The following is a 69531-nucleotide window of genomic DNA, read 5'->3' as shown; positions in this document are numbered from 1 at the left end:
AAAACTGATCACGGTTCGAGGAGAAGAAGATCACCGCATTTACCACGAGACGGCCATCCCTTATGTTGAACCTAGTGACAAAAGCGAAGCCAATTATCAATCGTCCGAGCTCATGTCTACTATACACGAAACTCGAGGGACTTTGCCCCTCGTCCCCGAGGCATCAAGCATTGCAACCATGGTAGGAAAAATCATGGTTGGACACAGTTTCATTCCAGAACAAGGGCTTGGTAGGAGAGGCCAGGGCATCTGTCAGCCTATTGAAGCCCTGAGGAGACCCTATACTATCAGTTTAGGATATTCCCCGGATAGAAAAGCAAAGAAAAAAGTCAGCCTTGTATATCTCCGTCTCGAGAAAACTTTCCTAAGCCCAGCCAGAATGATGCATGAGGAAGAATAAGTGAATACTTCAAAATGGTTCAACCCTAGAAGTGCGAAATTGCCTATAATCCAGGAAAACACAACTTGGCCCTCATTTATAAAGAAAGAGGGGGCATATGACATAACCACCATGTTCGGGGACATTTTCATAGGTGCCATTGAGGAAGAGCAATTAGAAGAGACAGGCAATAACTTCTCGTTCATCCAGTTTCAACACCAAGTCGAAGAATTATGCGAGACTGTACACCATTTGACAAAAAACTTCGCTCAAGCTACCCGTGCATTTCGCTCTCGTCACAATGAGGAGCTGGTAATAAAAGAAGAAAACCCTACTGACATGACCTAGCGAGGGGCACGGCTACCCTTATCCCTAAGAAGCACTCAGCCATATTTGCCTCTTCCTAAATCAATGGCCATTATTTTCCCCATCCTTCTAGAGCAAGGGATAATCGGCAAGGAACTGAGTCATCTTACTCCCGAGTATTTCATTGATTATGATCCATCCAAGCAATGTGATTATCATTCGGGGGAATTAGGACACTCGCTAGATGACTGCACCATCCTGAGAGACAAGGTTCAAGATCTTTTGGATGATGGGGTATTCACGTTCCGCTCTTCGTGGCTATGTTTTAGCAAGGATCACCTCCTCGTGGTACCCAGCACCCGTACCATGTTTCCAGAGCATGCTAAGGAAGCGCGTAGAGGAGAGGCAATCATGGACATTTTGGGCCAACCAAGTGGTAAATTTGACTACTATGTCGATTATTCAATCCCCCAAAGTTTCTATGATCATCATCACAACATCATCCCTGATGGATGGGAATGCATGGATGATCTGAAATCTGCAAAGCCGGGAGCACAGGGAGATGTGGCTGGCGACTGGCATGAAGACTTCTTCATGGGTGCTATCAATGAAAGACCGTAAGAGGGAATGGGTGCAGACCCGCTCGAATAGAGTCCTTTTTAATTCCTCTGCATACTCCCTTACATGGGAGCCTGTACATATTTCTTAAAGTCTGGCTTGTTTTGTTTTCAACATCAGTTCCACTCAAGGAACCATTTTTTGAAATCACCTTGTAAATCTGTTTACTAATAAATAAAGTCGAAAACATTTTGAGGACATGAGGAGACACACCAAACCGGCCCGTTGATGATAGCCAACCGTCAAATGAAAGAAAAAATTTGAGGCTCGAATCTCCTCATGTTTCCTTGTCCTAAATCTTCAAGAACAATTTATCACTTTTTTAAAAGAAAGAAGCATGCATGCTACTAACCTTATTTGTTCCTTTAGCCTATCTACTCTATGACACAGGAATAATCTAGCAGCAGGTGAGAGTATGAGAATGGTCTAGACCAACACCGTAAGTAGCCATGATAGCAATTATGATGACTCAGATGATAATTTTGATGATTCCGACAAAATTCAACGGAATTGGAAGCGCCACGAAGAAACAAAGCCCCCTACTACTGAAGACACCGTCATTGTCAATTTAGACAGCGCAGAAGGTCCAAGAGAGATAAAGATTGGCGCGAACCTTCCTAAAGAACAAGCTACAAGCTTAATTGCCCTCTTAAAGAGGTATCAAGACGTATTCGCATGGTCATATACCGATATGCCAGGCCTCGATCCAATGATCATGGAGCATAGCTTGCCAATCAACCTTGATGTGGCCCCCAAGAAGCAGCGGCTAAGAAGAACTAAGCCTAAGTTATCAAAAAAGATTGAAGAAGAAGTAATGAAGCTCATGGAAGTAGGCTTCATCGAAGTCTCGCAATATCCTAGTTGGGTAGCAAACATTGTATCAATGAAGAAGAAAGATGGTTGAATCCGGATTTGTGTCGACTATCGCGATTTGAACAAAGCAAGCCTAAATGATGATTCCCCGCTACCTCACATAGACGTTCTTGTGGATAGTACTGCTGGATTCAAACTTTTCTCTTTCATAGATGGATTCTCAAGATACAACCAAATAAAAATGAAGCAAGAAGATAAGGAAAAAACGGCATTCATTACTCCATGGGGGATTTTTCACTATAAGGTCATGCCTTTTGGCCTGAAAAACGCTGGAGTAACTTACCAACGTGCCATGGTCACCCTTTTTCATGACATGATGCCCAAAGAAATTGAAGTATATATCGATGACATGATCACCAAAACCAGACATGGAAAAGATCATGTGAAGACCCTAGAAAAATTATTTAATCAACTTCGCCAGTTCAAGTTGCGCTTGAACCCAGCAAAATGTGTGTTCGGAGCAACTTCTGGCAAATTACTTAGATTCATTGTGAGTTGTGAAGGGATAGAAGTGGACTCGTCAAAAACTAAAGCGATATTTGAAATGCCTCCTCCCTCGACTGTAAAAGAAGTTCGGAGCCTCTTGGGAAGATTAAATTACATTGCGTGATTCATTTCCCAGCTTTCCGAAACTGCAAAATATTTCTTTAAACTTCTTAGGAAAGATGCACAAATCAAATGGGATGATGACTGCCGATTGGCGTTTGAACATCTAAAGCAGTACTTGATGAAACCCCCGGTTTTAATACCCCCGACTACAGGGCACCCTTTAACCCTCTATCTTACCATCAACAGTGAATCCCTAGGTGCAATTTTGGCACAGAAAGGACCCCATGATGGGAAGGAGCAAGCCATTTGCTGTTTGAGTAAAAAGTTCACCACGTCGGAACAAAATTACTCCAACTCAGAAAAAACATGCGCTGCATTGGTATGGGTGTTGCACAGACTCCGGCAGTATACCTTACATTACCAAACATTCCTTGTAACTGAGAGTGAACCAATTAAGTATTTGCTCGGTTGCCCGGCCTTGGTGGGAAAATTGGCCAAATGGTAAATCCTGATCTTAGAATTCGACATCCAAGTGATGTCGCAAAAATCAGTTAAAAGTCGAGTGATTGCTGATATGTTAGCAGATTGCCCTAAGGAAGTACGCGAGGATGATCCCCCAGAAGACCGAATTTCAACAGTAGAAGATGACACATGGACTATGTTCTTTGACGGAGCTGTAAATTTGTCAGGTTCTGACACCAGAGCGGTCTAGATATTTCCAAATGGGCAACATTATCATGTGGCTGCAAAATTGATGTTTTCGTGCATCAATAATATAGTCGAATATGAAGCATGTATCCTTGGCCTGCAAGCGGCTATTGGAATGGGAGTGTCAAAACTAAAAGTATTCGGTGACTCCACCTTAATTATCCTCTAGACTTTGGGCAAGTGGAAGACAAGAGACACCAAACTAGTGCCTTATCACGACTAATTAGAAGAATTGGTGGAAGAATTCAAGGACATCTCATTCGAATACCTACCTAGAATTCATAACCAGTTTGCTGATGCACTAGCAACGCTATCATCTATGTTGCAAGTAATGAAATGGTTAGAAATAGAGCCTTTGAAGATTGAAATCCTGGCAAGACAGGCCTACTGCATGACTGTAACTGAAGAACCCGACGGGAAACCCTAGTATTACGATATCATGAAATACGTCCAGAAGCAGGAATTCCCTAAAGAAAGCACTCCCTCTGATCGAAAATACCTAATGAAAATGGCTTCGAGGTTCTTCGTTAGCGGTGAAAATTTGTACAAAAGATCATATAACTCAGTCCTGCTAAGGTGTGTGGATGCAAATGAAGCCACACAAATAATGCAAGAAATACATTGGGGAGTATGTGGCCCTCACATGAATGAACGTATGTTGGCCAAGAAAATAATGAGATTGGGTTATTACCGGTTCCCCTTAGAGAGCGATTGTGCTCAACATGTGCAAAGCTGTCATCATTGTCAGATTCACAAGGACAAGATAAAAGTCCCTCCAACTAAATTGCATCAGTTATCTGAGCTGTGGCCATTTTCAATGTGGGGCATCGATGTAATTGGCCCAATCAATCTGAAGGCGTCAAATGGGCACCAGTTCATTTTGGTCGCAATCAACTACTTCTCAAAATGGATTGAGGCCGCATCTTATGCAAGCATAACTGCACAAAACGTTATGAAGTTCACTAGACGTGACATAATCGCCTGTTATGGTATACCGGAAGTTATCGTCACCGACAATGGGTCAAACCTGAACAACAAGTTGATTGATCAATTGTTTTCTGAGTTCAAAATCCAACATTTGAACTCGTCCCCTTATCATCCACCAATGAATGGAGTCGTAGAAGCCGCCAACAAGAACATCAAGAGAATCCTATCCAAGACAGATGAAAGCTACCGCGACTGGCATGAGAGGTTATCCTTTGCACTAACAGCATATCAAACTTCAATTCGAACTTCCATTGAGGCAACGCCTTTTTCCCTAGTTTACGGCATGGAGGTGATTTTGCCTGTAGAAGTAGAAATCTCTTCCCTACAAATTTTAATCCCAAGCAGGATTGCCAAGGGAGAATGGACACAACAAAGGCTTGAGCAACTCAATATGATCGACGAAAAACGACTGAAAACCCTCTGTCATGGTCAGTGTTACCAGCAGAAGGTAGCTCAATCGTTCAATCAAAAGGTGCGACCCAAGCACTTCGAGGTAAATGAGCTAGTCTTGAGAAAGACGTTGCCAATCTTTCCAGAGCCCAGAGGCAAGTTCGCCCCAATTTACAAGGGTCCTTATGTAATAAAGAAGATACTCCCCGGAGGAGCCTTGATCCTAACTGAGATGGATGGGCAAGAATTCTCTAAACCAGTTAATTCCAATGCTGTAAAAAAGTACTACCCTTAAAAGATGTTCATTGTCTGGCATTGCCAAGCACTTCTCTATTAGAATGAAAATGCCTATGCACCTTTATATATGAGTGATGTATTTACACCATCATAAAAAATGTGTGTTTGGTTGACTCAATAAAGAAAAATGAATGATAATCACCAACATTTAAGGAAGTGTCGAAAATCAAGTAGCAAACTCGATGGCATAACTCGAGCAAATCGACATTATCCAGGCAAACACGTAAGAGTAATCCATATCAATTTTCACCCAGCTCGGTGTAAAGGACACGTCATTCAGGAACCAATCTGTTTAGAAGGAACCTTTTGTCACAGTCAACAATCTTAGAATCTGGAAGCCTCACTTCTTGTTCCAGACACATGCTCTTGCAAAAAGTAATTGCTATTAGAAAACTGGAAGTTTTGATTGTCCATCTCAAATTTTATAAAAGCTTGAGGTACATGACTTTGCCTGATCAAAGGCAAAAGGAAAAATTCCTCAGAAGGAAAGCGTTGAAAATCAATCAACGACCAGCAATCATGCATATGTGGCCACAAGTAGGAAAGGCCAGTCGAAGGAAGCATTGAAATGTAAAAGAGGCCGTCAACAACTTCCCTAAGAGCCAGCACAAATAAACTCTGGGGGAAAGGCAACTTGGCATCATTTCTAACACTCACTCTCTAAACTCATATTGACATGAAGCATTGAGATTCAAGAGCCAGATTAAATGGTTAAATAGGGCAAACCAAGTGATCCAAGCCTAGGGCAAAAATAAAGACGTCCGATCAAATTATCAACCCCTAGCTGATTATTCATGTGACATCTCCCTATTCAATAGGGACAATCCATCGACACCCCTTTGTGAATACCCCTTTTGATGTTCAAAATCTAACATATTTGGAAACACCACTATGTTAGCTCCTAAAGTTGTCAATAGGGTCTTTTTTGAGTCAAAAACCATTCATTTATGCTAAGAATACAAACTCTATCACATCATATATTGCATGTCTTTTTCCAGGTGAATTTTGCATGATGATTTTGTCTATCTAAATCTTTGATTCTATTAAGGATTATTAGAATAGACTGCTAAGTGAAGAATACAAGATTAATTGAGCATGCTGGATGAAGTGCGTTAGAATGATGACAAGCAAGCCATATCCCACACACAGTCCCCCCATCTATATACTTGTGAGATGAGTTCAGAAAATTCCATGACTATAGGGTAAAGAGTTCTCTCGCAAATGGTACAATGACCAAAACAATGAGAGGCATTCCATCGCTCACTTTGAGCCCCATACACTGGAAAATTTCTGCCCTACCCCCATCAAAGAACCACCCCACATTGGGGCAAGTCGAAGGCAAGTCAACATCACGAGGTGAGAAAAGGGATAGACTTTCTCTTGCTTGCACTTGCATCAATCTTCGAGTGTCTTTATTGCATATGAACACTCGCGTTAATTTAAGTGCCCTAGAGTCATGAAGAGCAATTCTTTCTTTACGCACTTGTATCCATTGTACAACTGAATTGAGTCTATAAATTCACCCTCACATGGAGGCAAAGCAGAAGCTACTACTGTTTGAGTAGCATAATCAGAAGCGCCGGCAAAAGATGAAGACTCAATATTCTAACAAAGGCGTTTGCTTGAACTTGTCAAGATCAGCTCTCAAGCAACAAGAACAAAATAGGGGCATAAAAAAACAGTGTACCTGATAAAAGCAAGGTCAATGCCCGTGGATGAAAAACAAAAGCAAAAACTATGGATATAAAAAAAACAGTGTGCCTGGTAAAAGTAAGGCCAATGTCTCCAAACAAAAAATACAGTTGTTTGAATTCCTGAGAGAAGTTGCTGTTGTGGTTCGATTAATGGAACCTTCATCTGACTGTGAGAAGAAAGACCGATGACAAATGCTAAGGCGATCGCCAGCTCTTAACATTTTTTACACATGAGTCAAGCTTACATTGCATCTCACTGTAAAAAGTCTCTTCAGACTAGGGGCACTTTAATCAACGTAGGATTTCATATGTCTATAACCATCGCTCGAAGAAGTACGAGCAAGATTACTCTATCTCTTTTCACAGGATTCTTGACTTACAAACCTTGAGATGAGCATGCGGCATCTTTTTTACAGAGCCATGACCTTATTGGTCCCCTTTGATAAGCCATTGACCAAGCCTTCATCACAATTTCAACAAAGACCTCTAACATTGGTAAAGTTGTACCACTCGCGAGAATATTTAGACCCCTGCTGACATAATGACAGTGAGATAATGCGGTCTTTATAAATCCTGCATCAATGGTCAGGATAAAATAGCATTTCCCATGAGAGTATGTGAAAAGTCCTTTCAGACTGAAAGTCTCCCATCTGACATGCTCAAGACACCTACATTCTAAATGAAGGTTGTCTTTCACAATCTTCCCCAGTGGAATTCGAATGTTACAAAATTGACAAGATTGTCATGCATAAATCACATTTGAATTTATGAATTTACAGCACATATAATCATTGTGTGTGTCGCGACCCTCCCGAGGGTGAATTACCTAAAGAAGGCTAATGGATTACTAAGTCCGAAGACTTGGCACGGACCATCCCAAATCCTACCAATCGCAACTTAATGTTAAAATATTAATCTATTTAAACATGCAATTATATTCAATTTGGAGTTGCCACTAATCAATTAGGGTTGATTAGAAACCCAAATAAAATATGGGAGAATACTTTATTTTCGCGAACCAGAGATTCAATAAGTCCGGGGACATGGTTATGCTAGATTAGTATAACGCCCTTTCGGTACCTTTTATTTTAATTTCTAAAATATTTTGCAGGCAATGTTGATTAATTTTAACCTAAGCTACTAATATGCAAATGGTGGTTATGCGAGTGCACAATCAATAAAATAACATTCAATAAAAAATGCTAATAAAATTGCATGCCCTAAACATGATTTCTAAATGACAAGACACCTAATTTTTCTTTTCTTTTTTTTTTTAAAAAATGTTAATTATATGCAATCTTAATCTAAATTTAATATTCATTGATGCAATTCATATGGTATGACTTAAACTTATCACTATATGTATACAATTTAAATTATATAATCCTAAATATGCATGTGTTACGTTATATGGGATGAATGACATGGTTTTTCTACATGCATGCTCTTTTATGATTTTTTTTTTTATGCATATATGCAACCTATGCTAAATAATGATGATATGAAATGAGGTTAATTATGAATCAACCTATTAACTAACCAAGAAAATGATCTTTAGTTTTTCTTTCTCTTTTAATGACATAATATTTTTTATTGAAAAGAAAGTAACTTAATGGTGCAATGATCATCCTTTAGCATTTTCCTTTAAAAAAAAATTAAACTATAACTCATATGGCATGCATAACATTTTTTTGTTCCTCTTTTTGTTTTACTAAATGAAAATTGACTTAATCTAAAAATATCTAGATGTGTTGCTTTAGTACCTAAGTTCTGACAATATTATACTAATAAACAAATTCTAATTAAATAAACCTAACATGCAAACTTAATTTTAGTTTTCATTTTATTTAATGAGAATCATGCAATGCATGTTACTAATTTTAACATGAAATGATATGACGTGGCAATATGACCTAAAATATATAACATGAATAAGCATGCAATCCATCCTAAAGCATGAAATGAATTTATTCTATTTTTTTTTTTTGTATTTTCCATGAAATTCAAAATTAAAGAAATGCAACAATAAAACATGCAATCTAAATTAATTAAATGACCTAATTCTAATGACGAGCAATTTTTAACTAAATGAACTTAGCAATAATTACTAGATGATGAAAATTTCATAAACCTAATCCTACATCTCTGATTTATTAAACCTAAATGCTTTGATGCAAGATTTTGATTTTGATTTTTTTATTTTTTTTAGTGTTTTAGTGTTTTTCCAAGACAAGTAATTATTGACTAAACATTAAATCTAAAAATCAAGATATTCAATAAATAAATTATTAAAATAACCGAAAAAATAACCCGTTGTCTCACAAGTCAAATTAACGATTATTCTAAACCTAATTATCACGACAAAGAGTTCAAAATAATTAAAAATCTAATCCGAAGTCTTACGAATCAAATTAATAATTACATTGATTTAACAACCAAAATACCATCAAAAAGCCCGAAAATTAATATAATTAAAAAAATGATCCGATGTCTTACGGACCAAATTAATAATTACATAGTTTTAGGCAAAACATTAAGGATAATGCCTAAACTATACAGATAATTAAAATTGACATCCCATGTTCTAACTTAAGCAAAAATGACAGCACTTAAAATAACTAGATAAATAAATAAAAATAAAAGGATAAAAAGTAAATCACCTAAAAAGGAAATTGGAAAAAAAAAAAAAAAGGCAAAAATGGTGGACGGCGCCGGGCGGAGGATGGCTGGCGTCAGAGCTCCGGCGAGGGCACAGCAGGTGCACGGTGAGGAGCTCCGGCGAGGAGACTCGGAACAAAGGTGGTCGGGCGTCACTCAGGCATGAGATGCGCTGCTCGGGCTGCTAGGGGGGCGACGAGGCTGTGTAGGCCGCCGGATTTGATGCATCGAGGAAGGTTCATTGAGGTTGCGGGCTGCTGATCGATGACGGTAGGGACCTGGGCTCCGGATCGCAAGCGAAGCGACGGCTTCGCGGCTAAGACGGCGTCTGGCCGTGGAGGTGTGCTCGCGGGTCGTCGAGTGGATGCGTCGGAGGCAGAGCGAGGGCTGCACGGCAGTCGCGGCTGGCTTCGGGGCGGCGTCAAATCTGGGAATCGAGGTGGAGGCGGTGCCGGGGTGGCACGGATCTAGATCCGACTGTGGCTGAGCTCGGGGCGAGGCCAACGGTGTCGTGGCTGTGGCGCGCAGAGACGGCTTTGCGGGCTACAGGCGAGGCGCGGCGAGGCTCGGCGTCGTGGTGTTGCGGGTCGTCGAGGCTCGTGGACGGAGACCAACGCAGTGTAGACGTTGTGCAGATCTGGCTCGGGTCCGGTCTCGGCAGAGCTTCGGCAGAGGGAAGCAGCGGACCGGTAGCAGGAGCAAACGTCAGGTCATCACGGGTCGGTCGTGGGTGTCGTCGGAGGGCACGTGGAGCCGGCGATCGGGGGCCGCGAGCAACGAACGTGGAAGGCCAAGGTCTGGGCACTGCAGAGGCAGGTCGCGCGGCGGAATAGGAGCAGTGGTGCTGGTGTAGTGGGCCGCGGAGCACTTCGTGGGTCCGAACGGTGGCGCGGCTGCAGGTGGAGCAGAGAGCAGATCTCCGGTGAAGCTGGGTAATGCTGATGCGGCGAGACGGAGCAGGGAACCGGCAACTGGGGGACGTCGGTGCAGAAGAAATGCCGGTGCGGTGGCAAGCGTGGAATCAGTGACTATGGAGGCGTCGCTAGCGACGATCGGCTCGGGCTTGCTGCTACGGCGGTTTTCGCACGATGGTGGTGCGGTGGCGGACGAGCGGCGACGCCATGTAGAACAGAAGCAGATGATTGGCCGAAGAGATGCAGATGTGGGGAGAAGGTGAACAGTAAGGGTCTTGTCAACTTTTTCTTTGTTTTTCTTTCTATTTTCCTTCCCAATGACCGGTCACTTCCTCGCTTTTTCCCCTTTCTCTTTTGACTTTTCTTCTTTTCCCTCAAAACTGAAACCTTCTCCTCTGTTTTCTCTCTTTTCACTTTTCAATTTTTCACGAAAAGAAGCTCCCCCCCCAACGTCTCGCCCTCTCTATTTATAAAAGAAAGACTTGAGTTTTTTTTTTTTTTTTTTTTTTTTGCATATGAAGATTTTCCGATATACTTGCACATCCTTCTTAACAACAAAGTGGCTCTAAAACATTTGGCTGTTGAGTTTTTGAATTCAATTTTTTTTTTTTTAAAGAAAATCTCCCTCTAATCAAAGATTATTTTTTATTTCTATTTTCTAAATTTAAATTAGGTGTCAACAGTGTGTATGTGTGCATATTGTGCAAATAGCAAGCATATGCTCTTAGAGATTAGAGATATCATCAGGAAAGCACATCCCCAACCTCACTCCCAAAGCTTTATGTCTGATAATCTTTGAGAACCCACCACTCATCGGGTGCTCTCTCTTATTGACACTCACCATGTTCGAGTTGTCCCTAGAATATTGATATTTGTAACTATCCAAGTATCCATTTGTTTTTTAGTACCAACCCTGTTCAGATACTTCATTTCCATGACACTCGACTAGTCTGAGTTGTCCTCAAAATTGTGTCATTGAATGCTAGCAGCCACTCAAGTATTCCACCATATTATGCGCCTGCGATTACCCAAGTATACTTTCTTACACTTGGACTAGTTGAGTGGTCCCTGATCATATCATTAAATATTTGTGATCATTCAAGTACCCCTCTAATGCTTATGATCAGTCAAATGCCCTTTTTGACGCTTGCAAATGCCCAAATATCCTTCAGGTTAGTACTTGTGAGTATCCAGGTACTCTTTGATATGCCTGTGAATGTCTAGGTATCTTCTAGAATTGATGCCCTGAAAAGGTCGGCACATCCTCCCGAGAAAGGTCGGGTTCCCACTAGTGTCTTCGACAGAAGTCAGACACCCCACAAATCGATGCCCCAAGAAAGGTCGGCGCATCCTCCCGAGAAAGGTCAGGTTCCTACCGGTGTTTTCGACAGAAGTCAAACACCCCACAAATCGATGCCCTGAGAAAGGTCGGTGCATCCTCCCAAGAAAGGTTGGGTTCCTACTGGTGTCTTTGACAGAAGTTAGACACCCTAACAAATATGATGCCTTGAGAAAGGTTGGCGCATCTCTCGAGAAAGGTCAGGTACCAACTAGTGTCCTCAATACAGATCAGGCACCCACAAATAAATACCCTGAGAAAGGTTGGTGCATCTCTTATCATGGCAATCGAAGAAAGGTTCAGGTCCAAGACAAACCACTTACTGCTTTGACAGGCAACCGAAGAATGGTTCGGGCCCTGGAAAAGCATTTTACCGTCACGGTGACCGAAGAAAGGTTCGGGTCCGAGACAAATCACTTATTGCTCTAACAGGCGACCGAATAATGGTTCGAGTCCTGAAAAGGCAATTTCCCGTCAAGATGACCGAAGAAAAGTTTGGGTCTTAGACAAATTATTGATTGTTTTAACAGGCAACCAAAGAATAATTCGAGTCCTGAAAAAGCAACCTCCTCATATCACTAGGTAAGATGATGCCTTGATACTTGCCAAACTCAGGGTTCACACCTTATCTCACTCACTCCCGGTAAGTAACTACAGGTATCTTCTTATCTGTCTTAGTATATGTAAAGTTATATTGCTCTTTTTCCATATGGAATAATAAGTCTCAAATAAAATATAATCTGCTGCGCATGCTGGATAAAATTTAGGCATCAGTTTGTCTTTGAATGCAACTTCTGCAAGCTCACCTTTAACAAGGGACAGCTGTTGACGCCTTAATTTTATTTAGGTTTTATTTTATTAATTAATTTTTTGGATAATAAAAAAAAAACAAAAAAACAAAAAATAAATAAAAACAGCAAAAAAAGCAAAAGCAACCAGCCCCCTTTTTTCCCTCCACACGGACCTAGGGCCCCATCCCTTTTTTTTTTCCAAATCCAGCCTAGCCCCTTCTTTTCTTCTTCTTCTTCTTCTTCTTCCTTCTTCCATCTTCCCCTACGCCTCTGCGGCTCACGGGCACAGAGGACACCGACGCGCGAAGGACGACCTACGGCCGAGGAGAGTAGGCCGACGTCGACTAGAGAGGATAAGATCTCAGGGGCCATTAATGCTAGGTGGGAGGCTATCCGTCGCCGTTCCTGTTTGAAGAAAGGTGAGAAGCCCGTTGCCGTCGCCTTTGCTATTCACCGTTTTCCGTTGACCTAGCTACCATCGTCGCTGTCATCGCTGTCGTCGTAGCCAGCGTAGCCGCCATCGTCGCCGTCGCTGCCATAATGCCTCTGATCCCCCCCCTTCAGCGCCGCGGATTCGCAAACCCTAGGGTTTGCAATTTCCCGGGTCACAAAGCGAATCCTAGTCTCGAAAATCGGGTAGGGTTCGCAATTTTGGGGCGGCTGGAAGACGGGTCGCAAGCCGGAGCCAGGTCAAGTAGGGTTTCGCCGAGAAATTGGGTTGCCGGGGTCGAGTCATCGAGTCAAGCCGAGCGTCCCCAAACGCCCGGCCGCGGTGTCGTTTTAAGGATTTAAAAAAAAAAAAAAAAGCGGGCCCGTCTGCGTTTTGGGCTGGCCCGAGTCGGACACAACCCGTGGATCCGACCCGGGTCGGTTTTTATTATTTAAAATAATGTTTTAATAAACAAAAAAAAAGAAATAATTGATTTTCAAAAAATCAAAAAAATGATAAAAAAAATGATTTATTTTCGAAAAATATTAAAAATAGTAAATATATTTTATTTTCCAAAAAAAAAAAAAGATGTAAAATAATTTATTTTCCCAAAAATGCCAAAAATCCAAAAAAAAAGCCAAAAATTCATGAAAAAGCCAAAAAATTCATAAAAATCCAAAAAGACTTGTATTTTCTAAAAATACCCAAAAATCCAAAAATCCCATTTATGTCAAAAAAAAAAGAAGAAAAAAGACCCAAAGAATGTTTTTCATCCCTAAAACGCATGAAAAATCCCCCAAGTATCCAAAAAACCTCAGGGTTTAAACAAGATTAGGTTCCGAAATGGCATTAATGATTAATTAGTATAATCAAGTCCTCGATCCTAATTTCTCTGGTTGCGCAAGAGCAAGTATTTCTCCCGATATTTCGCTTGGGTTTCTAATCGACCCACCCCAAACCGATTAGTGGTGACTCCTTTTAAATTAACTTGCAGGTTAAAAACCTAAACCATCAAGTCGTGAATTGGTGGACTTGGGAGAGTCCGGGCATAACTAAATTTAGCCGAGCCATTAGCCTCCGCAAGGCGCCCGCCCCTGATCGGGCGCCAAAAAAAAGAGGTCATGATAGGCATGCAGGGATGGAACAACGCCAACTTATGCTGATTAATCGTCTGCTTTCTCTTCCACCAAAAAAAGGAAAAACCTTCTGCTTCTCACTATGATCGTGTTCCAACAACTCGCAGATGAAAAGAAGCCAGTTTTTACGCCAGCAAATGAGTACTTATTGGCATGTGAAACATAACTAAGTCCCTTCAAAGACCTAAGAGTTGGAGGAACTTTTAGTAACTTAACCCAGATAGGAGTACGAGAAGTATCAATATCAAGACTCTTTGACTCAGGAAGATGGGATGGAACGATGCCACCTTATGCTAATGAGTCTTCTGCTTTCTGATTCTGATCATGTTCCAAACAACTTGCAGACAGAAAGAAGTCAGTTTTCGTGCCTGCAAAGGAGTAATTCAATGGCATCTGAAACATAACTGAGTCCCTCCAAAGACATAAGAACTAGAGGAATTCAAGAGTAACTTGATCCAGATAGGAGTACCAGAAGTGTCAGTATCTGAACTCTTTGGCTCAGGAAAATGGACATTATTCGAAGGACCATTCTCAATAGCACGATGACAAGTTGTAGCTGTGGGGAGTTTGAACAAGGACAGTCCGTTCTCAATCTCACTACCCTCAACTCCGCCGTCAGCATGTCAGCAGCGGAAAAAATCACACCACGCTGAATTTCTTCCTACCCAAGACTTCTTGGCCAACAAGAGCAGAACCCCAAGTTTCAACCCCTTTATCAACAGCAGATTTCAGAATCACTAGCAATTTCCTACCATCAACAAAATCTGAGATTCGCAGTACCTCATAACGTGAGCTTTCGAATATTCACCAACTAGCACATCCCTTCACTCGGTACCCATTACAGCATCAAACTTTCAGTTATGGCAATGGTTAATCTGATATTGCCTTCATAAATCTACAATGAATGGAGGATGACAACTTAGATACACAATTACGAACATATCACGTTTGCAAATTTTCGGTAGATCGACATCCGTGTCTACTTTTTGATGACCAATATTCACTTGAACCTATCAGTTTTTATATAAGAACTAGTGACGTGAAAAGGGGAAAAAAGGAAAAGATCGTATGCCACAAAGATACAATTTAATCTCTTGATTACGATCACCATGCAACGTTGAATCACTTCATGCATTTCTTGAACAGCAAAGGTCGGCAGGCCTTGTCGAGATTTTGGAGTTCACGAGAAATCAAATCCAAGAAAGAGTCAGTCGGAGTTTCAAGGAAGCGTTTAGATCAAGGGACATGAATGAAATATGGACTTGCTCATCCAACAAGAAGAAAAACAATGGTAGTGCATGATTCGTCCATCCAACTTAATTGCTTCCGTACAAGATTAGCTAAGCTAGTGCATCATGTCTACGTAGTAATGAAGTCGCTAGTTAGGTCTTGGTTCATCAAACGCACATCAAGCTTGTGAATTCATCAAACCTAGCATGATCCTTATTTAAGTCTCCCTCACTATATGCAAAAATTGTTCGCGTTAATGCTAGTCAACCTCAGATAGGCCATGTAGGATGGCTGATAATGACTAAACCGTTGCTTCATCGATTTCCAACCAAAATTAATCGAAATGACTATAATGACAAATCGTCAAAAGATTTATAACTAAATTAACAAAATTAAAAATTTTATAATTGACTTGGCCATCATACAATAAGTTTATAACTTTTCGGACAATTATCCCCATAACTATAATAGACTATCATAAAACGTCTCATATAATGGCTGCCCATTTACAGAAAAATTCCTAACAAAGCTGATTTACGGGCATGCTCTCGCCGGTTTCATTTTTTACTACTATTGCTCTGTTCGGTAAGAAGTTGGGTGGTCTTGGAATCATTGACGTGCAGTTTTATCATCGCCTTTTGTCGCGTGAGTACCCTGAAGATCGCTCTAGTGAACAATTAAGAAGTTTATGAAACTAAAACATGCGCAATTCCCATTAATTGGGTGACAGTACATGACAGTTCTTGGCAGCTTGTTGAGGCCGGTTGCCGTGTCGAAGATGAGCGGAAACCAGTACAGGCAAGGAATCTTCTCAACTATAACATTAGGACATGAAAACGACAAAAGCTTTGGCTCCTTCTATAGCTCCGTATCAACAAAAACTACTTTTCTTAGGCCTGGCAGATCTTTTGATTTGATATTAGCTATAGTTTTATTTCCTGCTATTATTTATCGTTAACTCTTATTTGTTTGTGCATTTCGCTTCGGATTCTGCCACGTCAAGTTCATGTCGCAACTGAAAGTTTCGTGTTGGGTTTCCATATCTGCTCGTGGATTTCGAAACTGGAGATAAACTTCATGCAAAGGCTAGAAAATGTTTTTTTTTTTTTTTTTTCATTCATTGGATACGGTTTCGACCATTTTGGCAATCGACTTTGAGATGAATAAAGTAGGAAACTAACAAAAATTGATGATGTTAGGGTCAATGGAAGTATATTGTACAAAGACAAATTTATGGGAAAAGTGCCAAAAAAATCATAAACCTTTTGTCTTTGTACGATTTAGTCCTAAACCTTTTTTTGGTACCGATTCAGTCCTAAACATTTTTATGTTGTGCCAATTCAGTCCTTTCCGGCTAATTTTGGCCAGATTTTGTTGATGGATACCGGCCGGCTAACGTGGCATGATCAGAGCTAACGTTGACAACTTTTAATAATATTTTAATATTTTTTTTTTTTTTTCATTTTTATTTTTCATTTTTCTTCCTACGGTCGGTCACCGAGGTTCAGCGACTGGCTAGAGGCGACGGCTGGTGAGGTCGAGGTCGACCTTGCCAACCACCTCACCAGTGGCCGCGAGGCCGCCCTCGAGGCCTGGGCGGTGAGGGTGAGCCCCACCAGCTCAGTGCGAGGGGGCCATCTCTGGCGGAGATGCGAGGGACACGGAGAACGAGAGGATCGCGAAGCAGAGGGAATCTCGATGATCACGCCAGAGAGAGAGAGAGAGAGAGAGAGAGAGAGAGATCTTCAACGGCACGCAGAGCTCGTCGTCTAGTCGGAGGCTTTCGGTGGCCCGACTCGAGGCCAGCTGGAGGCCGCCTCCTCACGCCGAGCTGGCAGGGCTCACCCTTGCCGACCATGGGTGACGCTCGATTCTCGCTAGATTCGGCAAGGGTGAGCCTCACCGCCCAGTCCTCGAGGGCAACCTCGCACCGGGCAAGTGAGGTTCGCCCTCGCCTAATCTGGCAAGATCGACCCTCGCTGGCCATGGGCGAGGCCGCCCTCACGGCCACTAGTGAGGTGGCCAGCGAGGTCAAGGTCGACCTCGCTGGCTTTCACCTCGGCCGGTCGCCGAGGTCCGGCGACCGACCGGAGGAAGAAAAAAAAAGTAAAAAAGAAATAAAAATAAACAAATTCAAAAATATTAAAATATTATTAAAAGTTGTCCACGTCAACGCCGATCAGGCCATGTCAGCCGGCGGACATCCAGTCAGCAAAATCCAACCAAAATTGGCCGAAAATGACTGAATTGGCACAACATAAAAATGTTTATAACTAAATTTGCACCAAAAAAAGGTTTATGACTTTTTTGGCACTTTTCCCACAAATCTATGGTAGGATCTAGTGTGAGGAAACAAACATAGGGGACTAAAGAGATTGTATCGGAGGGAGATTCTAAGAATATTCTAGTTAGGAATCCTGAAACTATTGTTGTAAACTGATTGAGAATCAAAATGAAAACCACCTATGTCTGAACCACTTTGAGAAAATCCAATAGAACATCTAAATCTGTGTAGAGGCATTCTTAATCATTGAATTCTTTGCTTTTAATTGATGTTGGCTCACCAGAATATTTTTCAGAAGCAATGCAAGTTCAAGATTCTATTAAGTGGGATTAGCAATATAGGATGAGTTGCCTACAAGAGGTAAAAGGTGAGGTAATAGTTCAAAGAAAACCTGATGGGAACAAGCAAAGTGAGGTTGGTAGTAAAAGGTTTTCTACACAAAACCCAATTGTGAAGTCGACTAAGTTTAGGCTTATGTTGAGTATTGTTGCCACTGAGAATTTATATCTAGAACATTCAAATGTGAAGATTGCATTCTTCATTGGTGACTTAAAGGAGCATATCTACATGGTTTAACCAAAATGTTTCAAGTTCCTAGCAAACAAAGCTGTATCTCTAGGCTAAAGAAAAACTTGTGTGGTTTGAAATAGACTCCTGGACAGTAGTAGAAGAGTTTTGACTCATTAATGTGCAGTAATAGGTTCACTAGATCTAAAATGGATAACTATTATGACTTCAAGAAATTTGATAACCGGCATAGTAATTTGCCATTATATGTAGATAATATGGTCGTTGGAGGAACAAACATGAGGAAATTAACATACTGAAGTAGCAATTGTCTAATGATTGTGCGAGATAGATCAAAAGGATTTCTTAAAATGTCTCGAGAAAAGTATAATGAGTAAGTGTTGGACAAATTCAGAGTTCAGAGTGCAAAGCTCATAATGGCTCATTAGGGAAGTCATTTCAAACTCTTAATGGAGCAGTCACTAAACATATGAGGAGTGGGAGTACATGGCCAAGGTGCCTTGAGTCAGCTACCAATCGTTTAATGTATGCTGCGGTGTGTATTAGGCAAGACATAGCTCATGTAGGGGGATTGTGAACTAATCCGAGAATGATGCATTGGGAAGCTATAAAAGTAGCTACTAAGATACCTAATAGGTACTTTGAGCACTACATTTTCTTTCATAAAAAATAATGTGCCTTTACAGGGCTTTGTCAATACAAAACTCGGTGGTAACATTGACAATGGGAAGAGCACATTGGGGTTATTTTTTTTATCTTCAATGGCATTGCAGTCAATTGCAACTCCAGAAGTCAGAAGTATGTGTCATTCTCAACCACTGAAGCACAGTACATTGCTATATCTAAAGCTGGCAATAAGATCATTTGGTTGAAGAATTTTCTAAAGGAGATAGGTAAGAAGCATGATAGCAATGGTTCTTTCATTGATAGTCAGGATGCTACTTGTCTCGCAAAGATTCCAGTACTTCACTCAAGGGAAAAAACACTTTTAGTTGAAGTATCTTCATATCTTTGAGCTGATGGATGATAACACGCTGTCATTGAAAAAGATTCTTCGTACAAAAAATATTGCAAATATGTTAGCCAAGGGTGTCATAACAGAGAACTGAGGTTGTACATTACATTGTCTCCAAGGTTAGTGATAAGGAGGTGCCACCACACTAGGACAATTTAGTTATAAAGACGAGTGGAGACTATTGCCATTTTGAAGATCAGATTCAAAGTAGGAGATAGATGGAGTTGTGAAGTCTGATAAATGAAAGAATTTTTAAAGGAGTATACATATAATTTCCACTGTTACTCTATAACCTAAACTCTTGTTGTATATTAATATGATTTCTCTTGTAATTATAACTTGATAAAATAGTTAAAATATTACCTAGTACAGCATTATAGTTTCCCTTAATTATTTTGAAGGATTTTTCACGTAATTATTTGCTTGCCTTCTTCTCTGACTATTCTCTTTTACGTTTCTCATTCCCAATGGAGGGAAGCTTCCCATATATAAGCCCATATCCATCATCAGTCTCAATTAAAACACTTTACACCAAGCAAGCGACTACATTAATACCAATTGAGATATGTGCATAACCAAAAATCCATATGTAGTCAAATAATTATATTGGACTATAATAAAGTGTCTCATATATACCGAGTTTTTTTAGCAAACATAAAGTACTTTTGCTATTAATTGCTTCCCAAATACAAAAAATTCTTTCAGAGCTCATTTACGTGCGCACTTTTTGCTAATGTTTTGCTGCTAGTGTTCTGATTGGTAAGAAGTCAGGTAGTTTGCACTCACCTTTTATCACTCAAACAACCCTCTCCTTGTCTCTCATTGCTCTGAGAGAGAGAGAGAGAGAGAGAGAGAGAGAGAGAGAGAGAGAGAGAGATCCCTCTCATGGACAATTACGACTGGTACATGACGAAAGATGGGAGTCGAGATCCTACTTTTAACGCAATCTCTGTAAAATGTTAAACGTTAATTACACAAATTTTTTGCCATACATTTCATTTAGATTTTATAAAACTAAACTTGTACACTTTCCCAAATCTTATGTTGGTTGAACATGATGAAACATTCATATTGCCCTATGATCTCGCCTGTGAAGGAAATCATTGGACCTATGGTCAATTCATTTATTATATATGTAAATCCTGGATGCAAAAAATATGCCAGAGTTGTTCCTTATTAATTGGGTGATAGTACCTGACAATTTTTTGTTAGCTTGTTGATGCCAGTTGTAATATTAAAGATGAACGGAAAATAGTTAGACGCGTACAATCTTCTCAAGCATATCTTCTGAAAAAAAAAATGGAAAGGACATCAGCTTTGGCTTCATAGTAAGACAATATCAACAAAGTCTACTTATATTAGGCTTACATTGCTCTTTTAATTTTCTATTAAGCCCATATTTATTTATTGCATTTAGTTTATTATTAACTCGTTAGTTGTGCATTTCTTCTCCTTGACGTCACCCTCGTTCCCTTAGTTTAGTGTTTCTTTCTTCCTCATTGTCACTTTGCACGCAACGACATCCATTTTATGGAATATTTTTCTGAGACCAAACTTTCAAGGGTTTATTATAATACGAATATTAAATGTGCAGAGGATTCGCGATCATACTCTTTGACTATACGTACAGTAATCATTGACAAATGAAGATATAAACTGAAGTTACTAGTAAAGTATAAAAGGCTTGCTCGTGATAGGTTAAATTTTTGAGTGTATCCTTCTAAAAGAGATTTTTCATACGCAAGACATGACTTTTTAGTGTATGCCGCATTTAATTCAAAGACTGATTAGACATTGCTAGAATGTTGCAAGTGGGGCAGTGTCATTTGTAGTTAAGAACCATGGATTAGAGAGGCTAGATAGACATTTCCCTGCCAAGTATTGATGTGGAGGTGACCTAAACACGAGCTATTAGCCAAGGTTACTTCCTCTTGTTCATTTGTGCATTTTGTATAGATAACAATATATTATGAGTTGGATTCACCCGTGAAGAATATAACTTGGGTGTTGTCCCAAATAACACTTGGAAAGAAGGCATTGTAGAACAAGTGAGTGAATGAGATCAAAGGAGAAACTGATGGCAGCAAGAGGAACAAGGGGAAATTTTTAGTAAAAGTTTTTCTCCAAATTTGTAAAACAGTTCGATGTGAAGATTGCACTCCTCCTTGGTGACTTAGAGGAAGGTATATATATATATATATATGGTATAATCAGAAGGCTTTCAAATTCTTGGTAAATAGAACTATGTTTGCAAGTTAAATGAAAATCTGTATGATTTATAACAGGCTTGTAGATGGTGCTATAAGAAATTCGACACATTTATGTGTGATAATGAGTTCACTAGATGTGAAATAGACTACTGATGTTACTTCAATGATCTAATGGTTGCTATATTATTTGATTGTTGTATGTGAATGATATGATCACTACAAGATCTAGCACGGGGTAGATCAATAAATTGAAGCATCAATTGTCAAAGGAGTTTGAAATGAAGGACTTGAGAACAGCAACTTGGCAACTCAGATTCTTGGCATGAGGATCATGTGAGATAGATTAGAAGGATTTTAAAGTTGTCTCAAGAAAAGTGCATTTGAAAAGGTGTTGGATAGATTAGAGTTCGTTTTACAAAACCCAAAAGAATGCCTTAGAGAAGTCACTCTAACCTCTTGAAGGAATAGTCATTAAAGATAGATGAAGAGCGGGAGGATATTATAAATTATTGAGATATATCATTTGATTCTTTATATCTCTCAAAATTATGCATATATCTCCATTGATTGTGTATATCTCTGATTAATTTATAATTAATAAAGTTTGTAAATAGGCACATGCACTCTTCATTATGGCACATAGAGACACACTGAGATATACAGAAATTTCACAATCCTCTCTTCCACAGTATTCATTATCTGTTAGCTTGTTGACGCCGGTTGCAATATTAAAGACAAGGGAAAGGACATCAGCTTTAGCTCCGTTCAAAGACACCGTCTTATCAAAGTCTACTTTCCCCGGGACCACGTCGATCTTCTAATGGATTATTCACTCATAGTTTTATGTGTTGCTAACTCTTGCTTGTTTATCCATTTCCTCTCCATTCCGTCACCCTCGCTCCCTCAGTTTTGTTTTTCCCTTGCCGTCATTTTGCATGTAACGACCACAATTTTGAGGGTTTAAAAAAAAAAAAAAAAAAAAAAAACCAAACTTTCAAGGTTTATTATGTTATGAGTATTTAATCTCTGGGTGTTTCGCGATCATGCTCTCGGACAACGTATATAGTTTTCTTTGACAAACGAAGTTGAAAACTGAAGTTATTAGTAAAGAATAAGAGGCTTGGCTGTGTTAGGTTAATGGCTTGAGTGTTTCCTTCTACAAAAAGATTTTTCACACGTAGGCTATGATATTTTAGTATGCGCCGTATCTAATTAAAGACTGATTGAAGATTGCTTGAATATTGTAATTTGTAGTTATGAACTAGGCAGCTGTGTTGATTAAGAGTCTCTCCTTCATTACTCAAGTCAAGGGTTCGAAACCCGCAATTGCTAGCGTTGTAAGTAAGGGCCCATGGTGGTGGGTCCCGTGCTAATCTCTCCCAAGGTATAGTCATCCGGTCCAAGTGTCATTCGGGCACTGTAGGACCGCGGGACCCCGAATAGCATAAGCGAAAGGGCGCCCGACGGATCCTCAATCACCAAAAAAAAAAGAAAAAATCATGCATTAGAGAGAGACATGAACCTATTCATTTGTAGTTAGGTTACATGCCAAGTATTGATTAGGAGCTTGACCTAAACACGAAGTTATTAGCTCAATTTATTACATATTACCAATGGCATCTATATAGCCAATGTCACTTCCATGATGACGAAAGATGTTTTTTGAACTCATTTTGTCATACTGTGTGATAGATAGTTATCAAAATTCAGTCTCTATTAGAATGTCTAATCAAAAAAAGGTGGAAGAAGACCACATATATATATATATATATATAAACCTTATAGATAAGTGATGTGGGATACTTTAATGCCTCTCTCTGTAGGAGCCAAAGTAGGAGAGGATTTGACATATAAGGGGTGGTGTATGTGAAATAAACTAAGGCGGAACTTGGTTGTTATACCACGTTAGAATGTCCAACCCAAAACATAAGCTCATGAAGCAAGGCAAGCCAAATGTATCTAGGAGCACACGATCTCCATAAACAAGCGATGATGTGGGGTACTTTAACACCATGAATGAATGACTTTTAAAATTCTTGAAGGCCACATTAAACAAAGACTCAGCTTTACGGAGTTTTTGAGTGATCAACAATCTATTAACAATCAAAACGATGTTGCTTTAATTTTAAGGGAAGAAGCTGGAATTGCATCCCTTAGAATTTGGCTACTTTCCTTTTAGGTAATCTTTTCGTGGATCAACCAATACGTTTGAATCTCTCCTATCTATCAAAGATTTGTATCAAGAATTAAAGATGCTGAAGGTAGAAGAAGCGAGTTTCCTTAGCCCAAGTTCAAAGTGTACACTCAGATCATCTCATACTACACACACTCGTGCGCACGGAGAGAGAGAGAGAGGGGGGGTTAACATATTTAAATTATAAATCATGCTGTCATGTTAAAGTTTAAGCTTTTAAATCAATCGACAGTGATCTCCAAATCGCACAAATACACTAATAAAATATCCCTGGGTATGAAGAGCATGTGCACTAAGCACAGCGGTTGCTCCGTGAATGACCTAAAGATACAAACCCGTCGCGACATACATGTATACTCTTCCTTAACAACACCCCCTAGTCATACATAAGTTACGGACTGGAAAAACCATCTGCAACTAGTTCCTCGCTCTCTTCCCCTTGTCAAAACGCAGGATCGGGTCGTCCTCGCGGAAGAGCCGCTCAGTGTTGAGCATGGTGAGCAGGATCAGGCCGAGGAGGACCAGGAACGAGAGCGCCGACAGCACGATCATGAGCCCCGAGGCAATCGGACCCTTCACCTCCTGCGCATACTCCGACGACGCTAAGGCCAGGAAGGTCAGCGGGAACGAATACGCCCACCACGCGACGTTGAATTTCCTCATCGATTTCTTGAAGAGCGCCGGTCTGCATGCCTGTTTCGACACCACCACAAGACAAACGCTAGTTCAATTATTTATAAAATCTACCCAAGATTAAAGAACGCATGTCAACTGAAACCCTAATTTATTGGTCATACCCGATATTGCTTCATCTCTTTCAAAAGCAGCTGGCGGAAGCTGTATATATTAAAGATTTTTGTAGGTATAAATTAATAAACGATGAGTATTTTGTAATTGGGGTCAAAAGTCACGGAAGAAAGTTGCGTAACCCAGTTGCCTTAATCGAGGGGGAAATTTTAGTTTATTGAATTTTTTTCTTGAGTGGGCTTGACATTTTAGATCCTTAAACTACGGTACGATCCGTACAACAGAGACAGCCAATTTTCCCGGTACACAATTTCCACGGATGAATCTGATGAAGGGGACAAGGGAGAGTGGAAAGAAAAGGTTGCTAAAGAAACATCATACAAAAATATGTACTACGTGTTTTCCTAATCACTCCAAACTATGAAATTTCTTCGTCCAATGAAAGGAGAGATTGGTTGAGCTCGATGACTAAGTTCGTCAACTTCCACGTCAGATGCACACCACTTCAATTTTCGAGAAAAATTTGCTTGCATAAGCATCTTCTACTACAACCTGGAAGATTTTGAGTAAATATTTAGACTTCATCTAATGATGGGTCGGCACGATTTAGGTTCCCGAATCGATACCAGATTCTTATATCTCACTCTAAAGGACAACTCATTTTTGTTTTAACTTATGTCTCTCCAATTGTTTATTAAAATTTTGATGGAGTTAGAAAAGTTAGTCGTCATGATATAATCTACTACTGTAATATACAATCTATTATTGTAATCTACCAAGTTATGAGTATTGTGGAGAAATGGTTAGGGAGAACTTTCGCCAGATCAGCTCTTCAAAGCTTAGTCGTGATACTAGTCGATTGAAGATGGTATCTTATGAAACTCTATATAAATAATGAATTTAACCTAGACGTACCCCGACACCTACCACATCGAAACTCGAGAGATCAGCAACCCTGCACAGATTTTTCTGTACTTTGATTAGTTGCAAATGGGCCTGTTGCTGCAGCAGCATGAAAAGTGATGCGTATCAACTAGAGAGATGAAGGGAAGGTAAGTGTTGATTACCAGAGAGGTGAACAGAAAGAGGGAGAGGAAGAAGAGCATCTTCGACCCGATGTCGAACTCTCCGGCGATGGACTTCCAGGTGACGCTCGCCTTGCTCGGCGCGGCGAAGAACAGGAAGAAGACCGGCCTCAGCATCGCCGGCAGCTTGTCGCCGCCGGACAACCGCTGGTACAAGGTGACGAACAGCACCAGGTAATGCGCCATCCCAAGCGAGAACATGCAGACCGCGGTCTCGGGCCACCCCATCTCGGCCGCGGCCCGTGCGCCCACCAGGTTCCCCACCACCGAGAGCTGGCTCGTCGGGTTGGCCACCATCGAGAGGAACCGCCTCTCGGTCGTGAACCACTGCCCGAAGAGCTTTATGTCGAGCAGGATAACGGGGACCGCGAAGGCCCACCAGAGGACCAGGTACAACGTCGTCTTCGGCAGGTCGGACGTGAAGTCGGCCGCCTGGAGCAGCACGAGCCACGCTATCCACGGCGCGAACAGGTAGTTCACTCCGACGTGGTGCTGAAACTCCGCCCTCACCAGGCCGAAGTGAAAGAAACACCGAAGAATATAGAGGAACGAGAGGGAGATCTGGACCAGCAGGGTGAAGCCCCAGAAGATCACGAACGTCATGTGAGGGATCACATGAGAGAGATGCTCGAGGGGCAGCGAGTCGTCGTGCGTTGGCGACGGGCGGCGGAGGATCTTCCACAGCAAGGCCTGGCATGCGAGGGAGAGGCTGATGCGGAAGTAGCCGGCGTGGAGCCGGGTCAGGATGGACGACTTCAACGTCTTGGCGACGGGGACGAGCTGGTGCTCAGGGGTTCTGGCTAGAGAAGGGTCGATCACCGGCTGGAGTGGCGGCTCGAATCCAAGCTCCGATGCCATTCGACGACGCCGGAGGTTGCGGTGGCGGAAGCTGTTGTCTTCTCTAAGGTATATTTGGACGCTTTGGGTTCTTGTTCAAGGTCTTGACGATATATATTGAGATGTGTATGGAAGGTTCATGTCGTAAATCAAGTCGAGTACGGAACGAGTTTATAGTTTTTCTTTTCGATTTATACTTTTATTTGGATTTTGCGGTGAAGTTTAATCAAGCAACTTGCAGTATTATGGACGAAGCTTTCCATGTCATGGCCATTGTCTACCATTCAACATGATATGATTATATCACTTTTTTCTTTGCTTTCGTCTCAGTAACGTTCTCCCCTGCAAATCGACGATTGAATTCAAGGATTCAAGTGAGCATATATGAATTTCTTCTATTGACCCAAAAAAAAAAAAAGATAATGAGACAAAGATTAGTTAAAAGACGCCGGCCCAAGGAAGGCCTAGGGATTTGTCTAGCCTACCAACAACTTTGGGTTCAGCAGAAATTGGGCCAGCTCATATCTGGGTCCATTAAGGGCCCTCTAATTTGAATAAGTAGAATGTTTGTAAAAATTCAATTGGGGATGACGAAATCACACTCTGAGACCCCACAACGTTGTTATGGGTAATGGCAAAAATCCTTTAAGAAACAATAAAGTCTCAACAATAATATCATATAATAATTTTAGTATTTTTCCAAGAGTTCTCAAAATGAAACAATTAAAAACAAAAGCTGTACTTTTAGAAAAAAAAAAATCGGCAAGGAAAAAGAATGTGAGACAAAAAATGAAGAATTTATTTCGGTCTTTAAGAATAAATGCAACCCTCCAGGAAAGATTGCATTATAAATAGATACTTTCTCAAAAAATATAGTGAAAATTCGGATTAAAAAATAATAATAAATAATAATTTTATTCCGAATTTTATAACTTCTAAAAACTAACGTTTGAACAAATACAACATTTCAAAAGTTGTAAGAGTGCCTAATAACTAATAGATAGAAAAAATAAAATTCAAAATTAAATAAAAAAATTACAGTAACTCTATTGCGAACAGTCACACTGTTTTGATAGAATACAAGTGTTATTTTATAATTATAAGTTTTCATGTACTCGCAAGCCGGTCTATTGGGGTCTGGCCCACTAAGCCCATCATTTTCATTTGTAAGAATAGAAGACTTCAATTGGCCTACACATTCCCAGCTATTTTATATGAGACAAGGCACTTCCACCAACGTAGGAGACCTTATTATAAGATTGGGAATGAAATTTTCTTCTTGTTGCATGTCAATCCAATAATCTATACTTTTATCACTACTTATGATTATTTCACTACCATGTATGACAGATAACCGTCAATATTATGTAATAATATGTTATAGGTTCTATAATTGTCTCGATTCAGCCGCTAAACAACACAAAATCACGGAGACCATCGACAGATTTCCTCATTCTTATCCTGTCCAATGTCTGCAGCTCATCAAGCATACTCATCAAAATCACGAAACCAAACCTTGGCACCCTGGGATGGAACGACGCCAACTTATGCCGATTAACCTTCTGCTGTTTGACCTGATCTTGTTCAAACAACTTGCAGATGTAAAGAAGCCAGTTCTCGTCCCTGCAAAGGAGTAATTTAGTGGCGTCTCATGTTATTTTTTTTATTTAATATGATCCCACATTTAGTTAAATTACCTACATTAGAATTCATTGAGGATTTATTATCTAAATCTAGTTGCTGATAACTATGGAAATTATTATTATCTAAATTTAATTGCTGATAACTATGAAAATTGTCCATATCTACTAAGATTAGTCTTTATGGAAGACTATATCTATTAGAATTTGTATGGGCATATAAATAGGTCATCTAAACCAAATCCTCTCATGATTATCATTATTCCAGTTATCTAATAATCGGAGAGCACACCATCAATATCGAGAGGGCAATTGGCTAGAAGTGCCTATTCATGATCATTCAAGCTCTGGGTATATGTTCTTGATATCATCAATGGCTGGAGGTTAGCAAAAAATTTACACATTTCCACAATTGATCCCTATTATTGGGATCATGATTTTTCTTAAATTTTCTAATAGTTGGTATGAGAGCATGTTTATATCTCTGCTTTGATGATTTTCGTGGAGCCTTTTGATTGAATAAAAAAAAATCGAACCGATGATTTTGGTAAAAATTAGGGCAGGGGAATCGTGGCGGTTTGGGTTTGCGTTTTGGGGAACTTTGCTTCAAACAATTTTTGGCCCTTTTTGTTGAATCTTGGACCTGTGTGATCGTGCTGGCCTGACCTCCACAACACATCACTTATTTTGGTTTGAGGTGGGTCGTGGAAGGAGAACTGGGCGGCGGAAGGCGCTGCGAAACGGCAAAAATTGGCATCCGTTCGCACAAGGAAGAAGGCAACCAGATCCACGCACATGCTACGGTTATTGGCACGTGGATACCACACTCCACGTGCCCCCTATGCGCGGCGAACCGCTGGCACGTGTGCACCACACACCCATGTGGTAAAGAGGGCACGTGTGCACCACGTGCTCGACGAAGCTCCTCTTTGCACTTTTATTTACTGTTTTACCCTTTTGGCCTTTAAAATTACAATTCTACCATTGACTGATTTATTTACGGTTTTGCCATTGGTCATCTTAATTTACTTTTTTGCCCTATTTTGTCCTTATATGCAATTTAGTGAATGTTTCATGCATATAATTAAATGTCTAGTGATCCGTATATAGACAATCAATTAAAGATTTAGCCACAATATCTTTGATTATACTAAATTATATACATTAAGAGTCTTTGCATCACATATAGTCAAAGACATTAATTGTAATTAGTCACATTAATATTATGAATTTTATCCCACCAATTTAGTGAATGTTTTATGCATGTAATTAAATGTCTAGTGATCCATATATATACAATCAATTAAGATTAGCCACAATATCTTTGATTATACTAAATTATATACATTAAGAGTCTTTGCATCACATATAGTCAAAGACATAAATTGTAATTAGTCACATTAATATTATGAATTTTATCCCACTGGAATTTTCAATATGTTAATGTGATTAATTAGGATGAAATATTATTTTATCTTTCTTAATTTACCCACATGGATTAAGGAAGGAAATATAATTTGATAGTTTCATCATGAAGTAATTATGAATCTATTCAAATTGAAAACTTAGCCCACAAGTAGTTTTTAACATTATGTGATTCACATTTTATAACATGTTTTATATCGATAAAACATGATTTAAGTTTATTTGTCTCAAATATATAATGCATAAGTTTCCTTTAACTACAATGCAATTTTACCACCTATGATTAGTTATAGTATAATTGTTCATAAGCTAAACAGTGATAACTATAAATAATGGAATTAATTAATTTTTCTCCAATTGGGGTGCATGGACATTGATTATGATATATGATCAGACGAATCACCTACTCTTACTGAGGCTAGCACTCAGGCTGAAATTACTCTTTATGCATAATGGGAGCAGTTTAACCGCCTCAATGTGATGTACATAAAGACAACTTTCTGCTAGCATTCGTTGTTCAGTCATTCAGCATAACAATGACAAAGAATTACTCAAAGCTATTGATGCACAATTTGAATCTTCAGAGAAAGCGCATGCCATGACCTTGATTATGAAGTTCTCATCTTTGAAGCTTACCAATATAAAAGGTGTACATGAGCACATTATAAAGATGAGGGACATTGTAACTCAACTAAAAAATCTTGAGGTTGGGATATCTGAATTTTTTCTTGTATACTATATCCTAAACATTCTCCCACAAGAGTATGCCCATTTTAAGATCTCTTATAACACACATAATACTAAATAGTCAATCAATGAACTTATAACCATGTGTGTTCAACATGAAGGGAGGCTCCTTAGAAGAATGTTGATGCAACATTAAGAAGATCTACTAGAATAAAGAAATAAGCAATTCCTAATGATTATGTTGTGTATCAGCAAGAATTTGATTACAATGTTGGAGCTAAAAATAATCCAAAAACATTTTCACAAGTCATGAGTTATGATAAATCCAATTTATAGGACAATGCTATGAAGGAAGAGATGAGTTTTATGACACCTAACGAAGTATAGGATTTAGTAGAGTTTTCCAATGGGGCAACGGTCATTGGTTATAAGTGAGTCTTTAAAATTAAGAAATATTCATTGGGCAACATTGAGAGATACAAAGCCAAACTCATTACCAAGGGATTCATTCAAAATGAGGAAATCAATTACACTGAGACATTTTTTCATATATCTAAAAAAGATTCTTTTCGTATTATTTTAACATTGGTTGCTCATTTTAATATAGAATTACATCGAATTGATGTAAAAACGGCATTCGTCAATAGAAAACTAAAAGAAGTAGTTTGCATGAAACAATCGGAATGATTCTTCTCTAATGCTAGTGAGCATTTGGTATGCAAGCTTAAGAGGTCTTTATATGGCTTGAAACAAGCATCACGCGAATGGTACTTGAGATTCCATGGGGTCATCTCTTCTTTTGGCTTTATAGAAAATGTCATGGATTAATGTATATAGCAGAAGGTTAGTGGGAGCAAGATTTGTTTTATTGTCCTATACATGAATGACATTTTACTTGCAACCGATGATAAGAGGTTGCTACATGAGAGGAAACAATTCCTCTATAAGTGTTTTGACGTGAAGGACATGAGTGATGCATCTAATATCATTGGCATTAAGGTCCATAAGGATAGACCTAGATGTTTATTAGAAGTATCTCGAGAAACCTATATTAATAAAGTCTTAGAGAGATTTTGGATGAAAGATTATTCATCAAGTATAACACAAATTGTGAAGGGTGACAAGTTTAATTTGAACCAATGCCCGAAGAACAATTATGAAAAGTAACAAATGAAGAACATCCCATATGTTTTCACTGTCGAAAGCTTGATATATGCTCAAGTTTGCACTCGACCTAACATTACTTTTACTATGAGAATATTAGGAAGATACCAAAGTAATTTAGGTATGGACTACTAGAGAGCTGCAAAAAAGGTGATGAGGTACCTTCAAGGCACAAAGGGACATATGCTTATGTATAAGCGGACTGACGGCCTAGAAGTAGTTGGTCACTCGAATTCAGACTTCAATACTGTGTTGATTCCCATAAATCTACATTGGGATACGTTTTTATGTTCTCTAGCGAAGCTGTATCCTAGAGGAGTGCAAATCCAACCTTGGTTGCCACTTCTACCATGGAGGCTAAGTTTGTTTCTTGTTTAAAGGCCACATCACATGGTGTGTGGTTGAAAATTTTTATATCGGGGCTTAGAGTTGTGGATTTCATTACTAGACCATTGAGAATGTTTTGTAATAATTCAGTTGCAGTTTTCATTGCTAAAAATCGCAAAAATGGTAGTTGAAGTAAGCACATCGATATTAAGTATTTAGCCATCAAGGAACGTATTAAAGATAAGAAAACGGTTATAAAACATGTAAGTATTAAATTAATGATAGTCGATCCTTTAAGTAAAGCCATGCCACCAATAAGTTATAAGGATCATGAAGTCAGAATGGGCATTAGTTCAACCATATAAATTTTTCTTTATTTGAAAGAATTTGTGAAACTTTCATTCATTTGCGATGTTTTTCTTAATAAAATTGTATACGTTCAATTATTCTGAGAAAAACAATCATGTTTTGACCTAGAATAAACATAAGGCTTATTCATTATGTTATGTTATCATATATGGGCTGGTGAGACACATTGTGATACATGGAAGATAATAATCGTTCTAAGAGAACTTATCGCCATGATTCATGTGTTTTATTTTCAGCACGAAGTTTTGTGGTTTTGGTTAAATATTTTGTTCAATGAAACATTGGGATAAAGTGGGAGAATGTAATGGTTTTCTGCAAAAATTTTAACATGTGAAACATGACTGAGTCCCCCCAAAGACATAAGAACTAGAGGAATTTAAGAGTATCTTGACCTAGATAGGAGTACCAGAAGTATAAGTATCTAGACTCTTGGACTCAGGAAAATGGACATTATTCCAAGGATCATTCTCAATGGCACACTGACAAGTTGTAGCTGTGGAGAGTTTGAACAAGGACAGTCCATTCTCAATCTCACTGCACTCAACTCCGCTGTCTCTCCCCAGAAGCATGTCAGCAATGGAAGAAATCACACCACACTGAGTTTCTTCCTCCCAAAGACTTCTTAGCCAACAAAAGCAGAACCCCAAGTTTCAACCCCTTTATCAACAACTAGCACATCCCTGCACTTGGTACCCACTGCAGCACCAAACTTTCAGTTGTGGCAATGGTCAATTCGATATCTGATTCATAAATCTAATATGAATGGAGGATGATAACTTAGATACACAATTACAAACATATTACGTTTGCAAATCTTGTGACACTCCAAAATTTTGGTTTTTTTATCTCACCAATTCTTTTGCCATAATTTAACTATTTACATCTAATACCAAGATAAAGCTATGAATGGACAACATAAATGCTTGAACAAAAAGAGCTAACCTAAATCTGCCATAAGCTTTCAGCTAGAATCATGATAGCGTATATATCCTAGTATGCATATATTGACCGACCAGCAACGCAAACAAAGGTGATGAGATCACCAATCACAATATAGGTTAAATGTATTATCTTTTGCTCATTTAAAGACAACTCCACTGCTTTTTAACTTTTTTTCTTTTGAGTACTTTCAAATGACCAATATTCACTTGAACCAATCAGTTTTTATATAAGAACTAGTGACGTGAAAAGGGGGAAAAAGCAAAAGATCGTACGCCACAAAGATACAATTTAATCTCTTGATTACGATCTCCATTTCCTCAAACACATAATAAAATGATAAGTCCACTTCCAAATGTGTCCACCTCCTCTACTTTCATTTACGAAACTAAAAGGGTTCGAAAGGACACAATTCGAAAAAAAATATAAGTTCGCTTTTGCATGATCAAATTTAAAATTTACCCACTATTACCAAGCTCTGGCCTGGGACATACAACAATGACAGACACATCATCGCAGATTATACGAATCTACCCAGGTTTCTGGATCTACAAATTCACATTAACCATCCCTCAGATAAATCACTTTTACATCAAGAACTCTCGGAGTCGCTAGAAAAACCCTAGACAGGGTTCATCATCTTGTTCTTCATCCCACAGAAGCTGGTCGAGTTTGGCCGCAGTGAAGACCAATAGACAGAGGAAAACCACGACCGACAAGGCCGATAATGCAAGCATGACTCCTTTTCTTCCGATGCCCTTCATGTCGTGGGCATATTCAGCAGAAGACACGGCGAGGAAGGTGAGAGAGAAAGAGTAAGCCCACCATGTAACGTTGAATCGCTTCATGCATTTCTCGAACAGCAAAGGTCGGCAGGCCTTGTCGAGATTTTGGAGTTCGCGAGAAATCAAATCCAAGAAAGAGTCAGTTGGAGTTTCAAGGAAGCGTTTAAATCAAGGGACATGAATGAAATATGGACTTGCTCATCCAACAACAAGACAATGGTAGTGCATGATTCGTCCATCCAACTTGATGCTGCCGTACAAGATTAGCTAAACTAGTGCATCATGTCTACGTAGTAATAAAGTCGCTAATTAGGTCTTGATTCATCAACCAATGATGGAGCGTTGAGGATTTTCCTTGCCTTACGTTATATCAGATCAATATTTATATTCGGTATTGGGACATAAGACCATCATACGGGTGGGTCGGCCAGCTCTCTCCCAAAGTGAAATAATAAAACCGAAGTTTACAATCCTTTTATACGCTTTTTTGTCCAGTAAAAATGGTTTGGATTAAAGTATATAACTTACCGAACTCTTAACGTTAATGTAGTGGAATGTCTACTAGCCAGCTTGACTAGGTTGTTAAATTTATGAGGGAAAGCAAGCAATATAAAACTAACGCGAAATGGCTTCTAGGAAATTACCAGACATGCGAATATGAAGAGAGACAAGTAGAACAGCATCTTGGAGGGTGTGTCAAAACTTCCTGAGATGGAGTTCCAGGCGGAACTTGCCATGCTCGGCACGGCGAAGAACAAGAAGAGACTTGGCCGGAGGTTTGGCGAGGAATTGTCTTCACTGGATAATCTCTGGTAGAGGGTCACGAAGATCACCAAATAGTGAATCATCCCCAGTGAAAACATGCATAGAGCACTCTCCTTCCACCCCATCAGCGCTGCTGCCCTCGCGCCCACAAGGTTCCCCAAGACGGTCATATAGCTCGCTGTGCTTGCGAACGTCGATAAGAACCGCTTCTCCGTTGTGAACCATTGCCCATAAATCTTCACATCAAGAGCTATCAAAGGAGCCGCAAAGGCCCACCAGAGCAACGTATACAGCGTACCATTTGGTGAAACCCATGGAGATGATTGAAGCAAGAGAAGCCAAGAGACCCAAGGGGCAAATAGGTAGTTCACTCCAACATGGTGCTTGAACTCTTGCTTGACCATATTGAAGTGAAGAAAGCACTTGAGTGCGTAGAGAAGAGAGAGGAAGACTTGTGTTGAGAAGGCTAAGCACCAAAGGAGATGGAAAGATAGTGTAGGAAGCTTGTGGAATATGTGATGGAGGCCTTGTGAGCTATTCGCTTGGTTGCTTAGGATCTTCCACAAGATAGCTTGGGATGAAATGGAGAGGGTTATGCGAAAGTAGCCTGCATAGACTCTGGTTAAGATTAAAGACAAGGGACTTAGAGACTTGGAGGTGGTGACTTCTTCTTGGATTGTATATAAGGAAGTTTCCATTACAGGTTGAATTGAGGGTTTGTGGAATAATTCTTGGTTTTTGTCTTCCATAATTGAGACTGATTTTTGAGTGGGGTTTGGGTTTATAAGATGATGGCTTATGCTGGAGATGAATTGCACATCATAGGTGCTTTGCTTATATAAGAGTGATGATAAGTGGAGAGCTGAGAAATAAAAAAGAAAGAAAGAAAGAAAGAGGTTTCCTGGTTGTCATTGAGGATTTGATGATAAGACATGCATTAGGGGACACACCTTAAAGGCAGATCAAATGCTGAACTAAAAAGCTGCCTTACTTTTCAAAATATTGTTTTAAAACATTATCCATGATACAAAGGAGAATCATTCTCACAGAGGGCGGTACAGGGCAAGCATAGATGCATTGTGCGATGTAAATGTCTCATTTAAATTAAATACGTCCAACTATAGTTTTTATTCATTTTTTCAGTTAGGTGGTATTTCAAATCAACTTTCATGTACTAGATCAAGACCATATCCCCAATTTTTATGCCATGACTTGAGGATGTGCAAGACACATGCGGCTGCATCGGGGTCTAAGCCAAGAGATTAAGGTTTTGGATTTGGACTCTGGACTTTTATTTCTTGGCTTTTACTCTTTACTAAACAATTTTCCAAAAAGAACAAATTAACAAGAGAGAAACCTTTCAAGGCATATCAATAATAGCCTATCAAGTCACCCAAGGCATATCGACTTATAGGATGGCAAATGGAAAATGATCGCTCAGCTTTCAGAAAGCAACGCCATGTTTATATTGCCTTATCTAGACAGTGTTCTGTTTCCTGTCACATCACATATAATTTCTTCGTTGACTCTTTGCTCGAGTTGCTGAACTTATGAATATTGAGAGGAAGTTTTTGTTTGTTTTGTTTTGTTTTACCTGTGAAAAGAGCGAGCCAGAAGTTGGGATGAGGCCATATGTTAGCATTATAGTCTTTATTTTTATCGTATAGGCCAAGCTAATGTCTTAGAAAGACTACGCTCAAGATTTCACAGCAAGAAAACGATCCTTTTTGTGACCTTGGTATGTTCTTTAAAATCTACTTGCAATGACCTGTGAAGGGATGACTTATCTCTTTAAGGAAGTCTGTCATTGAGTTATAAGCAAGAGTGAGCAATTCCAAGTTTCATATAAACCTGTCAAACAAGTGGATTGGATTGGATTTGGATCAAATCATAAATAATCCAACCCAAATCGACTCATTTAATCATTTATAACCTATTTATCGTAGTACAAACTTTTTTACTCATACCCGACCCAACTCATTCGCAACTCATACCCAATCCATTTAATTAAACCTAAGAAAGCTCATTTTAAATGATATTTTTTTAAAATGATATTTATTAAAACGCTTTCACACAATACAAATTTAATGAACAATTTTTATAATTTTTTTAAAAAATTAAGTCTTCATTTGTTTCTTAAATATTTTCCAAGTATTTTTTAGGAAAATTACAATTTTCTTTTGCCTAAAATTTGAAAATAAATTAGAAAATATTTTGTGTTGTTTGGTATGAAATATATGACTAAATTTTCTTTGTTTGGTATGAAATATATGACTAAATTTTCCTCCTTGACTCCTTTTAATTTTCTAATTTTTATTTTTTCAAAAAAATCAAATTTTTAATTATTTAATTATTTTTAAAAAAATTAAAATTTGAATTTTTTACCTTTTTATTTTAAAATATATATAATTTTAAATTTTAAATTTTTTTCTTTTTCTACATTTTCGATTGGCCAAAGGCGAGCTCATTGGCAAGATTGAGCTCCCTTAATGCCCGTGAGCTTGAGTCTCACTAGTTGTTAGCAGGCTCAAGCCTCGCTAGTCGTCAACAAGCTCAAGCCTCACCTGGCTGGTCACCGAATGTCGCCGTGCAGCCACTAATTAAGGAAGAAGGAAGAAGAAAGAAAAAGGAAAGAAAGAAAAAATATATATAAAAAAATTATAATTTCTATTTTTATAAAAGAAATATTTTTATAAATTTAAAGAGTAATAGAGAGAGTGTGAGGGTTGGACTGGAAACCCATTTAAGACCCATCTATTTTAAGTTTTCATTTTGAACACATTTAACTAGTCCATTCAAAATGTAAGTGACCCATTAAATTGGTCATATATGGGTTTGAGACCCATTTTGACACCTCTAATTTCATACAAGTTTCACCTAGTACCTAGAATTTATCTGTTGGAATAGATTCATCATTTTTTTGAAACCTATAACCTACCCTAAATACTTTGAAACTTGGAACCCACATTATCACAGGTTCCAGAATTTACCTAAGTTCTACCTATATTACTAATCGAACGATTGCAGTTAATCATCACCTTTAATGATCACCACTTACTACTAGTATACTTATCACAATTTATATTTAGACACATGAAAAATATGAAACATTAACAAAACAAAAGTTATAATCATAAAATGGAAACTCGGACTAATGGTTTCAAATTATACACTTATTATCGGACACCATAAAATACTATAAAATCGTTCGAAGATATAGACCGAGAAAAATATAAAAACTTGTTCCAAGTTATAGGTGTAAGTTCGAGGTTCCATCAACTTAGAACTGGGAATTTACCTATCAAAACAAGTTATCTAATTTTTAGAACCTAAAACCTACCATGCATACCTTAAAATTTGGAACCAGACAGGTTCTATGTATGTTGAAAAGAATGTTTCAGTTTTGATTTTTTGAAGATACTTCCATTAGAGCTCATTTAGATGAGTTTAACAAACGTATGATAGATCTGAAAAATAGCGATGAGGCCCAAACTGATGAAAGACAGTGCACCATATTATTAGCATTACCACCAGAATCATGAGACAACGTTACTCATTCACTACAAAATGGCTGTACTAGAATCATCTCGGGAGAAATAATGTCCGTCTTGTTCTCCTACGAGTGGTAAAGAAGATTGTAAGATGATGGCCTGGTGCAGGATGTAGCGTGCAAACTATAATTCAGGGTAGAGATGAACAACGGGGGTCAAGGAACAGAGGTAAGAGGAGGTTGAAATGGCCCTATAGAAGTCTAAAGGTCGCATCAAGTCTAGGGGCAAGCACAGCAAATTAAATACGTTCAACTTTTGAGTGACATTTATGCCCAATTAAATACGTTGGCTTGGTGTTTAGACTTCTTTTAAATACTCCGGAATTGAGGTATTAAACTTTTACTAATTGTCTCCGCATGAGCTTTAATACGAGAGCTAACATCCTTTGCTTCCTACAACCACATATCATAAGAAACCGATTTAAGAGACGAAGATCCTCTACCCCACACCAAATCTATTTTGGTGTCCCCACGAGTCTTGTCATTGAAATATTAAGTAATAAGTTTCGCGACTACTGTCTTTCACATGTATCAATAATTGAGATACTCGAGGCACCTCATCACGAGAGCACAAGTGGAAATAGAGAATCTCCATCCAACATCAATTTTCACTAGGATAAATGACAGAATTAATTCCTAAATTTTGATCAAATTTCTAATATCGTCATTGAATTTTTTATTTGTACAATGTGGTTTCTAAACTTCGATCCAATATACTTTTATCCCTTTTCACTATTATCCTTATGTTAATTTCTTGGGGACTAAAATGGAATCACGATACAATCAACAGATTGGCTACGAGACGAAATTTTCCGTAGTTGTAAGGGCAGGGAACTTTATGTGGCAATCTGGCCACAAAGTAGACGCAAACTTTTAACTAGGGATAAGCATGGTTCTATGATAAAATGTAGAACCGAATAAATGGAGTGGTGGGGGTGCGTTTGGGAGTAGCCTTGAGAAGCTACTTTGGAGCCCCAAAGATCCTTGGGCCAAGGATGGGGTGTTTGGCAAAAAAATTTCAAACCCCCTTTGCAAAATGTCAGCCTTCACAAGGCTGAAAGCCCAAGGCAGGTTAGGGGCTACCTTAGGCTTTCAACATGTCGAGAATGCTGAGCTGAGGGGCTAAAAAAAAAATTTCTTCCCAAATTATCATCGTTGATTTTTCGTTTTTCCGGTTTTACCCTCACTATTCATCATCTTCTTCTTATTCGCGAGCAATCGCCGACGAAGGGCAGGTAGTCGTCGGCGAACGTCACCTAGATGATCATCATCGGGGGTGGCGCGACTAACGCCGGGGGGTGGCGCAACCGATGCACGTCGCAACGACCCAAATCTAGGGTGACAGGGTCGCAAAAGAACCTTGCCACCCCCGATTTGGATCACGCGACCTCGCCGCCCCCGAATATGGGTCACGGCGGCGTCGCGCGACCTCTCGCGACCCAGATCCGGGGGCGGTGAGGTTGCGCGAGGTCGCGTGACCCCGCCACGACCCAAATCTAGGGTGGCGAGGTCCTCCTCCAACCTTGACGCCCCGGATCTAGGTCATAGCGAGGTCGCCAAAGGTCGAGGCGACGTCGCGCGACCTCACCGCCCTAGATCCGGGGGTGGCGAGGTCACCGGATAGCGGGCAACCTTTGCCGGTGGTCTTAAGGGGTTGCTTGACCCCAGGCAGCCCTCCCCAATCGCCTCTGGGGCTACCTAAGTCATATTTCGGCCGCCGGCGACAAATTTCGATCACCGGCAGCCACCGCCTTTGCCAATCAATTTTTTTTTTATTTTTCTTTTGATAATTTTTTTATTACAAAAGTACTTTGTAAATGTAATTCCCCCAAACATCATTTTGCTTAAAGGTACTTTACAATGGACTTTTAAATTATAATTTACCAAACACAATTTGCATTCTGAAAAGTCCCTTCAACCTAAAGTTTTTGCATTTTCCCAATGGCTTTCTCTAAAAGTCCAACCAAATACACCCATAGTCGATTATTTAACCTCTTCATTATGTAAAGGCCTAACGTTTGGCCCACAACGCCATGGCATACTTTTCGATCACTTCTATTAACATATCATTCGACAGGATCAACAAGATTATCTCTTTGCCTTCTACATCAATCCAACCCTATCGGCCTCTTAAATTATTTTCAACAATTTATCTATCATCGAACACCTTGGCGAAACTTTGAATTGTTAATAACGCATGCATCTTGTCTCTCCACAACTCAAAATTGCTTCTCTTGTTAAACCTGTTTATTTCTACTTTTTCTCCGGACATAATTGCAACAATAGAACATCCTGAAAGTGATCAGACAAGTAAAAGCTCATAATCAACTCCAGAAAACCCTAGTTCTAACATTATACCAGTTATTATAAAATAATAAGAAAGTTAATGGATCTTACTATTCAAATATGATGCAAGAAGAAGAAATTATCATAAATAAATGAGGAACTTTAAATAACACTACAAATTTATATGGTTCAGTTCCTAAGTACCGTATCTACTTCACAGAGAGAACCAACTGCAAAGAATCGACTGTCAATCATAGAGTTACAGAATTACAATTGGTCAATCCAACTTGGGTTTCCTAGCCCTAAATTATACCCAGGAGACCCCCAATTGTGTTAACTCACAATCTCTCATAGCATATTCACCAGAAAAAAAAAAAAAAAAAAATCATAGAGAGAATTTTAAACACTACGTTGAAATCCATATGTGTAATTCACGGTGAACCATATCTTAGGCATCGCACAGGAACTCCGCACTGACTCGATTAAGCTTTGCTTCAACAAGGCGCGGAAAAAAAATCGGTAAACATCGGCGGGCACACTCTGCACCAAGGAGGATTGCAAGCCATTCCTTAACTCTACCTGATTAGGCAACATATAAAAACGGTAAGCTCATGATTCGAGGTGGATCGCAGTATCTACGTAAAGTCCATAAATCTCCGCCTTTGTCCTCCAACGTAATTGGGCTTCCTTCGATTGAAATTCTTGGCCAATTTAATCGGGCTCAAGCTCGAGACAAAATTGACACGAACACATACTTATGGGGACGTGGACATGACCGATTTGCATTATTGGAAGCTCTAGTCAGCACAATCATATCTTCCACGAATCTATGATGGCGCTGACTAGAGGTTCCAATTTCTTGGCGTGCTTTTCCTAACTGCTAAGTTTCCTTGGTTGTCTGGTGTCGGTTTATGTCATTCGTACAGCAGTCATACGTACATGCCTTGCTTTTCCTAACTTCTTATTATTCGGCACATACTTTTAGGGACATGCGCTTGTCTCTTTAGGGACGTGCGCTTGTCTCTTCATGGCTTATTGATTTATTTTTTTCTTTTCTTGATCCTGAGAGTTTAGTTCTGCGTAACCAATCCACAAAACACACAAAATCATCGTTATTTCATGCAAATACAAATGTATTTTCCGAAATTAGGTCACTCAGATAGTTTTTGGCTTAATTACTGCAGATTTTTGGGAAATTTTCCAAGAATCATCTCAAATGGAATTTTTTTTTTAAAAGATGACATGGAGTGAATCTCGTTTTCAATAAGATCTCAAATGGCCAGCTAAATCTTAAATAAAAACCCCAACTTGCCAAGTCATGATCTTTAATTCTCCAACTTACATAAGAAGAAAACATTTCCTACTCCTCAAACGAGAGAATAATCGAAATATATAAAATCTCTTGAAACAGACCATCCTTCGAAATTACAGATGCAAAAAAAGGAAATTCTTAGGTTCCTTAGTTCGCGATTGTGTTGATTACAACTCTTGTTTGTTATCAATATTTTTGTCCGTTTATCTGGTCAACACATATTTATAAACATACATACATGCGTGTCTTTCTTTTATTTATTTTAAAAGACCTTGCTAGGCTGCTACTTTTTAGCTCCATCGCACTACGACTGCCTATGATAGCAATCGACCTTCTACCTAATTGTGAATTGATAGATGTGACGTAAATTATATATAATATTATCTTCCGTATTGCTAAAAGAAACAATCCGTGACATGCCCTATTACGATGATCTCAATATAATAAATCATCTTCAACGCCGACTTAGGCACGATGCTGGCGTGATGTGGCCGATTCTAAAAATCTCAAATTATTAAATGAGCGTGCGGTTTACCATAATTACAAATGCTTAAACGGCGAGTAAAATTAATGGAGGCGGCCGCTTCACCAGTCCGGGGGGGACGGCTAGTTGGTGTATCTTGATGGGCGAGTCATGTTGCTGATTGGTGTGAATCTGAAGAGGGTGATGCTGATATAAGTTGACGTGTTCTTGATGTTGAAGGCTTGCTGCTGCTGATAAAAGTGGTGGGTTGCTGCTGTCGCTAGTGCGCCTTTGTCTTGTTTTTGCTGCGGGTATATACTGCGTCCGCCACTCTTGGCCAGTTCTTACCCAAAAAGCTCCTTTTTACCTACAACTTGTGCGGCTTCAACATCACCCCCTTGATTTCACCTTAAACCTTTGATTGCTCCATTTAAACTCCACAATCTACTGGCCGGATAAAAGCTACGTTTATTTGGGAAAATAATTTTTAAAAAAAAATCTTAAATTTATTATAATGACATCAATTCTATCCTATTTTTTTTAGTTAATTCAATTCTAAACATTTTATAATCGTGTCATTCTATTCATCCAACCAATTTTGGTCAGTTGGCTCTAACATGGACACCGGCCCGCACTGACCGTCCACCTAATATTGATGCAAAGAATTTTTAATAATATTTCATTTTTTTTCGAATTTTTATTATATTTTTCTCTTTTCCTTTTTTTTTTTTTTTTTTTTCCTTCTTTACTTCTTTTCCGCATAGTGGCCGCGAGCCTTTGGCAAGGCTTGCTAGCCACTAGGCAAGACAGCTCCACCTAGATCTATGACACCCTAAATCTTCATTGTATTTATTATGTATATCGCACTATAGAGAAATAAGATTCATGTTTCTCCATACGGGCATTAATAGTTGTCACATGATTCTCTCTATCTTTGATAACCATAATTTATTAGCCACTTTTCACTAATTTAATTGTCAAATTACTTAGTTTCTCACCTAAATTCTTACTTGCAAATTACATCTTTTCTTACGTCATTTCTTGTAACTCTAGCCCATTAATGCTCTTTAAGCTTTCAAACCAAGAGTCCTCATTCATTCTCCACATCTCTTTCATTTTCAACCATAACTTTAAACTCTAGCCCATTAATGCTCTTTAAGCTTTCAAGCCAAGAGTCCTCATTCATTCTCCACATCTCTTTCATTTTCAACCATAACTTTAGCCTATAGATTTACAACATACATGATCTCACTCTTTTGCTTCAATAACTACAAATCAAATGGTGATTCTTATTCATGCATCTATTTGGGCTATCTTCTCTCATGCATGATCTCACTATTTTGCTTCAATAATTACAAATCAAATGGTGATTCTTATTCATGCATCTATTTGGGCTATCTTATCTCTCTCTCTCTCTCTCTCTCTCTCCATCAAGTGTTTTAACCCCAATGTCATTATGGCTTTTTAACTTTAGTTAACTAATATCTATAAATTTTAACTCATGAGAAAGACAAGTCAAGGTCTTCTCCATCTCTCATTAATAATTGAAATGATTACAACTCAAATAATGTTTCCTCATTTATGTATTTTACTTGGCTAATGATTCTCTCTCTCTCTCTCTCTCTCTCTCTCTCTCTCTCTCTCTATAATCAAATATCTTCATCTTTCTAAACAAAATCTTGACATTTGTCACTTAAGTAATAACTCACATGCTCTAAAATTGTGACATTGAACTTAGCCTATCAAATTACATAATGCATGATATCATGAATGACATAATTTTCTAATTCTAGTTACTTTATGTCACACTTATAACGCTAGTTAATTAACACAAGTTGAAGCTATTCTTTAAAATAAGTACAGAAGGAAGAAAAATTAATTTTCTCTTCTCCTCTTTGGTAAAGCAACTTCATCTTCTTGTTTTCAAGTGCAAATTCTCTTTTCCCTTTCAAAACAAGTGAAGCTCCCCCTAAATTTTAATTAAGTTCCAAAGTTCATTCAATTTGAGTTGTTTGAGCTTTAAATCTCATCTTTCAAGTATTTCTAGGTAAAAGTTGATTGACTTCATTTTCTTCTTATCAAGCTAATTTTGTTGTTTTCTTAAAAATTGAGAGTTGTTAATGTTTGCTCTTTAAATGTGATTAAGATTTTGAGTTGTCTAAGTTTTTGTTCAAGGTAAGCAAAAACCCTAGGCACTAAGTTGGGTTGATCCACTTAGTGCTTTTGACTTGGTTGTTTGTTGGTTATTGATTTGTTTTGGCTCTTGTTGTAATGTGTAGGTAAGTCTTAATGATGGTACGTGAAATCTTGTGTTCATTTGATTTGGGTTGTTAACCTCATTCTGCGCCTAGGAGGTGTTTGATAGATTTCTTATGGGTGTTTGATTGCTTCTCTATGATGTCATGACAATTTTTTAAGTGTGAACCCGAAAGTGATATTTTTGTAATTTGACTAAATTACCAAATTACTAATTATGTATTATTGATTAATCATGTGATCAATTCTTTGCATTGTCAATATTCACGTTATCGATTATTTGAGTTATCGATGTTCATGATGTCGATTTTATGAGTTGTTGATATCACATTACTGGTTATATGAGATAATCTAGGGATGCCCGAGCGGGACCCCCTTTGGAAGGTGTGTGGTTTTGGGATGAAGCAGGCGGAAGCTAGTAGGCTTGTAACGACTCGGTCCGATAAGGGCAGGGAGTGATCGTCGAGGTGGGAGGGTTGGGACAAAGAGTGGCTCTTAGCAAGCTTATAGGATGGTGAAGAAGGCAAGAATAAACCAAACTACCTACCAAAAAAAGGGGAGAGCATGTTGGGTACACCTCAAGAGTGTTCATGATGCCTCGTGAGGTTAAATAGATCATGACTAGTAACAAGTATGAAGTCATATGTGTAAGTGTTGATGAGTTTCATGACCCATATGAACTCATCTATGTATGAGTTTCATGATTAGTATAAACTCACTTATGAATGTTGATAAGGTTCATGACAAAGATGGAAAATATGTATAGTAGTGGTGAAATGCATGACATGTATAAATTCACTTGAATGCGTGGTGGTGAGATGCATGACAAGTATGATTTCACTTGTATGTGTGTGTGGTAGTGAGATACATGACAAGTATACACTTGTCTATGTATGTGTACGAACACTAGTGCATCTTACAATATGCTATCCATTTGCTTTTGGGTGAATGAACATGTAATGTTGTTAATGGATCTTATTGGCATATCATGGTAGAAAGAAAAGGAGCTTGTTTATGCATAGTTATTTTGTATTGCCTTGAACTCATATTGTTTGATTAATGCCAAGTTGAACATTAAGACGATCTCCTACTTTAGACCTAGGGATTTCATTTACTAAATTTCGGCTCGTCCCTTATTTTTCATTGTGTAAGAGGGTCTCTTTGTAAATAACGGCAAAAGGGATGAGGTGATGCCTGAGACCACCAACCCTTAGTTGGATGGTGGCTTGATTCTGGAATAGTATGGGATTAGTAGTACTAGTGGGCCCGTAACCCACAAGTCCCAAGACCAATTGTGGTTATAATAAGTACTGATATTGTGTAAAGAAGAAGCAATATATATTAAACTCGTATGACTTTCTTGTACAATGTATGGTGACGTATTTTGTATTGCTTCCGCATGCTTAATTATAATTATGAGTATAAATGGAAAAGAAACATGTAGAACGTGACATACTTGTGCCGTTACAAGAGTTGGGCAAAACAAGGCTCGCCATGACCTTGGGGCCATGGGTGAAGACAACCTCGCCAATTGTGAGTGAAGCCACCTTTACCAAGGTGAGGAAGGCCATAGCAAGGCTGGCCTTGGCTAGTGGTTAGCGATGGGAAAAAAAATAAAGCAAAGAAGGAAAAAAAAATGATGATAAAGAAAAACTAATAAAAAATTCAAAAAAAATAAAATATTATTATAAAATTATCCACATCAACTTCAGCCGGCCAAAAATGGCCAGATAGATTGAATTGGCATAATTGTGAAAGATTTGAGATTGAATTGGCAAAAAAAAAAGTTTAAAACTGAATTGACGTAGTTGTAATAGGTTTTATACTTCTCTGGTAATTCTCCCCTTTTATTTTATATAAAAAATAAAAAAATAAAAAAAAGAATGAGGTTTTACATCAAATATAATAAACCAATCCTTTTACAAACCCTGATGTGAAAATGAATGAGTTATCTATCGAAGAAAAACCTATAGGTAATGAATGGGAAGATCACAAAATTAGAAGAAGAGAGGATTTTTTGGTTAGATGCATGGAATTGGTTAAACATTTTCTTCGAACAAATATAGAATCATAATGGATGGTTTTGTGGAGGTGCATACACTGCAAGTGGCAAAACCTGGCCCAAATGGATACTTAAATACCAAAAATTCCGAAAGATACACTTAAATGTCAAAATCGAAAAAGAATGGAACACATATGTGTCAATGGCAAAAAATTCCAATGAAACAACTTATGTGCCACATTTTCTAACATTTTTACTATTGAAGTGGCAATTTAAAAATAAAATAAAAACTATCACGTTAGTAAAAAGCCCCTAAAATTAATTTTTAATATACCTATTTATTAAAAAAAATTAAAAACTAAATTATTTTAAAAAAAGAATAATAAGAACAATAAGGGGAACAATAGGTTCAACGAGGGTCAGTCGGGGTTGTTGGCCCCTACCTAAGGGCCACTACCTAAGGGCCGACGACCCTGGCCAACTGCCGATGAGGGTCTACAGGCTCTCGCCCAAATCCAAGGAAGGCAGCCAGCCCTTGGCTCCCTTAGGTGAGGGCCAATAACCCTCACTGGATCTAGGGGAATGTTGTTCCTCAAAAAAAAAAAAAAAAAAGCGAACCATCTCCCGTTTTATAAACCAATTGTAAAATGAGCCAAGAAACATTCATACCCACTCGAAGTTCCACCAGAAACATCACCTAGTTCTTCCATTACTATGTTCCAAGAAACAGACTTTCCTCCTCTTGTTCGGGAAAGTTCTAAACTCTCTTTTCCTACTTCAAAAGAGTTTATCGATCCACAAGGCAAATATAGGCATGTTCCCAAGATACTTGCCCCAACTAATGTGAATAAGCATGGAAGACAAAAAAGAACTCATGTTGTTGAAGCTGTCTTAAATTGGCAATCGGAGACTCTCCTAGCACACAACAATGCTTTCAAAGCAATTGCTTCCAAGATTAGAAATGTGCAACAAGATTTACGAAGATATGATGAAACCACCAAGAAGATGCTTTCAGATTTCCAGAAGAGGTTTCATGCCTTAGAATCTGGACAACATCTAGGCTATAACCATCTTGAAAGCCCTAGAGCAGAAATAGAAAAGCTTAAAAGAAAAATCCAAATCCTTGAGGAAGGAAGGCTCAATACATTTCCAACTACTCTGCAAGCAGATTCTCTCCCTCCTCCACCACCCCAGATGTCTATCTTTACTACTATTACACCTATCAGACAGGACAAGACAGATGAGGCTGAGAGGAGGAATCGTCTCAGAGAACTTGATCGCATAAGGAAAGAAAAGGGAAAAGAAAAGATGCCCGAGAAATCCTCCCTTATCATAAGAGAGCCCGATCAAATGACGCTGTCAAACCTGTTGGAATCCTTTTTAAGAGATTTAGGTAATCAGAAACCACAGCTTGATCCTGATCCTGTTATTCCAACATATCAAATTATGTTTCCAACAGAACCAGCTTTTCCAAATATTTTTGACACCGAATCAGACTCAGTATCTCTTTCATCATCATCATCCTTTTCAATCCTTACCATTGATTCATTTCCTACAGCACCAGTAACTTCATCAATATTCATGGCCGATCCCCCAAACTATGATATGGAATCAAATCATTAAAGGTTGTTTAGCCAAATGGTCATTCTTAGAGTGTGTCCATTTCATCAAAACAGTTTTTCACTATTGATAACATACCTTACCACAAATGGCTAGAAAAACTTGAGGAATTTCATACTTGGCTGAATACCAAAGCTATTACCAACCAAGACAAGTATGATGTTCTTTTTGACTTTGTCACAAGATTCATAGGTAATCTCAAACTTTAGTGGCAATCTTTAGTAGAACAGGATCAAATTCACTTTTTGCTCTCCCAAATTTTGGCCATGCCATTACTCTCCTATATCATTTCTTTGTGGGAAAACCTGTTGATCTTATAAAACTCAAAATAAGAGAATTTTTTGAAAGAAGATGCTACTCTCTCCAGAAAAAATATCTTGATAAACATTATGGAGAAATGCTTAAGCTCTCTATCAAATTGGAGCTGATGCAAATTTGAAGCATGTCTTCTTGACCTCCATCCCCAAAAAATTATCTCAGACAGTGGAAAGAACCTTTCTGTCCAAACAGAGAAGGATCCAGGATGTTCCATTGGGAGAAATCCAGTAAGAAATTCATTTGCACCTTGAAAAATAGTGTATTAAACGACAAATGATCCAAACTTATGTCAACGACAACAGAGAACTTAACAGGGCATGTTCTCGCCAGAACTTGAAAATCAAATGCTCCAAGAAAGATTGTGATGGTTCTTGCGGAAAATCTTCTAGAAAGAATAAGCACTTCAAGAAGCTCTAGATAAACAAATCTAGACATGGCTCTAAGCACTTCCGAAGAAAGAAGAAATAGAGATACCTATGCAAAAAGAAAGATCACTCAAGCCACAAGAAATCAAAACGATGTTTCATCTACAACCAAAAATGACATTTTGCTAAAAACTATCCTCAGGTGAAAAAAAGATCAGAATCATTTAATACATCATATAGAGAATGAAACTAGTATTTCTCTTCAAAACGATGATATTGAATATTTATTCTCTGCGGATGAAGAACCATGTGACCAAACTCTTTGTGTCATCCCTTGTTATCAAACTCCTAGTGAAATTGATTCAGATTCAGATCCTGAAGATATTTTCCATATATATTTGACTCCTTCAGAAGAAAGCACTAACATATTTTCGAGCCAAACTCATTGTCCCCATTTTCTTGTGAAAATATTCATTTCAAAGTTTGTTAAGCCAATCACTATCATTGCTCTTATAGACACCGGAGCTGCCTCTTCCATTTTAGACACTAAAGTTCTTCCTTAACAATATTGGACTTCCTGTGTCCGATATTTCAATTTTGCTTCGAGATACATTCTCTACAAATGTGAGAATCACTCCAATTATCGTCCGAGTTTTTCCACAGTGTTCTATAACCACAAAGATTTTTGGTTCAAGTCTTCCCAACAAAGATTTGATCATCGGTTGAGACATTATGACTCAAATCTCTTAACTCCACATCATTCCTGGAAAAGGTCTTAAGTTTAAAGATCAATTTTCTGAATTTGTCAATATTCAAAGACTCTTTTCCATCCAAATGAGCCTATTAGATTCGATCATGCAAAAATTATTAAAATCCTGTTTGGAATCTCATCTAAGTTCGCTCGTAAGTGTTCCCATCCTTTATGGAAAAATCCAGAATTTATTTGTTCGTCTTTCTTTAAAAAAGAATGAGGATATCAATCCAACTAAGGCGAGTCATATGGGAATGAATCCAGAACGTCTAATTTTGGCTCAAAATGAATGTTCGTAATTGTCGCAACAATGCCTTATTGAGGTTTCACATTCTCAATGGGCATGTGAAGCATTTTATGTTAACAAACATGCTGAGCAAAACCGAGGAAAGATGAAATTGGTAATAAATTACCAACCACTTAATATTTTCATTCAAGATGATAAATTCCCTCTACCTTCCAGAAACTCTCTTTTTGCTGGATTATCCAAGGCCCAAATTTATTCTAAATTTGATCTCAAAGCCAGACTTTGGCAATTGGGCATTCGCCCAAGACAGACCCAAGACAGAGTTTTGTATCCCAAATCAACACTTTAAAGGGAAAGTCCTTCCTTTTTGGGTTAAAGGTTGCACCATCCCTTTTCCAAAAGGCGATGTGCCAGATCTTCCAGCCGATCCTCTCAAGTGCAGTAATATACATTGATGACATCATGCTTTACAGTCTTGATGAGCAGTCCCACTACCAACTTCTCGAGCAGTTTGCTGAAATTGTGAAAAAGCATGGAATTATGCTTTCTCAAAGAAAGATGAACATTGCTCAAACAGAAATTGAATTTCTTGGTACGCACCTTAATAAAAGGACATACTACCCAAGGTCACATATTGCTTAGGGATTGCTGAAATTTCCTAAAGAAAACTTCACAACAAAACAAGTTCAACAATTCCTTAGGATAATTAATTATCTCAGAGATTTTGTTCCAGATCTTGCAAAGCTGCTAATCATATTGCGGACAATGCTGAAAAAGAATCTCCCACCTTGGGGAAAATCTCAAACTACTGCAGTTGCTGAATTTAAATAGATTATGCAGTCTCTTCCTTCGTTACAAATCCCATCAACTGGGAAGAGAATTCTCCAGACTGATGCCAGTGATAAATACTGGGCTGCCATTCTATTCAAAGAGATTGATGGTAAAAAAAAAAGTGGAAAATTTTCTCAAACCGAAATGCATTATCATTCCACTTTCAAAGAAATCTTGGCAGTGAAAAATTTCTCAGTTTATATATGTCATTTTCCCTCGCATGATTTTCCCGGGCCGATGGAAATGGTTTTCAAAATATTCTTTTAAAATTTAATTAATGAATTTATGGGCAAAAAAATGGTTTTCAAAATATTCTTTTTGAAATCAAACACATTGTTGGAAAGAAAATGTTTTCCCTTTTGTCAAAGCCAAAAGCCCCATCAACATGTACATCATGAAGCATGTCTTTCATACTACTTATCACAATTATAAAATTGAGAAAGTTTCAAGATTCATACCCCCCGAAGATCATTGAACAAATCCGAGAAAAACTTTGTTTAAACTCATGTGGCAATGCCATGTAGACTTGTTCGGACTCAATGGAGGTTCGATTCTTTATCCTTTTGGATTAAATGTAGATTATCCGTTCATACATCCTTTGATTTGGAAAGAATATGATTTTCCTGATCAACTTCGATGGTTATTATGATACTTAACCAATAAGTACTTAATAGCTATTGAAATTCCAACTAGAAGATTCATTGCTAACCTCACCAGGATATTTGGACTTGGCGCGGGTAAGATTGAAAATGAGAATGACAAAAACCTTTTAGATTTCTTAATTGGTTTTATCCTCCAACTCACTAAAAATGGCTTTTGGAGAAAGAATTGAGAACTATACAGCGAAACCCTGAAATTCATACTATTCTATTTTTCCGAAGACCATGGGCTTTTCTCACTAATAATGGTAACATCATCAAAGCTCCGCTGAGTACAGGAACCTCATCCTATAGACCTATTCCACATAGTGTAGAGGCTCGAGTTCACAAATCTTATCCAGGACCTGTTGGTTGTTGTGAGCACCAGTACCAAGAACTCCAAAGAATCCTATGCCAGGAAAACAATACCATTCCTCCAGATGCATGGAATTATAATATACCCAATGCATGGGATCATTATGACCTAGCATTAGAACTAAATCTCTCATCCGAGGAACATGCAGACCCCTTTAGATGGGGAGGTCCTAAGACCCCTAGCCAAGGACCCTTGTCCTTATCCCATGTCATGAACACATCTTTTACACACACCATCCAATTGGCCACAGCCAAGCATTCCTGCCGACACTGCAGATGATGACAATACATACTAGGCTTAGGAAGAAGCATCCCACTGGGCCCACAAGGAAGCATCAGCATCCACAACACACCAGCTCAACCATATCCTCATATCAGAAGACCTTGAAGCTTTTGAACAAAAATAAGATGAACATATTCTGGCGACAATCCACAACTCAAATGACTCAGACTATGACTACAATGCTCGTGACGGACAAGACCGCTAAGCAAGATCGTTGTCCATACAAGTTTACTATAGCAAGTTAATGTTCACTTTTACTGTAACAGTATGCTAGGAAAATCATTGTTCATTGTCACTGTTCATACCGTGCGAATAATTCCCTACCGAGATTTTCAGAAGCCTCTGTTTGTTTCAGGACCTGTGAGCTTGGTCCTTGTTTGTTTGTAACCTCTTATTGCCTATAATTCTCTCATGACTTTCTAAACTCTCTCTTCTTCTCTAGCCTGGTAGGATCCTCTGAGAAATGCAGCTCAAATAGTTAGAAATGTTACCATCCTAGTTCTTTACGGATGTTTTTAGGCTCTGAACTAAAAAGGCATAGTGGTTTTTTCTACTAAAAAACTGTCCCTAAAGGGCTTGAACAAGAGGTTCGCCCACTGTGGGAAGGCATACTTACAAAAAAAACTGACTTTGTCCTCCCTGGTTCTAAGCCTAAGTCCATTCAATGCGAGGGGTCGGCCACTACTCAAGTTCCGAAGATGGTGGGGCAACAATGGCAAGTAGGGGTGTGCAACCGGACCGGGTCAACTCGGTTCCCGGTTCGACCCACTCGGAAAACAGGGTTGGGAACCGGTTCCGGTTGAAACCGGTCCAAGAACCGGTTCCCAAAGCTCAGACCTGTTTGAACCGGTCCGGAATCGATTCAGAAATACCCACCCGGGAACCAGATCGGGACGGATCGATTTGGGAACCGGTTTGAGAACCGATTTTTGGGCCGCAAACAAAACCCTCTTTCTAACTTTACTCTCGGGTCTCTCACGCAGCACGCTCGTCGCTCTCGGCCTCTCACGGTCTCACCTCCGCCGATCCATCCGAGCGGAGCATCCTCGCCACCCGGCGCCATCGGCCTCGCTGCTCGAGAAGGTTGGGTGCAAGACATTGGTATCTCGACACAGTAAGTATTCCACCCCCATCGCAATCTTCACCGTCGACAGCGTCCTCCTCCTCGTCAAGCTGTTCAGCAAGTCCTCGTCCCCGCGCCGGCGCCGTCGCTGGTAAGCACGATTTTTACTCTTCGTCTTGAGCATAATTAGTTCTACCCCCGCGCCGGCTTTGTTATTTTGATTGAGTCTTGTATTGCAAGTCTGGTTTTTTTTTTTGTCGGTGGGATGAATCTTGAGAATTGGTCAGGAGTTGAGCGAACGAGCAAATGAGCATTTGAGGTTATTGTGAATCACAATTTTGGTTTTTGGGTCTGTGTTTGTTTTGTGAATAGAGATTGCTGCTTTGCCTTTTTTTGATGAGTAGCCTGGATCTGCGATTTTCTCTCTGTGAGGTTCATCTGTGCCTGTGGGCTGCAGATTTGGGTCTGAATAATTTCAACTTTGTGAATCATCTGAATTTTAGGGGTTATCGCTCTTTATCTGCTTGTGCTTTTGTGTTGAAATTGTGGTGATTGTCAATTTATCTGATTTTTTGAGCTGCACAAAGGCATGGATTTAATATTTGGAGGATTAAGCATTTGGCTACTCAGCAATTTGTTTTTATTGCGTTGTGAATATTCATTTTTGTGGACATGGCTATAGGTGTGTTGACTTGTCATGCGCTGACTCTAATGTGTCTCTCCCCTTTCCAGGGGATGCTCATGCACCTTAGAACATAGAAATGAGTCATGATCCGGTCATGGCTTCAATTTTGTTTGTTGCTCTTTCTTTGTGCCCTTTCTCTCTATGATGCTGGTCTGCTCCTATTTCACGCATGATTTGATCTTAGTTTATGTCTACTACCATGAGTTCACTGATCTGATAATAACACATAGTTCTAGGTGGCAAAACTGCTTCATCATGTTAGATATATATATGATGTATAACTGAGGAGATATTATGAAATTGGAGTCTCAGTCGATTGGAAGAATTTGAAAATTTCTTAACTATAGAAGTAATTGATGTATCTTATTTGCTGTATTACCTCAAAGGCTAAATTTCTTCTCCCTATGTATTTGGTGTTTCCTTGGGTTTTTCGATAGATGAAGGTAAGGGGCTCAAAAAAGGTTTTCCTTTCGGTTGACTTGAATTTGGTTTAGCACCAGAACCTGTTATGATCATATCATCAGTAGATTTGCACTTCTTATTTTTTCTTTTGAGTGGATTGATGGTCAACTTCTTCAATGAGGTATCACTGAAAAACGTTTGTCTTGCTTGGTGTTGGCTTCCTAATGAAACTTTCATGTTCTATTCCTTCCACCAACTTTGTCTTTCCACTGTATATATGTTTTGATAAATTATCATCAATTGAATCTTGTTATAGCCCAATTTTGGAGTATCATCTTTTGGTCTTCAAAAATTACCATGTGATTTTACTTGCAAAAGAGCCCTTTACAATGACATGTCATTAATGCTCTATATAAGATAGTCAATATACCCCATAGGATCAACTAAGGTTAAGGGCATACTTATATGTGTGAAAACACGCCGTTTTGATTCCCATGAATACAAACATTTTCACTTTGCCTACCTAAGGTCCTAAGGTGGGTGCCTAATTTTATAAAAAATATAAGAGTGATTACCTAGAGGATGATTTTTGGACACAAGTAATATCCGCTTGAGAATCCATGTTGTTTTGGACTTATACATCTTTCTTGTGAAAAACAAATGCCTCAAGTTGTTGCATTCTTTTTTTTTGTTTCAAGTATGCTTGTTGGCATTGTTGCAGCTTAAATATCATGGAAGTGGTCAAGATGCGATGATTGGTTTGTTGATGGGGCATTGGAATACGATCAATTCTTCTTTCTGCCTTTTCTTTACAACAAATACTCTCTTTCTTTTCCTTTTCTAGTGATGTTATGAGGTACTATAGTGAAAGCTTGTAATTTTTTAAGACTAAATAAAGCTCGGAGTAGAATAGGTTCAAACTTAAAGTTGTTTTTTTTTTAAATGGAATTAAGCTGATGTGGTACCAAAAAAGTTGATAATTGAGTGAGTGAATGTTGATGATTGGAACCATTGAGGTTTATCCCAGTAGTCACCATTCCCAATAAAGTTCAAATTCATATCTTCTAAGGAGTTGGGATTGAGATATTTAGTTTTAGATGTGGGTTTTCACACTCTGTAAAGAAATAAAACAAAAAACTAAGAATAAATTGAGAACTATAGTAGGATAGACAAAGAAAAAATGTTAACGATTGGAGCAAATATTTTTATTTAATTTTCCGATTAACCTCATATTAAAATGGGATTGAGCTTTGTTACAAGGGCAAGCCCAATTTGTACTGTTCATGTCCTGTTGGCCCTCCCCCAAATCCATAATGAGTAATGTGTTTCACATCAACAAGCCCAGCCATTGAATCGTACCTAAAATACTCGCAAACCCTTTTTTATCGGTACAACAAAAATAGTATCATCTAACGTTCCGTAGGCTCTCGTCGTTATCTTGGCCACATGCCAACCCACCTGAACCTCTCTCTCTGTCTCTCTATTGCTAGTAATGACTAGTCCCAGCACGTTCCCAATCCTAAAATACCCTCCGCTTTCAATTTGATGTCGATTTCACCGTCTCTTCTCAACGCTGAAGCTACTACTATCCTAAGTGTTTAAGAAATTCTTCTCTGCCTGGAACAGGCACTAGAATTTTTTATTTTTTTTTGCTCCCTAATGGGTCCTTTGGTCAAAGGTCTAGACCTTTTGGTTATGGACAGAACACCAACGGGTGCTGTTTTTTTTTTTTTTTTAACTCATAATATGGACATTTTGTCGTTCATTTTGTTTAGGTAAATTTGAAAGATGGTGTTAAATGTATCAAGGTGATTTTCTTTTTCTTGTGCAAATTTTGTGTTTGGGCCCCAAAGAATGAACATTCTTGTAAATTAACATCAAAAGGACAAAAAGAACAAAAGAAAGGAAGAAGCTAAAGCATGTCAAGTGAAGAAATATGGCAAATGCAACGGTTCCCAAGATGGCGTCTTGGCAAGAAACGAACACGAAAGAAGGGAAAAGAAAGCCCTGATGTACAGACATAGATAGGTGAAGATGCGAAGGAATGCAAGGGGAAAAATCTGGAAATTTTCTAACTCAATTTTCACAAATTTGACAATTCCACATGAACCAAGAACATTACATCCCCAGAGAGTCGAATCGTCGTCTCCCTCTCGCTCCCGATCAGAGCTACTCTCAGGATGTCCATACCTACAAGAACCCACCACCAACCCTTCTTGATCTTCTTGATCTTCTTCTTGAACTTCTTCTTCTTCGTTTGCGTTTTGCATTTGCTCTGGGACTGGTTTCCGGTGCTTCTCTGTTCTCTTCGCTGCTCCTGACCGTGACCCAACTCTCGTCCTGCTCCCAATTCGGCATTTGAGGAGGAGGAATCGAATTCGCGCTCCATTCGCCGACCAACTGCTGAATTCTCTCGCCTGGAGGGCGATTCGGAGGACTCCTCTGAAGCAGGGGATGACAGGGCTCTGAATTTTCGAGGGATGACCAGATCGCCGCTTGCTCCAGCACGCTGGTCGGAGATTCGGTGTCTGGGATTTTGGTCTGGGCTTCCTCCGAGAGGAATTCGGGAGCTTCTTCTCCTACTTCTTCGAGAAAAGGGTGGCGGAGGAGCTCGCCGGCCGACCACCGCTCCGACGGGTCTCTCCTCAGGCACTTGCTCAGAAAGTCCCTGCATTGCTCGGACAGGAAGCTCGGTATCTCCGGCGACTCGCCGGAGAACCCAATTCGGTGGATCGCGGATATGGGGTCGGAGACGTCCGCCCACGGCGGCCGCCCGGTGGCGATTTCGATGACCGTGCACCCGAGGGACCACACGTCGGCCGCGAACCCCGGCCGTTCTCCGCGCGCCACTTCCGGCGCCATGAAGAGCGGCGTCCCGCCGACCGGTCCCTCCGCCGCCCAGTCGCCGCCGACCCGGCGAGCCAGGCCGAAGTCGGCGATCTTGGGCCCCTCGCCGGTGATCAAGATGTTCTGCCCCTTGATGTCGCAATGCGCGACCCCCCTGCCGTGGACGTACTCGAGCCCGCGGAGGATCCCCCGCGCGCACCACCGGACCGCCGGCTCCCCGAGGCGGCCGCCGCGCACCCCGGCGGCGGCGGCGGCGTCGGCCAGCGTGCCGCGCGGGGCGTACTCCATGAGCAGGTTGCACACCCGCCGCCCGCCCGCCTCGCGGGTGACGTCCCAGCCCCGGTACGTCACGACGTGGGGGCAGTCCAGCTCGGCGAGGATCGCCCGCTCCCGCCGGAGGGACTCGGAGCGGGAGGCCTCGGCCGACTTGACGGCGAAGACGTCGCCGGAGCCAGGGGCCGCCGCGACGGAGACGGCGGCGGAGGAGCCGCGGCCGACGGTGGGGCCCCTGGTCCAGCTCATCGGGGAGGCGGAGGGGAGGGGATTTGAAGCTTGCTCTCGCCGGCGGCGTCGGTGCTTATATTTATACACAACGATGCAAGAAGCCCGCGCTTCGGTTGCTTCGCTTTTTTTATTTTTATTTTTATTTTTTTGGCGCTTTTTGGGGAATGGACGGCTGCCTTTTTTTTCAGCGTTCCGTGGGGCCCAGTTCCCCCTTATCTCCCCGTCCTGATGGCGACACGTGGTGAGGGAGGGGGCCCGACGGGTTCGGCCGCCCCGAACGACGACGACGATGGTTTTGCTATTTATTGAATTGATTTGTTTTTTTGTTTTTTTTTAATGGGGGATTCCTCGAATGGGAAAACGGAGGGGTCCACGTGGCGGCACGTGAGCACGTGCGGTGGAGTGCGGTTGAGGTTTGGGGCATTTGATGTTCTAGATCGGCATGGTTGGATCTTGTTGATGAGGTTGTGGGATATTCGAGTTGCCTTAGCTGTACATAGTTTGAGCGTTAGGACAAGAATTTTTTTTGGGGTTTTTTTTTCCTTTATGGGTTTTATTGAGTATTTTAGAGATTTGTCCTCTTTGAATTGCTCTATGTAGGTGAATAATGCCATTTTTCAAGTTGTCATGATGGGGCAGGGAAAACCCTAATTTAGCAACGAGAATATGCGTACGGTTGTTTTGATAGTGCGATGAACAAGTATATACCCGCTTGCTTGAATCGAACAATCACTTCTGATCATCAATGATGATTTGATGAAGGTCGATCTGTGGAAACGTTTTATTCAATGCGTGCAATTAGCACGTGCTCAACAGTCTAAGATTATGAGTTTCAAAACAATAGATATGACGATTCGGTGGAGAAAATGCACATGCACTTAATGCTTACCTATATATATATACCATCAAAGTACAAAGTACATTCTTGAGACTGCTCACACTTTCTCTAAGAAGCATATACGATAAAGGACATCGGTTAAATCATTTATATTGTCTAGAACTTGTTTGTAAATGACAAAAAAAAAAAAAAACTATTAGATTACTTCCTACGCTAAATTTCTCTCCAAAGTTCTAAGCGACAAGAACAAATTTCCAAATAATAAAAAACTCATATAATTATAGAGGAAAATATCTAATTAATGTCGAACATATTACATAAATATTAATTCAATCATAAACTTTCGAATTTTATCAATTTAGTTATCAACCTTTTCGCGAAATTCTAATGTAATATTTTGAATCAATTTTCATTAGAAATCACCGAAATAAAAACATGCAATGTAGATCGTCGAGCGACAACTAGATATCAGCCTTCATCTTTTTTGCCAAAATCAATTGAAAAAACTATATTGAAATTTTATGCAAATATTTCGAACTGAATTGCCACAACCAATAAGTTTATGACTGAGTTGGTATTTGTAAATAAGTTTTTGATTCATTGGGTAATTTTCCCCATAATTATGTGTCCGATTAAAGCTACTTTGAATTAAATGAAAGTCAAATCAAAAGGAATGGCAAGATTCGCGGCAACTCGTAAGTTAAAAATTGAAATGACCCCCATAAAGATCTTTGCAAACTAGTAATGCATAAAGAGCATAAGTTTCCACTTTGTAAAAAGTTCACAACGTGAACCGTTATGGTGCAATCTTTGGGTCCAAAGAATCGAACTTTTTTTTTTTTTTTTTTTTTTGGACAATCCAAAGAATCGAACTTGAATGCAACAAGATTAGGTCTTTTTGAAAAGGGTATCTCAAGAGCACCCACCCACCCTCACCCACCAAACGTTGGAATCTCCTCTTTTTTTCTCTTTTGTCTTTGAATGGGGGGTGAATTTGAACATTTTTTTTCATAAATGTAAAAAGATACTAATAAAACAAAACGGAAAAAAAACAAAAAGAAAAAGACAAAGAAAAAAAGAAAAAGAAAGGGGTCATGATAAAAGAAAAATAGCTGGCAAAAGGAGATGGCTCAGAAGCAGACAGCTGAAACTTTAAGAAAAGAATAGAGGCCACCTTAGTAACCACTAACCAACCACAGAGCACCAAAGCTACCACCGCCGCCACTCCAACTCCACGCTCCAACACCGACCCACCCACCAACCCTTCTTCTCACCTTTTTGGGCAGCCCAAGTTCGTTAAGATTAATAATAATCAGATTGGACAAAAAAAAAAGAGCATAATTCCTTTTAAAAAAAAAAACGAAAGACCCCAACTTTCGGTCCAATTACCAATTTTGTCCCGACCCTTTTCTTGTGTTGAAGTAAATTACAAATTTTTATCTCTAGTCTCACATCTAGTCCCCATTAATCTATTATAAAAAAAAAATGCCATCAATTTCTTCAAAATCATCAAAATCAAGGCTGCTTAAAGGTCCGTTATCATAACTCACGTCTTCAACAATATCCTCACCTTCTTATTGAATCACAACGACGTGATAAATTTGAAAAAGCTGGTGGTGATTTTCAGATAGATGGTTATCACGGTAGATTCGGGATCAAAGTAAAAGTTGATGATTTCTTTTCAGATAAAAAAAAAGTTCAGGAGATAATTGAGATTAGACCAAAATTTGAAGTTTTTTTGTTTTTTTGTTTTTTTAGTGAATTAAGCCAAAAAAAAGAGAAGGGGGAAAAGGCAACGCCCACCTTCTTAGTTGGTTAAGGAAAGCTCGGTTGGATCTGATCTAGGAGACTTGTGCCTTGACTCGCTGTTATGGCATGATTGAGAATTCTGTACGGGCGGAGATCGCTTTGCGTGTGTTACCGCCCTTTGGAATCTGATGCCATGTGTCGTCGTCCCTTTGGGATAAAGGTAAAGAAATTTGATTCCAATTGTCACGCCCGCCGCAATTTTGCTCCCGCGCATGTGCTATTGGTGATGACGTGTCGTCATTTCATCCGTCGAGTAAAAAGCATAGGGTAGATCACCTAATTATCTTGTTCATGTGATTGTCTGTGCCGCTGCTGGATTCACATCATGTGTCGATAAGCCGCCCGATTTGAACGAACCCGTGATAGCTCGAGCCTCAAGTCTGAGGGTTGAGACTCGACAGAGTCTCATATGTCTCCGACCAAACTCGACTGAGGGTTGTTGATGATCGACCCAGATGATCAATAGCTCGATGGCGGAGTGGTAGAAGATTGGCAATGACGGAGTTGGTGGTGAGGGAGAGGCATTTTTGGAAATGGCAAGCTAAGAGAAAGGGGTTGATGCCGTTTGAGAAAGGGCTAGGAACAAAGTAGTGGTAGATAGAAATGGTAGCTGGAAGACAGCTAAGAAGCATTGGAATTCTCTAGAAGCTATTGTATCATGTCTGACACTTCTATACTTTTCGATACGTTATCAACTAATGTCGAAAAATCGACACATAATTATCTCTTTCGACATGCAAGTTTAAAATTTCGACACGCAGTGCTAACACACACAGGGTCAATCCTAGGAATTTTTCAATAAATATGAGTCAAAATATAAATATGAAAAAAATAAAGATAATAAATTGGGAAAAAAAAATTAAAAACCTAGTTCTCTCTTCTCTTTTGATTCTTACTTCTCGGATTCACGATTTTTTGTGTAAATTTATTCTAGGCTTTTTTTTTGTATTTTAATTTGATTGAAATAATAATAAAAATGATAATTTATCATGTATATATAAAATATACATTTAATATACAAAGTGTCAAAATTCTTTATTTTTTGAGAAATAATATGTTGACGTATTATGTCGTATCGTGTCGTGTGTCGTGTGACAACATCAATACTACTTAGGCAGATGGTAAAATTGTTCTTTTATGTCTACAATTTAAAGATGTTTTTATTCATAATCTAATTCATTAAACACATCGGGAACGTATGACGATAGTAATGGAAGATACGAGAAGAATGAGGCATGAGTAGACCCTCTACACGTGTAACTCATTTATCCAGCGACATGGTAATTAGCGTCGCATGTAGCAAAGTTGATCCTTTTAACTTTTCATTATACTTAACATAGGGCGCAAAAAGGGGAAATTGATCAAAGATTATGTCACCATGGAGTCAAGTGCACATGTCACCTAACTTGCCTTGCATGAATCGAAATTGAGGCCATTGGAGGTCAAGTTTTGGCCCAAAGCATGCTGGTCCAACTAAGATTTGAAGCGGCCCAACTTACAATCCTCTCTCTCTCTCTCTCTCTCTCTCTCTCTCTCTCTCTCTCTCTCTCTCAGAGCTTCTAGGCCAAGGTCTTGTTGGGCTTTTAGGCTCAGCTAGCATCTTGATGACATCCAGGGGTTAGCCTAGGTTGGAATTAGTCACCTTAATTCAAGTCGGGCTTTGAATAGTTTGGTCAACTATTTGGACCAGTGGAGACAGAACCAAGTTGAAGACAATGGATCTATAGTTGCTCGAGGGCCATAAGATCACAACTTTCGAAATCTCCTTTTAATATTCGAAACTTTTTGTGGGTATTATTGATATGACATAATTGGATTTTTGATATTGTCGACCGCCGTTGAAAAGTATTGTTTTTTCCAAACAGAGTTAAGATTTGACCGTGCATGTAGTTATAGTGTGTCAAAAGATGAATATATACTATATATCGATGTAACCTTATCTATTGCTGAAACAATGTGAGTCGAAATTGTCTTTTCTTCCTCTATTGCGATAAACTAAAAATACAGTCCATCTTCAGATACATCGACATCGATCCTACTTGATTATTACGGTGTAAATTTTGGGCAACAGGGATAAATTCATAGAGATAAAAACTCCGTTATCATATTTTGTTACTCAAATGTTATAAATAGCTATATATTCGGTTTTATGTAGTAACATCCATGCTTTCCTCATCCAAAATTCAATTGGATGAATGGAGTCTTATCCGTGTTACATAATACATGCGGGTGTAAAATGATTACGACTAATGGGCTATAAGTTCGGGAAATCTAGGGGCATTCAAAAGATCTGAGATCAATCGAATCTAATCGAATCCAATCGAATCGAACCGAAAGAACATCAGCTCCATCTGTGGGGAGAGATGTAGGGGAATTTTTCATGGAGAGCTAAAAGCAATTTGACTCCTTTAGAGGACCACCAAGATCAGATGAGCTGCTTTTGTGTCGATTCGCACCGAGCCTGCTTCATCTTTTCCAGGCCGCTGGACAACACTGAAGTGAGAATGAAGCAATCTCGCCATGCGACACGCTCTGTGTACACCTCCTCGATTGGTGCGACGATGACAAAACCTTTTGTGCCCAAAACCTTGTCCGATTTGTGGCCAAAACCTTGTCCGAGGTCCTTTTTTCTTAGCACGAGAGAGAGAGAGAGAGAGAGAGAGAGAGAGAGAGAGAGAGAGAGAGGGGAGTTCGCGCACGTCATGTGTGACTTCAAACCCATATTGCCAAATGGGGCACTTTGTTAGGGACTTGAACAGAGCTTGGACATTAATGAATGACCAAATTATTAAGAAAAATACTTGCAGTGCAGAAGATCTCAAGACACAAACTTGTGCAATAATGCTTTAGAAGTTGAAAATTAATGAGCTTAGCTGGATAGCTTATTAAGAAAATAACATGCTTTATGTTTTTTTTTTTTTTCATTTTTATGATTTAAATCTAATTCGTGTAACAAAGATGTATTTCTTTCTCTCTCTGTTTTTATTTTATTTTATTTTTGGTAATATAAATAAGTCTTATTTATAAAATGAATACTAAAAGATATTTGTAATCATTTTTTCATAGATTTCTAGCTAGCTTATTATTCTACAGGTATTGCAATAATTCTTGACTTTTTATTATTATTATAATCATAGGACTCACAATGTAATTCTGTTTTTAACAGTAGAATTCTTTCCTTGAATCTCTTATAAGAGACAATACGTGCAAACTTCAATGGGTGCTTAACATTACCGAAGTTGCATCCAATGGTAACTACAATATTTCCATAAGCACAACATATGTTATTTCTCAGGTTGGAAACAATCAGTCGCTTAATTATCTCAATTTTTTTTTTAATGATTATAAGCTTATCACTGCAAGATTTAGCTTTTGAATTATAAAGTTTTCATTAAGCAGTTCCTACTAATACTTTTCAAAACTTGGAACGTCAAGTGATTTGAGAAATTTGGAAGGGGGGGAAGTTAAGGATGTACTTGTATAAGGTTACCTTTCACTCCATGCATGTGGATCAAAATAATATTTCAATCAAGAATAGAGTTTGCTTGCGAATAGGTTGAATGACTTAACATTAATTCTTGCCCGATAAGAAACATTAATGCTCCATTGAGCTCAAATGGACAATACCTACTACTAATTGTTGATGTTTAGAGTCGCAGAGAAATTGACAACAAAATATTTACGGTGGCTTAACCCTAATTAGGGTTGCATGATATGTATTTATAAGAGTGATTAATTACAATTAGGATATAGTTAGAGACATCATTACAAAAAGACTTCATGATGCATATAAACTACATATTAATACCCCTCTCAATCCGAAGTGTAACAATTGAGAGTTTGGATCTCAATAGCACATGACATGGACTAGGTAGCCCTTTGGTCAAGATGTTTGCCAGCTGATTTACTGGATGTTTGCCAGCTGATTTACTGTAGGCATGTAGTGAACAGCTGATTTACTATAGGCATGTAGTGAACACGTAGATCACCGAAGCAACCCAACTCAATATGTTTGGTGTGAGTATGAAACATGAGATTGAGAGCAACATAGATGACAAAGATATTGTTACATTTGGATGTTAGGCTTGAGGAGAGGAGTAGCGGATGAGTATTTTGAGCCAAATAGGAGGAGAGGGACCTAGGCCATGGCCGCCTACGCCTACTGCTGGCTAGGCCATGGCAAGGCTTGCCTCGCCCACAGCCGCCCACGTCTGCCTGTGCCTGGCCCACATGCGGGTGAGGGTTTTGCAGTCCTAGTTGCATCATTTTTGAAGGCTTGGCCATGGCTAGACCGAGATCTAGAGGAAAAGTTGCTCGGCCATGGCTTTGCCAAGATCTGAAACAGGCTCAGCCGTGGCTTCGCCGAGATTTGAAGGAGTTAGTGTTGGCTCAATCAAGACATCCAAAGAAAGGTTGGCCATGCCCAATGGCTGGCGAGCTCCCGTGACCCTCGTCAACGAAACCCGCCGTCACCTCCGCCTCGTCTGTTGCCTCTGTCGTCGCCTCCGGTTCAGATTTCCGAATTGCTGCTCATCTCTCCTTCAAGTTTTCGTTGCGAGTTGGGAAAGAGAGAGACCAAAGCTTGTAAGCTGGGAGGGAGAGAGACCATGAAGAGAGAGGGAAGAGATTTGCCAATTTCTGACAGGTCCGTCTAAGAGCAGCACGTGTTGCTTACTTGATGGACTTGTATAATTACTCAAGAAACCCATTTTACATATAAATTACACATCAATACCGATAAGGTTTTCTAGTTGGCTTGGAAGTTGACTTTAGTATCTTGCGACTCACTCAATTTCGACGACGGGCAAACTAATCTCAACCAAGTAAATTCTCTGTAAACGCACGAAATAACTAAGACTCAATCTCGGGGACCAGTTGAAACCCAGTCAGAAAATGCACGGTGATCTGAACACGAAATTATTTATCCTCCCGAGCAATGGACTTGAACCAAAGAATACAACCCCGTATTCTCGACGGTCGACATGTCCAAGTCTTCCTTGTTGAATCAATCCGTTTAGCTGGACTGAACTGAGGGGAGTTGATCGCGACCATGTGCAAGTCGCCACCCATTGGAGACCCCATCAACGCCGTCGCCTTCCCCCTCTCCTCCTCCAATGAGAACAAGCGGAAGCAGAAGAAGGAAAACAGAGCGTAGAAGAGAAGAGACAGATCTCGTACGGCGGACAACGTACGGTGCGACCCCACGTTCGCTCCACGTTCTAGTCGACAGGAAAAAGATCTCGTTCCCTTGCGTGACGTCGATCGATTTTCTTTTCTGCATGCAAAGTCAACGACGTATCGCAGTCGTCCAATCACAGGACGACAGACAACCGTATCCACCTCGTAACAACAAGCGAGACTGCATCCTTTCCCCCTCCCCTCCGCCACCTTTCTTCATTAAATGAATTTGACCTGCAAACCCCATTATTTTTCACGCCATCGCTGGGGCTGCCCCCTTTCCCCCTCCCCCGGCCACCTTTCTTCATTGAATAAATTTGACCTGCAAACCCCATTATTTTTCACGCCATCGTTTTTTTTTATTTTATCGCCTTGATTAAAATATATGAAGGGTCGATATTCATGTGCGCGAGTATTCTAAATAGTCCGTGCATTGAAGACGGTCGCACGCGCACGTAGTTGCCTCGAAGTCTCCAAAAAGTCAGACTGCTTTCAGGTCTGGCGTTCGGCCTGGGCATCAATCTAAATAACTTGACGTGTCAAACAATGGTGGCCGAATTCGTTGACCGCCGCGGCGATGACAATCTCACACGGAATCGCAACCGAGGACCCTTCTTTTGTCATCTTCCCCCAGGCCGAGATCTCTTCGTCGCGTTGATTCTTGAAGGAGCTTTGCCTTCTGTACCAAGTCAAATGGAATCAACTCTCTTCCTGGGGTTCTCGTCTACATTGCGTAGGGATTGGGATCCACAGTTGGTAAATTGAAACCCAAGTTTGAAATCACAAGATTATTTCTCATAAAAACAATAGAAAGAATGATGTTGTGTTCTAATTCCTCCCCCCACATGGTAAGAGAAACCAACGACCCTATGAACATGTAAATCTCATACTTATCCGCCCAAGAAAGGAAAAAGAAAAAAAAGTTGGTAAACAAAAGGAAAAAGACATTGACATGAGCTAAAAACAAAGGAATTGTAAGTCGAAAATGGAAATGGACCCCCAGCTCTAATTTCCTGGGAAGCTGCTCATCTTGCTGTTGCTTGTGCTGACGTTAGTGGTGTTGTTGTTGTTGTTGCCGGTGGTTGTGGCGGCGGCAGCAGTGCCGGTTGTGGTGGTGGTGGTGCTGTTATTGGGATGTGCACCGCCGATTATGGACGAGATGGCAGCAGCAAGGGCCGCGGTGAAGTTGGGGTCGGCGGTGATGGCGGCTGTGGCTGCGCTGAGCGTGTCAGCCAAAGAAGCCGATTGTTGTTGTTGTTGTTGCTGTTGCTGCTGCTGCTGCTGTGCTTGTTGCAAGTGTTGTGGTAGCGAGGCAACTTGCTGACCTAATTGGGAAGGATTGGCCAAATCTTGAGACAATTGGAGGCCAGAGAACTTGGATTGATTGTAGAGTGCTTGCCCAAAAGCTGGAGGAAGAGACTGTGAAGGCAATGAGCCAAAGTTCTGGGGCTGGCCAGGGAAGGGGACTTGGAATTGGGGCTGGGGTCTTTGGATTTGCAACGGGTTCGGGGAGTGGGTGAGGTCCAGCGTGACCGTAGGGAACGGGGCTGAGGCCGAGATCGTGGCCACGCTCGATGAGCAAGGCAGGATCGCCCTCGCCAGCAGGTTCGGGTTCATGATGCCGTCCGCGCTCGACATCGACCCTGAGAGCAGCATGCTGACCGCAGCCGCGGTGGTCGAGGCCATGGCCATGGCTGCCGGCGGGAGTGGGTGGTTGTGGTTGCCCTCATAGGTCGTTATCAGAATCCCTCGGTCTTCGGCACAGCGCTGAACCTGTAACCATTACCCAAGATTCTGGATTAGTCCCTTGCGCCACCGCATTCTTACATGAAAACCTCAATTTCGATTATCAGTCTTGGTAACTCTAGCATTTCCTTTCGACATTCGAAATTTCCGAACCTCAATTCTAGTCATGTCTAAGATCTATACAGCGAAATTTGACTTTCGACTCATGAATTGATGATAGAAAGAACGTTAGAACTTACTTGCTTGCGAACGGGGCAGCCGACCGCCATGGTGCAACGATAATAAGCTCGGGGGCACGGGTTCCCCTTGGCCATCTTCTGTCCGTATTTCCTCCATTGGCATCCGTCGGTAATCTACACGATCGCATAGCAAACGAAATTAGCATCGCACGACGAAGAAACGACCAAGATCCTGATCTAGCAAGGTGAGCTGAATTACCATGGGAGCCTCGGATCGAGCTCGGACGGAGACGCGGGCCTTCCTCATCGTGGCCTCCGCAGATTGCTCGATGCTCGTCCTCGCCGCCTCCAGTTTGGCCGCCTTGTTCGGCCCCCAGCCTTGAGTTTCCGAGTCGTCGGGACTCTCGTTCCTAACACCTCTCTTGTCACCATCTCTAGCGCCGGAGCTATCTTGTTCCGCCTTGTTGTTATGAGCAGACGATGCGACTTCCATTTTGGCCAACGGCGACCTTGAGCCATCCCTCGTCCTCTCCTCCGATGAAGAGTTCGAGATCTCGTCGGTCTCCGCGGCAGCCGCCGACATCGGGCCGAGATCAAGAAACTGCCTCGGCACCACCGTCTGGTTCTTCTTCATCGCATTCTGCAATTTCGGACGCGAGGCATCAGAACGATTCAGACCCAGAAACACTTTCTTCTTCCCGTTTCGCAATGAACTTCTCTCGCGAGAACTGAAACTTACCTCGTGATCTTGCGCGGGCTCGGCGCCATTGCTCTGGTGCTGGTGCTGGATGTGGTGCTGCTGCTGCTGCTGGAGGAGTGAAGAGAGGTGCAACTGCAATGCGTTGTAGTTGCTCGTGACCTGGCTGAGCATCTCCTTCAACCTCTGGTTCTCCGAATTCATTCTCTGCAGCTCCGCGTTTAGGTGCGCCAGCTGCTGTAAAAGAAAATCAAGAATCGCCGTTAACTAAACAGACCAAGATCCTAAAAATTCGACAGCCGCGTGCGGTTCTGACCGTGACCAGGTTTTCTTACCTCGTTCTTGGCTCTTTTCTCCTCGATATCGGAGGAGAATCCGTCGTCCACCGTCGACTGGTCGCTCCCGGTGTTAGCAGTCAGGAGGCGCAAACCAGTCTGTCGACACACAGAATTCAAGATTAGAAACCTTAAAACAACGCAGAATCATCGCCGAGATTTAACTTATCTCCTGGTTTCCACGAAAACAGAAAGAAATTCAGCTCGAGTTCTTACATTCACGTTCAGCTCCGACCTCGCGGGGCCGGACGCGACGGGGCTCTCCCTCTTGACGCTCACGGTAGCGGCTCTACCCTCCTCGCCGCCCGCGGCGGCGGCAGGAAGGGACGACCTGCTCTTGCTATCGGAGAAGAAGTCGACCTCGCCGACGACGACCCGGCCCTCGTCCGCGGCAGGCGAGGACGAATTTAGGATGGAGGCGTGGCGGTGGTCGTCCCAGCGGCCGAGGCTGGCCGAGAAGTCGATGCCGGGGAACATCCTGGCGGCTGCGGCTGCGGCGGCAGCGGCGGCGGAGGCGGCGGGAGGGGGTCGCCGGGGGGTCGCGCTTGAGCTTGAGGAACCCGGAGGGCTTCTTGGGGAAGAAGGAGTCAGAGTGGGAGGAGGAGGAGGAGTCGAGGGTTAGCCCCCATCCAGCCTTGTCCATAAATAAAGAAAGAAGAGAGAGATGCGCAGGAGCTCGAGGGAAGACGATGCTTATGATGATGATGATGAGGGAGATGACGATGGCGGATGAAGGAGGAAGAAGGAGAGAGAAAGAAGAGAGAGAAAGGAGGAGGGGGGTGGTGTGTGTGTTGAGAAGTGTGTGAAGTCTTTGGCCGAAGCAACTGGAGCGCCTATAAAAAGGGTTTGGAACGAAGACCGGAATTCATTGCAAGACAGAAAGGAAAATAATAAAAAAATTGAATTTTATTTATTTATTTATTTATTAATTTGATGAAGATTTGCGTGGGGAGGGAAAGAAGGGATTTTCGGGATCTGGGGCGAGCGAGGCACGATACGTCAGACGGTGCGTCAGCGCGCGACAAGTGTATTTATCTCCTGCCGAAAATGAAAAAGGTTTTACACGTCATATTTTCGGCTTTTTTCCGTTCGATTTTTATTCCCCCAGAGAAAATGAAAATTTTGATTGCATTTTAATTTGGGAATTGAAAGAAATTACGGAAAATGCATTGGTCCCCATCTATATTTTCCTTCAAATTTTCAGGCAACAACCCATGGAAACTCACGTTACGAATTTTCATGCTTCTTTTCCTCTATTGAATGTCACGTGTTTTCTAGGAGATTGAGATCTTGACTCCTCGTGTGTTTGATTTTTCTTCCTCGGTGTTTTCAAAACCCACAAATTTATAGTCGGTACCCATAGATTTTTTGAGGAGCAGACATTACAATAATTTATTTTATTTTTTGTAGTCCGACCCTTATTGCTTCGGTAGATAAAAAAACCGTCGCACAATCAATTCTATATTTTGTACATAAAGGGTCGGGCGATGCATAAAATCAAATATTGGAACTCCGAAAATTTGAATAGAAAAATATCCCAATTATTATAAATAAAAAAAAAAAAAAAGGAAGGAAGGAGGAAATTATCACCGGGCGAGCGTGGCCCTTGGATTTGATTTTTCGAGATGGATCCGGTGGAGATAAGAAGAAG

The 69531-nt window shown here is 40.0% G+C and overlaps 4 protein-coding genes across 5 annotated transcripts; all 4 read right to left on the bottom strand.

Annotated features, from left to right (window-relative positions):
- Positions 1-23939: 23939 nt before the first annotated feature.
- Positions 23940-26263, bottom strand: LOC104447563 (S-type anion channel SLAH1). The gene is made up of 2 exons (XM_010061285.3): positions 25345-26263; positions 23940-24223 (listed from the first exon to the last, which is right to left on the bottom strand). Exons 1-2 carry the CDS (start codon positions 26218-26220, stop codon positions 23948-23950), a joined length of 1152 nt encoding a protein of 383 aa, XP_010059587.2. The 5' UTR covers positions 26221-26263; the 3' UTR covers positions 23940-23947.
- A 6894-nt stretch (positions 26264-33157) lies between these two features.
- On the bottom strand, positions 33158-35080 carry LOC104445692 (S-type anion channel SLAH1). The gene is made up of 2 exons (XM_010059607.2): positions 34180-35080; positions 33158-33628 (listed from the first exon to the last, which is right to left on the bottom strand). Exons 1-2 carry the CDS (start codon positions 35047-35049, stop codon positions 33362-33364), a joined length of 1137 nt encoding a protein of 378 aa, XP_010057909.1. The 5' UTR covers positions 35050-35080; the 3' UTR covers positions 33158-33361.
- Positions 35081-55794: 20714 nt separating this feature from the next.
- On the bottom strand, positions 55795-57134 carry LOC104447562 (mitogen-activated protein kinase kinase kinase 18). Its single transcript, XM_010061284.3, has one exon. The coding sequence runs from the start codon at positions 57114-57116 to the stop codon at positions 55938-55940; it is 1179 nt and encodes a 392-aa protein (XP_010059586.2). The 5' UTR covers positions 57117-57134; the 3' UTR covers positions 55795-55937.
- An 8562-nt stretch (positions 57135-65696) lies between these two features.
- Positions 65697-68671, bottom strand: LOC104445691 (probable WRKY transcription factor 31). 2 transcript variants are annotated; one of them, XM_010059605.3, is made up of 6 exons: positions 68097-68671; positions 67881-67979; positions 67588-67782; positions 67108-67488; positions 66909-67022; positions 65697-66696 (listed from the first exon to the last, which is right to left on the bottom strand). In XM_010059605.3, exons 1-6 carry the CDS (start codon positions 68355-68357, stop codon positions 65929-65931), a joined length of 1818 nt encoding a protein of 605 aa, XP_010057907.2. In that variant the 5' UTR covers positions 68358-68671; the 3' UTR covers positions 65697-65928. The 2 variants fall into 2 exon arrangements, with proteins under 2 accessions (XP_010057907.2, XP_010057908.2); XM_010059606.3 differs by having other exon boundaries at positions 67588-67779.
- Positions 68672-69531: the final 860 nt, after the last annotated feature.

This window comes from Eucalyptus grandis, chromosome 11 (genome assembly GCF_016545825.1).
Source record: "Eucalyptus grandis isolate ANBG69807.140 chromosome 11, ASM1654582v1, whole genome shotgun sequence".
Classification (NCBI taxonomy): domain Eukaryota; kingdom Viridiplantae; phylum Streptophyta; class Magnoliopsida; order Myrtales; family Myrtaceae; genus Eucalyptus; species Eucalyptus grandis.
The sequence above is the reverse complement of the archived record's forward strand: the minus strand, read 5'-3'. Positions and strand labels throughout refer to the sequence as shown.

Coding starts and splice junctions, on each gene's coding strand:
- LOC104447563 (XM_010061285.3), bottom strand. CDS start 26,220: ATGGCATCGGAGCTTGGATTCGAGCCGCCACTCCAGCCGGTGATCGAC. Junction 24,224..25,344: donor TCTTTCTGTTCACCTCTCTG/GTAATCAACACT, acceptor GTGTCGAAACAG/GCATGCAGACCGGCGCTCTT.
- LOC104445692 (XM_010059607.2), bottom strand. CDS start 35,049: ATGGAAGACAAAAACCAAGAATTATTCCACAAACCCTCAATTCAACCT. Junction 33,629..34,179: donor TCTTCATATTCGCATGTCTG/GTAATTTCCTAG, acceptor AATCTCGACAAG/GCCTGCCGACCTTTGCTGTT.
- LOC104447562 (XM_010061284.3), bottom strand. CDS start 57,116: ATGAGCTGGACCAGGGGCCCCACCGTCGGCCGCGGCTCCTCCGCCGCC.
- LOC104445691 (XM_010059605.3), bottom strand. CDS start 68,357: ATGTTCCCCGGCATCGACTTCTCGGCCAGCCTCGGCCGCTGGGACGAC. Junction 67,489..67,587: donor AGCCCGCGCAAGATCACGAG/GTAAGTTTCAGT, acceptor CCGAAATTGCAG/AATGCGATGAAGAAGAACCA. Junction 66,697..66,908: donor GCTGCCCCGTTCGCAAGCAA/GTAAGTTCTAAC, acceptor TAATGGTTACAG/GTTCAGCGCTGTGCCGAAGA.